A 66,379-nucleotide genomic window follows, 5' to 3' on the forward strand; every position below is an offset into this window, starting at 1 on the left:
GGCAGCTACCATTGTGCCTCAATACCTCATCGGGTGAGGGGACCAGTGAGGAATTTAGCTCTACCACTCGGTTTTGATCTAGCCCAAAATTGCTGGTATCCTACATTTTCACCAAGGCCCTGCTACCATTGATGTGGTTGGAAAGGGTCCAGTTATTTTGTAACTGCCTAATGTCACATGGAAACAAGCGAACACTGCAAACAGAAGTCTGACTCCAGGCTACCCTACCAAAACCAATGCTAAATGTTCGAAGGACAACAATTTGGACAGATATCCTAAAACATGAGCTGTATGCAGTCTGCACTACATCAGTCTGGCCTCGAACCCATTGAAAGCCAAAAATTAAAAAATTTAGAGGAAATTGCTTGGAGGAGAAACTTTCAGTTTATGACGAACAAGGAGCACAGCAGGTCCTGGGATTTCAAAAACATTGTGGTGTCCAAGGAAAGGTTTGCCATTGGCACAAAATTCTATATGAAATAGACAGAATAACTATGAAAAACATGAACAGAGGTCCCTGTTGTGTGTGATTGGAGTTTGCTGCAGTGTGCATCAAAAAGAATAATGCATATAAAATGTGTGTTTTTAAAAGTTGTTTAACAATAATCAACTGAGGTTGCAAAATATTGAACTGAGGGGATAATGCACCCTATTGCCCCTCGTAGACCTTGGTCTGAGTGTAGGATATTGAAGCAGACCTGCTCACTTGTTCCAATCCACAATAAAACGCAAAGGAAAATTAAGCTGGTTCCCTGTTGTATTTCAAAAGTCGTTTCTTTCCAGATTACAGAACGGTAAGTCTCAGCCTCTGAGGGACGAGGTCTCACAGACGAGAGCCAACACTCAATGAGTTGTGTTCCTAAATTTAACTGTTAACTGATATCTAATATAATGTGATTATCTAGGGTGGACGCATGGGCATTGGGGGTCACAAATAACTTTGTTGATTTCAAATTGTCGAGTGCAAATGCATAAGGAAGATGAATTCAGTGTAAAGCAATGCCTCTGGCAATCAGTAAGAATGAAAATGAACAAAACATTTTGCCACTGGTTTGTCGTTTAACTCTTAATTTAAAATCGGTATTATTTTGTCCTGCAGATGGTATTTGGTGTGGGGAAAGTCCAAATGAAGTTTCTTCATTTACTGAGCATGGAGGCCAGCCACGGCATCACGGTCCACTGTCTCACAGAACCGCTGTATAACACTGCAGTCAACTCCAGTGCAAACAGGCACATCCCAATTGTCAGAAGCCACCTGAGGTTCCGCGGATGGAACGGACAGATATTTGAGAAAGACACACTACTTGAACCTCATGTGCTACAAGACGGTTGCAAGGTAAAGAAGAGTAAATTTCTTTCATACTAGGGTATGCGCTCCTCTCAGGCCCTGTCCACATATGGACGAAAACCATCTTTTCCCCCGTTTTCCTTGGAAGTGTTTCAGGAATTTCTCCGTAATGATGGACTAATTGTAAAACAAATCTAGCTGTAGAAACGCTGTAGAACATGTTCGAGGCCTATATGTGATGCTGTTTCTCCACCAAAAAAAGAAGAAGACGAGGCGGAGCATGCGCATCAAGCATGCGCACTGTATACAAACATACTGTCGAGGAGGAGAAACCAAAGAACATCAACCACAGCAGTTGTTAAACATTGTAGATTGAGCAGAAAATACATTTAATTTACCAAGGGGCTGTATTAAAAGCAAAAACAATAATATAAATCAAATCAACACACACGGTGGCGGAGTGGTAATCGGGAGAGTCTGGAGAATTCCCGTTGGGCCGTTAACGTTTCAGAGCTGTCGGGCTGATTACTGCGGGATAACAATATTGCGTTTATAAAAGTTCCTTGCAGCGCCGTCCGGCAGCCTGAGCTGTGCACCCGCAACATCTCACTCGCTCAATGAACTCGCTCAACTTCGCAACCAAGTCGATTTTGCCTAGAGGGGAGTAACTGAGCGGCCCCTCTCAAAGTGGTACAGACCAGGTGAGCCTTGAACTGCGATTGGTCAGAAAGACGTAACATTTAATGACAACATTGAACTCTCCTGCAGCACATTTTCACCCGCTCCGTATCCTTGCTTGCCCCAACAAGTTTGTGCGGCGTGCTTGTTTTTTTTTTTCCGGTGTAGCTAAATCTGGTATGGTGTTGTATTTTTTCTAACGTGACTAGTTGTTGCTAGACAGCAGGTGAAAAAACGACAACGTTTGCGAAGCCAAAAGAGAAAAGTTAATCGCGCAATAAAAAAATTAACGCTGTTAAAATTGTTTGCGTTAAACTGACCGCACTAATATATATATACAGTTTGCATTTCGACCATTTTCAAAATTCTATTGCATCTTGAATCGAAAACATCGCAGAGATTCCTTTTCCTACGAGTTATTCTTTCCATATTTTGGATTTCATTGATTCATTCCTTCCATTTAGTTATTTGCGGTACGCCCGGTTTCAACAATTTTTTGTTATTTGTTTAATTGCTGTTACTCTCAATATCCTAAAAATATATTTATCTGTTGAAAGAGGCTGTGTAGAATAAACTGCTATTATCAGTCTATTTAGAATTATGATTTCTGACAACACCACAAATTATCCTTCCAGGTCCAAGATGGCAGCTGGCACCAGTCGCTATTCAGCTTCCAAACTCAGGACAGCCGTCAGCTGCCCATCACAGACATCCAGGAGCTCACCTCATCACAGCCCCCCAGCCAGCAGCATATAGAAGTTGGACTGGTCTGCTTCCTTTAGGGCCAACGTTTTCTTAGCATATTTACACAGAATATTTAAAATTGGCCACTTTGATACGGCTAGCAACCAGAGAGGCTTGAAACACCAAGCCAGGAGGATGGGTTCCCGATCTGCATGGAACTCCCTCATCCAATGACCAGTGGACATCCATGGAGTTGCTTTGATGGAAGATCCACGCAAAGAAGGCCAAAAGGAGAACAGTGTATCTGATTTTTTTTAAGCAATTCAATTTGGTTTTGTATTGTTTTGGTGTGTGTGTCTGTGTCTGTGCGTCTGTGATGTTGGTGTGTCTGTGTCCGTGTGTGTCAGGTACATAAAGGTGCTGGGTTGACTGCATTCTTGACTGAAATAACCCTATGAGAACTCGGGGTCGAGCCTGTCTTTGCAGCTACCTTAACAATCCCAATACCCCAACGCCCCCACCCCCACACACACATATCCCCTGTCCCACCAAATCACCAATCAATCCTTAGCAGGGGTGTCTAGCCTAAAAGGACAGTTCCACACCTTTGAATAGGAGCGACATCTGTAACTATTAGTTCTCAAGAGTGCAATAAATAGCATGTCGAAGAAAAACGTGTGAACTTTTTAAATATTAAATTTTAAATCAAAGGCTATATTTGTCTTCATGGTTCTTTTAGTTATTGTTGTTGTCTTTAAAGACATGTTCATCTTCATAGATGGTGCTCTACCTCTACCCATTTATTTATTTTCTTCTAGGTTTTATAGCTGTATCAAGTTAAGTATTTTTGCCTCTCCCCCCTTCATTTGTAATTACCGGTTATATCAAGTTATCTTTTCTGTTACATAATTGTTTTGATTTGGTCATTTATAATTTATGAACCATTTTTGACAGCATTATTTCATTTTCCTGCTAATTGGTACTTTCAGCAGTGGAAACTTATCATTGGTGCAGCAGCAATAATGAAATCAACAGTGAGGTTTTCTCTTTTTTAGTGTTGCCTCTGTATATATTGATAATCAAACATAGTTATGTTTGATTATTTATATCCCAGTTGTTTCTGTTCACATTACTGCACCACAGTAAGTTATATTCTCAGAGAACTATTTGACCAATGTTAACTTGTCCACACATATGTCATGTTATAATGGTTGGACTGGCAGCTACCGTAAGCCAGAACCAGAATCCAAAAAAGAAAAAGAGTCATAATTTTTGTAAGTTATATATCTATGGACAGAAGTGTAATTAAATCTAATGGTCTGGAGGATAAAGACAGATGGAAATATGTGAATATCAGTTATGTTGACATTAAATAAAGGAAAAATGTTATCCATCAATAGTTTAATAATCTTTGTGTTATCTGTATGACTTTGCTGGTAGCCTATTGCATAGCCTAACACAGAAAAAGAGTTAAATATCACATATTAGTTCAATAAGGTAAATATAATGGGGTCTAATAATGGCTTTACTTCATGGGCCTTTTGCAAATTGCTTAAATCAAGTTACAATGTTAATCGAAAGCATCGAGACTAGTGGACTGGCTTTGCCTATTGTTTTTTTCCTAGTTTGCTCCTCCATTCTCTGTTTGCGTTCTTTCTTGCCAAACATCAAACTAAACCAGGAGCATGCAAGTCTTATTTTAACCGTCTCCCCTCCCTCTCCCACACACACTAGAAGGAAAACATCTTCACGCTTCTTTGTGTTATCCTTGACCGTTTTCTCTCATTAATATATGTGTTGGGTTGCAAATGTATTTACAAGTTCTAAATTATTAAATAAAATCAATCAATCACTATGCACAACAGAGCATCATCATGTGTGATACAACTATTACTTTTGACCCTCTGTTGGCCATTGTTCAGCGTGACATGCATCTTGTATTCTTGAATGCTAAATGTTATATGCTGAGATCAAAGTTTCTTGATCTGACTTCTTCGTGCGTTTTAAATGTGATGTAAGACAATTGGCAAGGCAAGGGGCCAAACAGGTATATTTGTGTGACATAATTTACATGAACACCAGGGGGCCCTATAGTATCGTGTCCAACCAGAAATCCCCCTAGCCAAGCGTTCTACAGCCAGGAGCGGAAATCGGGCGGAAGTACTGTTGTTAAAGGAGGTTGTTGCATTCTGATGTTGCTAACCATAACCACTATGTCTTCCTTAGAAATTCAAAACGAAAAAGGGAGTCTTGGAGAAAACACATCGGGAGCGAAAAGAAAAAAATCTCTATCAACGTATGTAACTTCTGTTGTGATTTTTTCGCAAACTGTTTGGTCTTAGCTATCGTGCTGCAAACGAATTCCCATTGCACGTTGCGAATGCAACGGCGTGGAAGGTAACACATGTGTTTGGATAGTGTCCATCTTTGTCAAATAAACGAAATGACAACTGAGAGGGACACAAACAACCACGTGGAGCAAGGTACGTTTTATTACTCTGTTTTCTGGGAATAATTGACACAAGCAGAAACCAAAAACCAGCCGTTTTTTCGTTTTGTCCAAAAAAACGAAAATCAAAATTCCAGTTCGTTTATTCGTTTTTTGGTTCTTCTTACCAAAACGAGTTTACCACTCAATATCTGGTTTCCGCCGGTGGGGGGGTCCTCTTGTTGGCTAGCGTGCTTCATTGCCCTGTGCTCTTCATAATAAAAGTTCTTCCGTTTGATAATGTCGACAAAAATATTACTGTATTATAGACACTAGCAGACACAGAGGACCACACCACCCACAGTCAAGACTGACACGGCTTCAAATAACAATAATAGTATTCATAATCATTTGAAAATGAGAACTTATGAAGTTATGATGACTTCAGTGCAGTTGATGTTTAGCCACAGTTAATACATTCAGAGCAGACCTGCGATCGCTGGCTGCTGATTTCCTCACAGCCTGAGAGCTATGAGGAATAGGCCTACAAGTGATCACAACACATTACTGACAGCTGAAAATTGCGCATTTGTTGACCTTTATCCATTTAAAGTAAACAAATTTTTTCTTGTTGAAAGATATTTTATATTGTTTTCATATTATTATTTACTGATGGTGTTTACAGAATGCGAGTGCGTGTTATATTGAAAGCGAGGCTGAGTGTGCCTATGAATATAGGCTACAGTGAGTTTTTTAAGGTGCTGTACAAGCAAATCATATTGTCTACTCTGTACAGTGACAGGGAGTGTAAAGTAACCTACTTCATTCAATATCGAATAGGCTACTGTAGCCTACACTATGTACAAATGGTTTTGCTCATTGCAGTTGTGACAGTCATTTTAACGTGTCAGCAGGCAAGCTTCACTCATTCCAGGATGCATTATGCGTGGTCCTATAGCCTACTTGGAACATGTTTTGGAATGGATCTATAGTAGCGTATAGAAATTTGCTCATAACAGGCCAGCTGGAATACAAAGCAAACTCTTTGTATTCCAGCTGTTTTCTTTGTGATGTTTTATGATGTTTCAATGTTGCGTTGGTAATGTGTTAGACAGCTTAGATGTTATGTTTTGTTAACCTGATTCCTATCCCACTCTGTTTAAGTAAAAGTGTGCTACTGCTGCAAAATCTCTTTGCTTTTGTTTTTTTCTTTTCTGTAATGTGTTTGGAAATTACTTTTAATGATGTTAACTAGATCTCATAACTGGCCTAAACACATAGAAATTTGTATAGACCCTATACCGTTTGACTATAAGACCTCTATAAGAATCTCTATTCATGTAGTCAGTCAATGATCAAACTAGTAGCATGAATATGAATTACAGTCCAAGCGGGTTAGGCAAGGCAATTTTATTTTTATAGCCCGTTTTTACAAACAGTTTCTCTCAAAGGGCTTTACATAGCATGAGCATCATAACAACATCCTCTTCCCTTAAGCCCTCACATCGACTGAGTAAAAACTCCCAGGAAAATCAAGGGGAAAAATTGCAGTTGGTTCATATATTAATATGTAACTGCATACCAATTTGTTCACAGACATGGTGACTAATGTATGATAGTAGGCCTTATTGGCCCTTAACACTAATATTCAGAAACAACACTGCCTCAAAAGGATATTGGTCTAAGCAACACCAGTAGAGGCATATACTTTCCCTGAACTTTTAAACGTTGCAAACGTGCAAAACATATATTATATTTACGCGGCATTCAGTCCAATGCTTAAAAATATATCTGTGGCATTCAGTAGGCCAATGCTGTGGTAAAGTGTGCAAAGTATGAGTATGAATATTTGATGGAGTATGAGTAAGTGTTCGCTTCTGTTACATAGATAGAACTTTATCAATCCCCTGCAGGAGAAATTTGTTAATGTTTGTCCCTATAAAACAATAATGGTAAAAAAATATAATGCAAAACATGACGGTAACTCTAAAGTCAAACCGTCCAATCTGAAGGCTTTACTTAACCACTCCCCCTACTCACTTCCACCAATGCAAAGCGAACAGAACTGAGTATGGGAGGGCGTAGCCCAACTAGTTTGTGACAGACCCAGAGGAACGCAACGCAAATTAAATGTGAACATGTATTGAGGCTTTATTAAAATCCCGGACGATTTTGAAATTTCACCCGGACGCATTTGATTCCTACCCTTCCACTGTCAAATAGCGGCGCAAGTTGTGTGGCATGTGAGCGTGTGCATGGGTTGAATTGCGTGCGTCTCACGGAGAGCCCTGCGCAATGTGCAGCTGTCAGAAATGTGTTGTAATCACTTGGATTCCTCATAGCTCTCAGGCTGTGAGGAAATCAGCAGCCCGCGATCTCAGCTCCTTTGATGTGAACGCGTACAGAGCGCATAGTTCAGAGCCGGACAATGATGTCGTCTGAAGTCATCATAACTTCATAAGTTCTCATTGTCAAATGATTATGAACACTATTATTGTTATTTGAAGCCGTGTCAGTCTTGACTGTGGGTGGTGTGGTCCTCTGTGTCTGCTAGTGTCTATGATAAAGTAATATTTTTGTCGACATTATCAAACGGAATAACTTTTATTATGAAGAGCACAGGTCAATGAAGCACGCTAGCCAATAAGAGGACCCGCCCACCGGCGGAAACCAGATATTGAGTGGTAAATTCGTTTCGCTCAGTATGAACCAAAAAACGAATAAACGAACTGAAATATTGATTTTCGTTTTTTTGTCAAAACGAAAAAACTAAAAAACGGCTTGTTTTCTGGTTTCTGCTTGCGTAAATTATTCCCAGAAAACAGAGTAATAAACCGTACCTTGCTCCACGTGTCATCTGCCACACCGTACTCTCCTCTCTGACATACAAGTAGACCATATCCTAATTTAAAATAAGACTTATTACCAATGTGTCAAAGTCTCTAACTGTATGGACATGCTAAAATAATTGTAACGCTACAACATAAAAATAATGTAGTATTCGCAGTATTGTGACCAGGGCCGGATTAACACTTTCTGAGGCCTGGGGCTAATTACCCGGGTGAGGCCCTTCATATCATGATGTTCTGACGCATGACCTCACACAAACCCACTGACACATCAGCGTACACAGTAGGCCTACCAATCTATGAAAGACTATTTAAAGTGAACTGGTAATATGATTTCAATTCAATTAAATTCATTTCAATTCAAGGGTAGCTTTATTATAATTGCAGTAGTGTTGACAAAGCTGACAGAATGAGGATGGGGAAACAAAATGTATCTGAATTGGCCTACTTGAAAATGTAGGAAAAAATAAAGTATGAAATTGGTGATTTGGTGACTTTGGCAAATCATAACAGAAAAAGTAATAGGCCCTACAATGCATTTGCTATCAAGTACAGCAAGTTAAGCCCAGACAACATAAATGAACTGTTTTTTGAAAGTTACTTAATTTATAGAAATGCATCCTGTTTTTGTAAACTCATCAAAAACTATAAAACAATGTAGGGCCTATTGTAGGCTATTAAAGGTCCCATGACATGAAAATCTCACTTTGTGAGGTTTTCTAACATATGAGTTCCCCTAGCCTGCCTATGGTCCCCCAGTGGCTAAAACTTGCGTTTGGTGTAAAACTAGCACTAGCTGTTCTGCTCGCCTTTGGAAAAAACGGAGGCTCAACCGCGCTGATTTGGAATGTCTGTTCTTCATGACGTCATCAGGAATCTCAGCTCCTCCCCTTACTCTGCCTGGCCCGCCCAGAGACGTTGGCCCGCCAATGAGACTCGACCGTGCGAGCGCCACATGTGTGTGTGTGTGAATACACACACTAACGCAAGTGTTTCTTGTCGGTTCTTTGACGTGTCTTGTGTTTCCACAACGAGACTGTCGTGGGGGTTATCTGAGCCATGGTTGAGAAGGAATTGGGGGAAAAGAACTTTGGTTGGACTCGCTGAAGTACATGAACTGCGACCTGCCGCCGGTTGCCGCGAGGCACCATCACCCGGCAGCGGGCAGCCGGCAGCAGGCAGCGCGCGGTTCAGTCGACTTCAGGTTGATGTGAAAGTGGAAGAACCAGAGACGTCGCAGAACCCGACAAAGTCGTTTGTGATTCATAATATCGTCTGGAGGCGCACACAATATGTTATATGATATAGATATCTATGTATTATATGATATTATTTAGATATAGAGCTCCAGGACTGTAACGCAAGTGTTGTACACTTCCTTGTTATTTGGATAACCGTTCTGCTGTTGGTGTGATGGCGCATAACACGTCGGACTCTCGTCTCTGGTATTTCTACAACGAGACTCGTATTGGGGGTTATCTCAGCCAAGGTTGAGAATGAATTGGGGGGAAGGAACTTTGGCTTTGACTCCCTCAAGAACATGAACCACGACAAGGAGGAGAAAGGGATCTTTGCCGGGCAGCGCTTATGCACCTCCGCCTCCGGCGGTGGTCCCTCAGCGGGGCTCAAGCGGGAGACATTTGCCGCCAACAATCCCTTTCTCCTCCATGTCGTGGTTCATGTTCTTGAGGGAGTCAAAGCCAAAGTTCCTTCCCCTCAATTCATTCTCAACCTTGGCTGAGATAACCCCCAATACGAGTCTCGTTGTGGAAACACAAGACACGTCAAAGAACCTCCAGCGCCTCCAGACGATATTATGAATCACAAACGACTTTGTCGGGTTCTGCGACGTCTCTGGTTCTTCCACTTTCACATCAACCTGAAGTCGACTGAACCGCGCGCTGCCTGCTGCCGGCTGCCCGCTGCCGGGTGATGGTGCCTCGCGGCAACCGGCGGCAGGTCGCAGTTCATGTACTTCAGCGAGTCCAACCAAAGTTCTTTTCCCCCAATTCCTTCTCAACCATGGCTCAGATAACCCCCACGACAGTCTCGTTGTGGAAACACAAGACACGTCAAAGAACCGACAAGAAACACTTGCGTTAGTGTGTGTATTCACACACACACACATGTGGCGCTCGCACGGTCGAGTCTCATTGGCGGGCCAACGTCTCTGGGCGGGCCAGGCAGAGTAAGGGGAGGAGCTGAGATTCCTGATGACGTCATGAAGAACAGACATTCCAAATCAGCGCGGTTGAGCCTCCGTTTTTTCCAAAGGCGAGCAGAACAGCTAGTGCTAGTTTTACACCAAACGCAAGTTTTAGCCACTGGGGGACCATAGGCAGGCTAGGGGAACTCATATGTTAGAAAACCTCACAAAGTGAGATTTTCATGTCATGGGACCTTTAATAGCCTACAATAGGCCCTACATTGTTTTATAGTTTTTGATGAGTTTACAAAAACAGGATGCATTTCTATAAATTAAGTAACTTTCAAAAAACAGTTCATTTATGTTGTCTGGGCTTAACTTGCTGTACTTGATAGCAAATGCATTGTAGGGCCTATTACTTTTTCTGTTATGATTTGCCAAAGTCACCAAATCACCAATTTCATACTTTATTTTTTCCTACATTTTCAAGTAGGCCAATTGGTGGTGTGGTCCTCTGTGTCTGCTAGTGTCTATGATAAAGTAATATTTTTGTCGACATTATCAAACGGAATAACTTTTATTATGAAGAGCACAGGTCAATGAAGCACGCTAGCCAATAAGAGGACCCGCCCACCGGCGGAAACCAGATATTGAGTGGTAAATTCGTTTCGCTCAGTATGAACCAAAAAAGGAATAAACGAACTGAAATATTGATTTTTCGTTTTTTTGTCAAAACGAAAAAACAAAAAAACGGCTTGTTTTCTGGTTTCTGCTTGCGTAAATTATTCCCAGAAAACAGAGTAATAAACCGTACCTTGCTCCACGTGTCATCTGCCACACCGTACTCTCCTCTCTGACATACCTTCAGCGACCGGAGGCCCCCCTAGCGGCGAGGCCTGGGGCTACAGCCCGGTCAGCCCATTCGTTAGACACGGCCCTGATTGTGACCCTTGTTGGTATAAACGGTCATGAATGATAGGAGTCGCAGCTGTTACAATCGATAGTACCTTATTTTTTCCATTCTTTTTTACAGTTGTGGCGTATGTGGAGCAGATGAGGCCAAGTATAAATGCCCAGCCTGTGTGAAACAGTCCTGCAGGTAAGTCTTATATTTTGATAGGAACAGTAACCAACGCACATTTCCTTGCCCACGTTCGTTGCCAGCATTTCGTTGCAATCTAGCCTGGCATATCATGTAAAATTATAATAGTGACCACTAATGAATAATCTAGGTCTGGACATAGTAAAAAGAGCCCCTACAACATGGTCAGAGCAGGCAAACAAATGAAGAAACCGAAATATTTACTATTATCATTACTAAAATAAAAGGCAACTCTTCTAATAATACATTAAGGTAGACATTACTGCTAACTTCAACTTGCAAGATGTCTCTTTGAAAGAGAACAAAGTTGATGGAGTACCATGGTTTTCCAAGGTATTTTTCAAATTACCTCACTGAAGATATATATTTTTTTTTTTCTCCAAAATTATAAAATATTTATTGCTATTAAATTACCACAGTTAGGGCTGGGCGATATGGACCAAAAGTCATATCTCGATATCTTCAAGCAGAATATCGATATAAGATGGATATCGATATTTGTCGAAGGGGGGGGGGTTGGCGCGCTCCGTGCGCAGATTTGATATTACTATTTCTACCGTTCGGAATTGAATACAGTTTGATGGTTGAATAAACCGTGGACTAGACACTGCCTCCGCCTCGTATTAGAGAACATTATAATATATAACATCACGGCCATAATCTTTGTGCGCCTCCGAAATATTATGAACCGTACGTGGGGGGGGGGCGGACATGACATGCTATTTTATGTATTCTTTAATATAGGTATTAGTGGGCAACTAACACAGTATTCAAAGACGTTCCCGAAATTCTGCCGTGCAGCCACGGTACCATGCGCTGTTTACAGTGGATGTATGCAATGGCGAGGCGCACATAGCCTTCAGCCGTGTTCTGTAAATATTCTAGAACACACGGGAGGCATGTCGCAGTTCATGTACTTCAGCGAGTCAAAGCCAAAGTTCCTTTCCCCCAATTCCTTCTCAACCATGGCTCAGATAACCCCCAATACAGTCTCGTTGTGGAAATACAAGAGACGTCCAAGAACCGACAAGTGTGTGTGTGTTCACACACACATGTGGCGCTCGCACGGTCGTGTCTCATTGGCGGGCCAACGTCTCTGGGCGGGCCAGGCAGAGTAAGGGGAGGAGCTTAGATGCTTTGTGACAGACCAAGACATTCCAAATCAGCGCGCTTGAGCCTCCGTTTTTTCAAAGGCGAGCAGAACAGCTAGTGCTCGTTTTACACCAAACGCAAGTTTTAGCCACTGGGGGACCATAGGCAGGCTAGGGGAACTCATATTTATGTTAGAAAACCTCATAAAGTGAGATTTTCATGTCATGGGACCTTTAATGTTTTATGTTTGGGTCTCGCGGAGTGAGAAACCTTGAAGTTACTGTGGAGTTACCGTTATTACTTACCTACCGTTTCGATTGAGTTTCGTGATGAGGTACGTTAATTGAAACAAACGCGTTAATGCTACAAACAGTAACATTGACTTACCTGTCGAGATTAAAGCAGGCAACCTCCCCCTTTCTGGTCAACGAGCAATGAGTCTTTCAACCGAAATCAATGGATTTACAAAATGACAAATAAAACACCCCAGTAACTTAATTTCGCTACAATACTTGATTTGGAACATCAACGATCACCACTAACCACTCGCACCCACATTTCTGAAAACAAACCTTTTAAGGTGCGTTCACACCAAAAGACACATTTGTCGCCTAAGTTTTGTCGCGCGATAAATCCTAAACTGTCGCTGTGCAAGTTTTGTCAGGCGAATTGGCTGCGGTTCACCCCGGACTGCACTTCATGGAACGGTTGGCCTGTTGAACGCTGATTGGCTGATACGTTACACATGTCACTCAGTGGCCACGCTGTGGAACGCTGTCGCCCCTTTGCATTTGTCGTGAGTGCTCCTTTAAGGTTGTTTTAAAGACATGTTTGTGAATGCCCGTAGCCAGCCATTGTGAAGCAGGCAGGGGTGATTCAAAATTAGCCAAATACCCGAGACGGGACCATTAGTCCAAATTTCGGTGTCAACCATTCTATTTTATCCTAGACAAACCAGAAAGGGGGCTCAATGTTCAAAATACCGCAATTGTCCTTTAAGGAAAAAGTAAGGATACCCTAATAGCTGGTATTGCCCCCTTTGGCTAAAATGTCCTAAATTAGACATTTCATGTCATTGTCTACCATTCTCTGACATCGGTTGGGAGAAAGTCTATCCCACTCCTCCATGCAGAATTGTTTTAGCTGCTTTGTGTTTGAGGGGTGATTGCATGCACAGCCAGTTTCAATTCACCCAACAGGATTTTAGGATTAAGATTCAGACTTCGACTTGGTCATTCCAGAACTCTGACCTTCTGTCTTATGAGCCATTCCTTGGTGGATTAACTAGAATGTTTTGGATCATTGTCATGTTGCATGGTCCACATCTGCTTATATTTTCTGATAGATGGTCTCACATGGTCCTCAAGCACCCTCTGGTATAATAAATAATTCATGGTTGATTATATGTTGGTCAGCTGGGCAAGCCCTGCTGCTGCACAACCATGGCATTTCCACCTCATGCTTCGCAGTTGATATGAGGTTGTTGTACTCATATGCTATCTATGGTTCGTGCCAAACATGCCTTCTGTTACTGTGCATGAATAACTATTTTGGATTCATCTGTCCAAAGTAGAGCGCTCCGATGATAATTTTTGGCCTAGATTACGGTTTACCGATCACCAAAATCATGATCTGACATTTGCCAAAGACAGAATAGCAGGGGAATGGGAATCTTCCATATCGTTTATCTATAATCTGGATGGCGGCAAACTCCAGTTTCTGTTCCAATGCTCTCGTTGGATCCGCCATGACTGAAACAGGCCGCTAAATGCGTTCACCAAACCTATTTTTTGCCAATATTAACCGATCATGATCAGCGTCCAATCAATCGGAGCAGCTGTAGTCTATAGCACATTGTTCCAGAATTCCTAGTCTTTCTCTAGGTGTTCTCTGGTAAACTTTACTCTTGCTTTGATGTTTCTTTTACTTCCTTGCACACCTCGTTCTTTCATTGCAGACCTCCCATGCAAGTCAAACGTATGCAGTCTTTCTAATGGCATGTCCTTTGTAATCAACTGTGATCCATGATGACATTTAAGGATTCTCAGACTTTTTTAAGCATGTTGTGGTCTATTCTTGGGCTGAACTTGCTAGGACGGCCTGACCTTGGCATGTCGGGAATTGTCTTAAATGTCTTCCACTTGTAAATTATTTCACGGACTGTGGAATAGCTGATTTCTAATTGCTTGATGGTCTTTTTCAATTCCTTCCCAGACTATGCATCTACTACCTTTTTCTGAAGGCCTCAGAGAGCTCCTTTGATCTCGCCATATTGCTACCACTCAATTTAACAATCAAGAGTAGAGCTGGGACGATTAGTCGACATAGTCGACTAAGGCTTCAAAGATTCGTCGACATGAATAATTTCCGTTGACGCGTCGCCTCCCCCCCCCCCCCCCCCCCCCCCCACACTCTCACTCCAGTCGTGGCGGTAAATATGCACCAGAACGCTAGTCGCCAATTGTGTAAATTCATAACAATGGCGCCGGCAAGCAGTAGCGGGAGCACAGAGGCTGGTGGTATAAAACTCGGCCAAAAGCCGAGCTCCGAGGGTTTGTTTACCAGCGTTGCTATGGTGACCGGTCTTGCGTGTTCCAACGGTTTATTAGGTATCTAATAAGCTGTCTAATCACTTTATTCACTGCCTCTTCCGTGGTCATTACAATATTATGAATAGACTGTCAGGTTCGGATTTTATACTCTGGTGAAAAGAGAACTTATGTTATGTAGTTCTAGTCTAGCTGTTGACTGTCGAAATTCCACGATCTAGCAACCAGTTCTAAGTAGTAAGAGAACTTTTGTCATGTTATGTAGTTCTAGTCTAGCTGTTGACTGTTGAAATTCCACGATCTATCAACAAGTTCTAAGTAGTAAACACACACTACAAGTTGACAATTTAAATTACATAAATCCTTTTCGAAGTTGGGTCTCTGAGGTGGCAGTGCATTATTTTTCAGTTTGCACAATGAGGGAGGGAGGAAGGAGTAGAACAGTATTTTTATGTTTGGTATATTCCTCCTGATTGACTTATTTCGTTCATTTGTTGGATACTACATATGGCATCAAAATGCACTATTTTGCAGTTTGCACAATTTAAGTGCCGTGTTTGCACAATGTTATTGCACAAAAAAGTGGAATGTTAAAGAAATGTTTAATAAATGTTGATATTTTAACAACAAATGTTTTGATATCCATATTGTGTGAAAAGTTACATTGATGAAGTAATGTGAAATAATCGGTAACTGAAAAAATAATCCTTAGATTAATGGTAAAATTAGTCGTTAGATTAATCGACTAATCGAAAAAATAATCGCTAGAATAATCGTTTGAAAAATAATCGTTTGGGACAGCTCTAATCAAGAGCAAACCTTATGTCAGCTTTAAATAAAACGGGCTCCTCCAAAATCCTCTCCAACGATGTTCATATAATTTGCACCTGATGTGGTGATTCTAATTTAAAGCATTTAAGTAAGAAAACATTTGGGTGTACTAATCTTTTTAAATACTGATAAAAGGTTTTTTAAGGTCAATACTAGGGCTGTGCAATTAATCACATTTTTATCACGATTTCGATTCTTGGGCCAACGATCTCCAAATTAATAAAATCGAGTTGGAACAATTCTTCTGGAATTTTTCGTTGTCTGAGGTTTTGTGAAAGAGATGCGCATGCGCAATTCAGTCCCTCCCCCAGAGAATTCAACGCGGCCCTGCGAGCTGTGTGTTTGTGGTGACCTTATTCAGAAAACAGCGCGAGCGAGATGGCAGAGGGAGGACAGCGTTTACTCGATTAAAAGGGTAAAACGAGTTCTCTAATATGGCAACACTTCGGGTTCGAAGAACGATTCTTGGAACGAATCTTTTGGAATTTTTCGTTGACTGAGGTTTTGTGAAAGAGATGCGAATGCGCAATTCAGTCCCTCCCCCAGAGAATTCAACGCGGCCCTGCGAGCTGTGTGTTTGTGGTGACCTTATTCAGAAAACAACGCGAGCGAGATGGCAGAGGGAGGACAGCGTTTACTCGATTAAAAGGGTAAAACGAGTTCTCTAATATGGCAACACTTCGGGTTCGTCCACACTAAAACTGAGAATTCCGACACTGAAAACGATGCTTTTCGATCGCTGAGGGGGATAAATGTGGAGGCTTTCAGAAACGATGACGTTCGGTTGCCATGACACTGTGCCATGACGCTGCCACTAGCTTGCGCTCGAGACCGAGACGCTCATCCAAAAAATGGCAGGTGAAATGAAAATGATCTCTCTGTACAATACACTAATTTATCTCCAGATACAACTCGAAATATTGGCTCAAACTTATTCGTTGCTCCAACGCCGGAGGCAAGCGCTGTACTTGTTGTTCTTAAGTGATGGTAAAAAACCCGAAAGACAGCAGTTGAAACCGTACTTGGAGCGGCGATTTTGGACAAGACCGCTTCGAAAATGATTAACCAGCTGATGAACTGTAAATATCAGCTGATCGCGCGGCTGTGATCTAAACAGAGGCGTGGCGAAGTTGCGTAACCATGACAACAACTGTTTATCAAAATAATTTCAGTATGGAACGTGGATGCAAAACATTCCGAAAACGATAGTGTGGACGGCTATCTATTTCATTGCGGATGTAGGTTTTTACATTTACCCGGGTTAGTGTGGACGGGGCCTGCGACGCAATCACAAGGTCCCTTATGACGAATTGGCAAAGAAACAAAAACACAAGACCACAACCCCGACGACAGCAGGACAGATGTTAATTTCAACTTGTAAATAAGACATTGTTCTGTCTTATTTAATTTTCTAGCATATTTATTTTATTCATTCAAAGTTTTATAGAAATTACAGAACAGCTGGATACATATTTATTTGTACATTATTTTCAATTTGAAAATTTTCTATTTCTTTATTCAGAACAGTTTGTGTACTGTGTAGTTTAATTCATTTTGATATTATCACGGGTGACGGGGCGGATCTGGTGCTGGTCATCACGGGTGCGGGTCTCGTAAAATGGACCCGTGCAGGACTCTTGCCTTGGCTATTGGAAATAACCAAAATATCGGAAAGCGGAGTTGGTTGGGTCGCATTTGCCATGTCAGCATCATGGACAGCATCGTAGCTCAGCTGACTTGGACAACCATCTGACCTACTAGATCTATGGATCTACCATGCGACTTTTTGGGCTAGTTTGTACATTAGCTGCAGAGACTTTAACAAAGAAAAAGCGTTGTATTTGGTTTCTTTCCTTTAGTGCAAACCATTCTAAAAGGCACTACACTGTTTTAGTCCTTGGTTCTTAAATGCCACCCAAGATGCAGAGAACAGGAAAAACTGGTGTCTTTTTAGATAAGGAACAGACTAGGACTGCACGATGTGGGCAAAATATGAAATCCTGATATTTTTGGGCTGAATGGCGATATACGATATTTAACTCTTTTTTTCTATAGAGTGGGTTAGATGGCTTTGTCGCATTGTCCTGCGTACTACGGTGAGGGTTTCGGTGCGCCCTAACTTTAATCCCCCGACCCCTCCCTCCTCCATTCCATTTGGGAACATGTTTGGTTAAATTTCCCTTGTTTCGTATATTTGTATTAATTAATTAAGGGCGCCACCAGAGGGCGACCCCAACACATTTGCCGCTCTAGGCGACGCCTAGGTCGCGTATGCCGAGCGCCGGCCCTGGTTTCAGGGCACAAGAAGCTGTCGCGGCCGGTGATGCAGCAGCACAGCCATAGTTTTACGCATTCCTCATACTGCACTTTGTGCCGCTGCTGTAAATGGTGGAACAGATTTGTCGTGCTTCCACTTTTAGCCGCAAAGGTTTTGCTAAACTCTCTACAGATGACCTGCAGCTGCTGCGCATATGTTTTTTTAAACCCGAACCATTTCCATATTATGGAGCCGTTGTTTCTCCTCTTTGAAAATTTTTGTCTCATGCCGCCGTCTCGTTTTCTTTGCACACGGCACGTTCGGAAGGACAGAGTTGGAGGGGGAGGGGTCGCGCTCACAGTCTCCAAGGCAAACGCAGACGCTTGAGGTGGAAACTGACCATTTTAACGCATATATCGATCTAAACGATATTGTCAAATCTTGTATCCCCTTGGAAATGATATCGCTATATCTTACATAGCCGATATACCCTGCGGCCCTAGAACAGACACTGTACTGACAATTAGGGATGGGCATGATTATTTGATGAGCCATCATTGATTGTTAAGAAATTTGTAGATCATGTAATATTTTTTTATCGATCAAAAGGAGGTTGTGTTCCTTAGTGTTAGAGCGAAACAGCCAGGCCGTTGCTTGTCTGATCAATACAGATTTTGTCTTTTTGAATTGATTCCCGTGTTTAGTGCGCAATAAACATGTTCGGTCCCTTGGTGCGGACCTTTTGGGCTGTTGCGAATACAAACCGTCGAACTCGGGAACAGACCAAACAGCCGGTCCGAGACCCAGCCGGAGAGGTGGTCTCGGTTTGCTTCAAAATTAACCCTGGTGCGGTTCGCTTGAGATGCTTAAGCGAACACACCTTGGTCCGATCAAGTACTATAAATCATACGCCTCTTTGGACGTAACAGGCACCCACTCAGCGACGCGCATTATGGGAATTAGTGTTTGATTAGCGGTAACTCCAAGATTAGCAGCACGTTGTCGGACCATCGGGTGAAAATGAGTCGTGGCTCAACATGGAGCGAAGAGGACATAAGAAGTATGCTGGAGAAATGTACATAAAATGCTGATGCATTTAACACATTCCGAGTCAGGATGAGGGAGAAGGAGTTGGACCGGTCCGCAGATCAATCTATATCGTGCTGGATATCCATGATTGTTTACTTTCACCGGCGCTTTCTCCCCCTTTTTTTTTTTCTCTAATGCTTTTCCCCGCTCCAGACCTTTTTGTCCAATGATTTAACGTTCTTTCCACACATGCGGGTTTGTTGACAAATTCTTGCACTGTTGCGAAAATTGCAATCTGAAATGGAAATGCACCAAACCAATATTGTAACATTTTATTTTGCGTCATCAACATGCATTATCGCGATCGAGCGATAGAATTAGGATCTCTATCGTAGGCCATTTTTTAATCGTTTATATCGCTCATCACTTATTGGCATGTATGCGCGCTTGTCTCTGTGTGCGTGTGCGAACGAGTGACGTACTAATACTGTGGAACACACCCCTGCACACCTTCAGAAAGGCGTATGATATTGCTGTTGTCGTTTATGTCCCATAGCTTTTTGTGTGTTAAGAAACACAAAGAAGAATCTGGATGCAGTGGATTTAGGGCCAAGACTGCGTTTGTGGCCCTCTCCAAGTTTGACGAGATGAACCTTCTTAATGGTGAGCTTACCCTTCACTTCTCATGCAAGTAAACTAACTACTAGAGCCCGACCGATATAGGATTTTTAAGGCCGATACGAATACTTTGTGATTTAAAAATCTGATATGCCGATATATCGGCCGATATATATATATATATATATATATATATATATATATATATATATATATATATATATATATATATATATATATATATATATATATATATATATATATATATATATATATATAAAAAAAAAAAAAATCCAGAAACGAGCAACAAAACCAACAGATTTCCCTAACATTGGTTATTTGTAGTTATCCTTTTCACTCTCAGCTAACACGTAACAACAGCAAAACTGGACATGGTAGTCATGAATTAAGTCATGCTTATCGACTTTAGAGAATTGATGGGGATGTTCTTTTAATTGTTATTCAAGCAATGCATGTCTCGTGACAGTTGCCAACTTACCATGAACACACTTGCACACATGAACAACACCGAGGATCTCCGTCGATCTGTCATTCAGTCTGCCTACCTCTGGCTGAATCAGCGGGTTTGGGGCGTTGGATACCGATAAACTATTCAATACCGAATAGTTTGAAAAAATGCCTAATATCGGCCTGCAGATATATCGGTCGGGCTCTACTAACTACCTCCTAAATTCCTGCTCGATTCACAGAACTCAAATGTATTAAATGTGGAATATACAAGGTAGACCCTTTCTATGATGCATTTGGCTAGACGTAAAGAGATAAATAAATGAAATGAAACCAATGCTCTTGTCTTTTATGACGCATCCTTTGGTGTACCTCAGACTACCGGTTCCTGGAGGATACAACACGTTTGGCTGGAAGCTCCTCCAGAGACAACCTGATCCGCACACCTCACATGACTTTGAAAGTAAGTCTCATCATTGGTTTTGACCACATTTCTTCATTCATTTTAATGATTTCCCTATACACCTTATTGTGTGGGATGTTATATTTATTGTGTAGAACCTAAGTGAAGCACATTTTGGCATAGATTTTGTAAATTGAACTATTTAATTTATGAGGCAGATGGTTTGTAATTCAACGTAAACATCACAGTAGGGGACACGCATCTTTATTAAAATGTATCTTCAACAATCTCTTTGTTGATCAAGCTCAAAATGTCCTACCCTGTCATTAGATTGAGTTTGATTGTGATGAGTACACTAGTTATGCTACACCACTGTGTTTATGATGCTTTGGATTACTTCTGTGCAAATTTAGCAAGAACAGCATGGTATATAGAACTGTTGATGAGAGAGAAATATATATATGCGTATGTATGTATGTGTGTGTGTATGCATTGACATTAAGCTTTTTAAGGCTGTTATGTTTAACTTGCCCAATAGCAAAACATAGTTGCCCAAAATGGAAAGGCCTATAAAGAAAATGTATAAAACCAACAAGTATTTTTTGAATTATAATAATTGTTTCAAATACAAAACTTAACAATTATGGCTATAAAGCTCTCAAACGAGCTAGCCCAACAGAAGAAACACTAGGGCCTCAAAATGTATCAATCAAAATATTTTTATTTTTTTGGTGAATATTTCAAACTATTAATTGTATCTCGATTCGCTATAATGCAAAATTATCAGCAAATAATCACCTGTAGTAGGTAACGGCTCACCATTGGCAACTAATACAGCAATCAGAAGGACAACATTTATTTATTTTCTATTGATTTGTGGTGATTTCTTTCCTGAAACAATTCCATGTGAAGTCTGTGGGGTGTTATTTCTAGACGGTCCAGAAGAAACGGATGGCAGCCGGAACGTAGATTTAAGTGCTGTTCTCGCACAGATATCGATAGCATCATGTCGCTGTCATTTTTTTGTCCTTACCTGCCCTCAACATACTACATCAGTTATGTAATCATAACCGGCATCGGTTAACTTTTAACCGCTTTCAAGACGGACCCACAGAACTTCCTTTGCCTTTTTTGTTTCATATCCTGGCAACGTCTCATTTTCAGGTGTCCTCATTTATTTATTTCCGTTACATTTACCTGGCACTTGGACAGTTTTCGGAGTCTGAAGGAACATAACGAAAGTGACTATTTTTCTTCTATTCCGTTTGTGGCGGTTGGTTATACGGAATTGACTTAACACAAATTATTGTTATGATTCTTATGCTGTAGGAGGACGTTTATTTTGTAGGCATAGTTAGTGTATTTGATAAAAGAAATCCCTTGCCCGATTTGGCATCTATCTATGTATCACATTTAAGTGGCCCAATCGGAGTTCACCTGCCGCGGGCAAGCGTTAATGTCGAGGCCGGTTATTCGGTCTTGCTCTCGCTCTCTCTCTCAGGCCAAGAAGCTGACCGCCTGCGCCAGGAAAATGAACATAACTCTGAAGTTCCTCCCCGTGGCCTTCACGAAGAGCAGGGACAACTCAACTATGTTTTTGACCAAGTAAGAGCGACTAAATACAAGGGTCTTCAGGTTTTAACTGCTACTTTTCATAATGCTGTTATGTTTTAGTTTTTTCACTTGCAAGGAGCTGACATGCGTGAGTAATGTATAATGGGATTTTATAATTCAGTAAGAGCATTATCCAATATTGATTTGGACGCTGGAAAATGCTTGGTGTAAATTTTATGTATGCATTTTATAGGGCTGGCCCGAATTATTCGAATACTCATTCGGAAAATTAGTATTTGAAGCTTAAATCATTATTCTGAGCTTTGTTGTTGTTTTTTCACGTACGTGACGTTACCAGAGCGAGGGAGGCAAACTATAAGCGACACCAAGCAGAAACGAGATAGGTGGAGGAAGAATAGATATCTTGTTTTCCCTTTACTTTATAACACAACATCAGCGGGATCTCAGGAGGAAAAGTAATGCTTAGTGAAATGCTAACCTTAGCTTAGTTGTTTGTTTACGTTCGCTGTACAGCGCCGCGCCAATCAACTGTGACTGGCTTGCTGCAGAGCGTGAGCGTCTTGGGAATACCCGGTCAATATAATGGATATAATATGGATACGTAAGACAATCAATATTCAGTATTTGTTATGGATTTATTGTACAAATTCCCTGAAAAGATGCATGTTCCAGGATGAATTGAAAAGCTCCCGTCAAAACTGAGATGCTAGAGGACAGCTGATTTGGAACGGAACAGCTGTTCGCTTCCACAGGGAAAAACTAAGAAACTCCAACTTACTTAGGACTACTAATTAACATTCAAAAGCTATTAAATCTTCAACTAAATATGGAGATACTGTCAAAATCGGTTCCAGGGAGTATATAGGGATTATTAACGTTGTTTTTGATGGTGTGTTTTTCTGGAACGAGTATTCGAATATTCGCTCGGAAAAAACCAACGAATATTCGAAGCCTGAAAAATGGCATTCGGGCCAGCCCTAGCATTTCAGCGATCCGATTGCCCAACACAATTGTTCATGCCAGGTAAAAAGAGGTCATACTTGTTTAAGCATTTAGTATTACTTATGATTGTGTAAACCAGGGGTCGGCAACTGGCCCGCCAGACATAATATCTGGCCCGCCAAATAATTCAAAAGTTATATGAATATATTAGAAAATTGATTAATCGCATTAATGTCATAGTTAACTCGCGATTAATCGCAAATCTTTTTTCTATGCTAAATATCCCTTGATTTCTTTGTCCCATTAATTGTTCTAATTGTAATGCTCTTATCAACATGGAGAAGTGCATCGGCTAGCCTTCTGCAAATGTTTTTTTATTGCTAATAACATTGGCATATACTGATCAAAACAGGACGATACAAAAAAAAAAGTGCAATTAAACGATGAACATACAAACATACTGCCTTGAACATAGCAGTCAGGCTACTGCTTCTTTCTTTTGAGCCAAAGAAAAAATAAAAAATAATAATAATAAATTGCGTTAATCGAGCGATAAAAAAATTAACGCCGTTAAAATTGTTTGCGTTAACGTGAATAACGCGTTTAACTGACAGCACTAGAATATATCGTCGCTGTCCGATGAAAACCGCGTATGTCCATTTTTGCAGATTTTGAGATTTTACGATGATAGTTATGTCCAGGTTCATTTCCGTATACAGTATGCGTCATGAACCTAATTGACCAATGAAAAGTTGTGAAACACGTCATCTGATTTTCAAGTATATCCATTTGGTGTCAAAGCTGTCAATCCCGCCGCGTATCTCCCGCCCTGTGGAGTCATCTCATTAGCGTCTCTGGAAGCGCATCATCGGGTAGCCGAATAACACTTTGAAGTTAAGGTATTTCGTTTTTTTCTCAACTGTTCTCAAGTTTATTCTAGTTGCAATATAAGATGAAGTAATTTTCACCGAATATTTTTTATTGTGAAACTGACTGACGAACGTAAATAAAGTAGGCTAAATAGGGCTTTAATGTAGCCTGGCTCCGCCCGCCTAAGTACTTCCGCTCAATTTGAATTTCCCTTCAGTACTCTCTGTACAAATGAAATGAAATGAAGTGAAGAGTACGAGAGTCTGGTAGAACCAGGCTAGCTGTAACGCGTATCGAAACCGAAATCACGACACTCAGAGCCACGAACCTGTCTCGCGGTGTGAGAAGGCAGAAGCACGATACGCCCTTTCTAACTCTCTGGTAAAATTGTCAGATTGAAATTTGCTAATTTGTCTAATAATAGTCTGCTGACACCGCCCCCTCTTATTGATGCCGTAAGTTTGCGAAGAGATGCCCTCTCTGTGATGACAACTCTCCGTGGATACGGAGGATTTCATTTCTCCACAGCCGTCAAAGTCCTCATATGCGATATGAACGACATTTTTCCAGAGTGGGCCAAGCGCGAAAAAAATTGCTTGTGTGATCCCTGTCTCTATTGTTTTGTGTGATTTGACCGGCAGTTGGTCTGCCGGAATCGTGAACGGAATCGTTCGCTTCTTCACTAGACACTGTCTAGTGAATAAGCGAACGATTCCGGTAGAATAAAGTACCCATCCTGTCAATAATCGGTGGCCGCTTCATTCCGACCTTCATAACGAGGCATAGTGTTAAGAGTAGCGTATGTGTGTGCGCGAGAATGGCAGTGTGCGTGTGTGCGTGTGTGTGTGTGCGTGTGTGTGTGTGTGTGTGTGTGTGTGAGATTGACGTCAGCGAGTGAGTGGACGAGCGAGGAGAGCGAGCGGTAGCGCGTGTCTGTTTTTTTTTTGTGAAATGGCAGCTTCATTTTTCCTTTTCTTTTCTGCAATACAGTGCCAAATCAATATTATTTTGATGATATGAGACAATAGCTTTCCTTTACAGTAGGCCTAACTTTATCGCTAGAAAAAGTTTCCCCCTTGTCGCCTGAGACGTAGGTCAAGGAGTGGAGGAGTGACACAATTACGGTAGGTCTAACGTTACAACCTCTGTATAGCTTGTTAGTGTACTTATTCATTATCGCTTCATAGTTAGCAGGAGACATAATTATGAAGGGACAATGAATCGGTACACTGATTTTCATACTGACAAGATTAATAGGCTATGCTCAGTTTATTAAATAGCCTTAGGTTGGACGTAGGCAATTAATAAACTTAGCGTAGCCTATTCATCTGTCAGTATGAAACGCGACTTGCCCATTCATGATCGGAAGAACGCGTATCGACCACCGTTACTGTAAAATATGCACGAATATATGTCCATTTAAACTCGATTTTGGTAAAATGTGAACTATACCATCACACTGGCAATATTACGACTACATTTAAAGATGACATACCAAGTATGACAACGCTACGTTCAACTGCTTTGAAATTAGGGTGTTTTTTTCATTTCCTGAAAAGTAACCGTTTTGGATGTACGCGAGTTTCATCGGACAGCGACGATATATATATATATTTTTTAAGAATATCGAATATTGATATATTTTAGCTTTAATGTAAAGTGCTGGATGCATACTTTTTTTACTTTCACAACTGTTTTTGAATTTAATTTTAAGGGACACACTCGTCACGGTCACGCTTAAGCTGCGAGGGGCTGAGCGGGAGTTATTGGAAATTATGCAATATTAACTGAAACGGAACCACCCCCTTTATAGGCCTATATACAACAACCATGGCGACCCGACATTACGTCTTTTTGTGTGATACTGCACGTAGAGAAAGGCAGGAGCTGTTGACAAGTCTACAAAATATTTTAGCTACTACTTCCATGTCTGCAGCTCTTCCACAGATATCTCTTCCGCAGGCATTTTCCAGCCAGTCCTTATGAACAAAAGTAGCCAGCTGTGGAACGAGATAACAAACATCGTCACTGTTTACCTTTGTAAGGACATGCTTCCCTTTCAAAATGTCGATGGAAAGGGCTTTAAAAAGATGGTCAAAACCCTTGATCCCAGGTACGCGTTACCTGCCCACACACACCAACCAAATTGAGATGCCCAAACTACAACTCTACTGTCTATGCCCCATATCATACTGTGATATACATTTTAGTCCATACCTTACTACCCTACTCTGCGCTTCTCATTCAGCTGTCACTTCAGTTGTTTCCAACCATTTACAATTTTTTAAATGGTGTGCATGTTTACATTGTTTACTCAATTTACTCTTTTGAACTCTGTTCAAATCCCTTCACTTGTTTTAAGCCATTTAACTTTAATTTCTTTAAATCTTAAGCTATGTGGCTTTATTAGGGCTGTAACGATACACCAACTCAAGATTCGGTTTGTATCACGATTTTTGACCCACGGTTCGATACATCCCAAGATTTCATCAACACTTGTATAACAATTAACTTAATGTAACATTTATTAACAAATAATTTGGAACACTGAACAGTTTTGAACAGAAAGAATACTATTAAAGTATAGCTAAATTAATTAATAAATAACCAAAGATTGTAGTTGGAGGTTGCTTGCAGGTAGGCAAAAACCCTCAACTACCGTTAGTTTGGTTGGTTTAGTCAAATATCCTATTAGCGCTTCTTATAAGGCTATGTAGCTTAAATAATGACAATCAGCCCGTATAGAATGCAACATGTTTAATAGCCTAACTTTCAATAGATGGGAAAAAACATAAACGTCCAACATGAACGTCGCAATAACAAGGCATAGTGTTACGAGTAACGTAGGCCTATGTGTGTGTGCGCGAGAGTGCTAGTGTGCGTATTGGGTATGGGCATTCGATTAGGTTGTCTTAGTCAATCGTCGGGAGAATTAACGTTCAATTAGTCGATTAATCGTTAATATTTTACATTAAAATTAAATAAAAATTATATTCAAAATGAAATAAATACAAATACAGCGTGTTTTCCTCATTGGGATCTTTATTATTAGATAAACAACTCAGTTAAACCAGATCCGTTCAATAGTTATGCGCTACTCTGCTCTAAGCAACGGAGCATGCGGCTTGAAGCCGGTGCTCATAAACATAACTAAAAACAAACACAACCCTAGTTTCTTCCCAAAATAATAATAATAATATCAAAAAAACAATCATATTATAACTTAACCAACCAGTCTACGGATTTTTGTTGAGAAAGATGAGCATGTTGACATGCTCTGGGGTCAGACGCGACCGCAGCCTGGTGACCGTCAGTCCAGCCGCCGAAAACACCCGCTCTGAGGGGACCGACGTTGCCGTGATGCACAAATACCTCCGTGCTAACTTGGCAAGGCGGGGGAACAACTTTCCACAATCCAGGGGCTCAGAAAGTTCTTTATTTCTGCTTCGATGCTAACCTCGCCTTGAGTGGTAGGCCTATAGTGCTCCCCAAGAAGTCATTTTTTATATCATAATGGTCCTACACCCGACTTCGCCGTGGCCTTGTCCGCTTCATGATTACATCGCCGTGTTCCAATATCCATACCATCCGTACTTACTAGTCTAAGTTTGAGTACGTAGGGCGTTCCCGATTCAGATCGGGCGAAAATAAGTGTACTCAAAACGGTCAAATCGCGAAGTGTGTGGCGATGTACACTTTTCGTACTCAACGGCAGCCATCTTAGCTACGTAGCGGAAGAGAGCGGAGCCAGGCTGAGCCATAGTCGGCGCATTTTCCACATAGCCTGCATTAATAGTAATTTTGTAGTTTTTATAGTTTTTATAGCTGCTAGGCGTAAAGGGTTCACCGTTCAAAGCAGGATGTTTATTGAGGGGTAGGAGCCGAAAATTTAAATATTGCCCCCCTGTGGTAAAATGTTGAATTGCACACTGCATTCGTTTAATCGATGAAAGATGTACGTAATCAACGAAATTCTTAACGATCAGTGTGTGTGTGTGTGTGTGTGTGTGTGTGTGTGTGTGTGTGTGTGTGTGTGTGTGTGTGTGTGTGTGTGTGTGTGTGTGTGTGTGTGTGTGTGTGTGTGTGTGTGTGTGTGTGTGTGTGTGTGTGTGTGTGTGTGTCGTCAGCGAGCGAAGAGAGCGAGCGGTAGCGTGTGAAGAAGCGAACGAGTCTGGTAGAATAAAGTAGCCATCCTGTCAATAATCCGTGGCCGCTTCATTCCGACCTATAAGCAGACAAACTGCCGGTCAAATCACACAAAACAAGAGACGGGGATCACACAGGCAATTTTTTTCGTGCTTGGCCAACTCTGGATAAATGTCGTTCATATCGCATATGAGGACTTCGACGGCTGTGGAGAAATGCAATCCTCCGTAGCCACGGAGAGCTGTCATCACGGAGAGGGCATCTCGTCGCATACTTGCGGCATCGATTAGAGGGGGCGGTGTCAGCAGACTTATTTAGACAAATTATTAGCAAATTTCAATCTGACAATTTGACCGGAGGGTTAGAAAGGGCGACTCTCAAAGCCACGAACCTGTCTCGCGATGTGAGAAGGCAGATCGCCTTCTCACATCGCGAGACAGGTTCGTGGCTTTGAGAGTCGCGATTTCGGTTTCAAGACGCGTATCGTTACAGCCCTAGGCTTTATTGAAACATATTTTCAAACTCACCTTGCACTAAAGCACTCACTGTATTTTCTGCCGGAAATGCATTTTCTAGTTGTAATTCCAACCGGGTCTCACAGGAATCGTGTAATGACTACGGACGCTTAACTCGAAATCCGTGGCCACATTGTGGTGGTATTTCTAATAACAACTTATCTAATTCACTTCAACTAGCTATAAGCAAAGAGGAATCGGAGAGTCCAGGTCAAGTATAGATGGAGAGTTTATTGCCCCCCGCAAACGAGAGACAACAAAGCCGAATGGTATTCGCGAATACACACTGCTGAATGAATCCCGGACAGCTCCTTATATCCCCAATCCTTTACACAATACAAAGTTGGACTTTCATCAAATATTGATGTGCATAGAATGTTTTTCTGGGTCATACTGTGTGGATGTCAGCATATTCTCATGTCTTCTGGATCCCAATGTGACCTTAGAACATATATTATCCTTATACAAACAGATGATGATGGAACTGAATGGCTCAGGTGATCTTCATGTATTGGTGCGCAGGATACAGGTGGGGGGTTTTGGACAAGGTCATAGATGTTGCTCCTGTTGGCTGAAATCAAGCCTTGTAGATCATGAGGCCGGCTCACAAGAAGAGGTTACTAGCACATTTCGTGAGCCTCCACCTGGTGTTTGAGATATCACAGTCCAATGTTCGTCCCTCCTTGGCAAGGGCATATGTTCCCAACCGTCCAGTAGGATTGGGTCCTCATTTGTGCTCACAGGTTCAACTGGATCTCCATGTACTCTTGGATGACACCTGGTGCTCCTTTAGCGCTCACTGCTCACAGGCTCTCCATCCGTCCTGAGAAGGGGTTATTAATTCCAGAGTTCTCTGCCAACTCTAATCTGAGGCACTATAATCCTTCCGGCGCCCTGGCCACCGACCCATCCGGAGCTGTGTTGTTGGGGATAAAAGCACAACATGTCGCCCCTATCATCCCACACACCCCTCTTGGTTCTGCCAATGCATAACCAAGACTAGCTTAATTTGATAGATCATTCGGGAGATGGCATCTAATTGTTCTGATAGTCCTTCTGCTGTATCCATGGTAAATTTGACAAAACGTTGCTGACTTTATATAGATTATACAATCAATATTTTTGTGAATGGTTGAACACAAAAACAGAATTCATTCAAACCCCTGCCACTATTTAATTGCATCATGTGGCTGTTACTCCTTGCTTGGCGGAGGTAGTTTGTAGGCTCCGGTGTGTCTGCATCTGGCTCTGGAACTTTGCGTTTCTATTGTAGAAATACAAACTCATGTGCAGCAGTTAGTTGTTCAAAAACATATTTTTAATTGTTCTAATGGAAGTCCCTTATGGGGCCCTTGAAATGTAAATGAAAGCATGAATCTAACCGTAAGCATTATGTGCAAAGTTAGCTGTGTCATTCTATTTAGCTTGTATGTGATAACTCAGTATTGCTATAGATATTGATTGATGTCTAATTGATATCTCTCAGAGAGATGTAAGGTACTCACCTTGCTTCTGGAAACATTGGACCCGAAATTTGTATGTGTTTTAAATATGTTTGTATCATAATTGATAATGCCTCAGTTGCATTCCTTCTTAAATTGTGTGTGTGTGTGTGTGTGTGTGTGTGTGTGTGTGTGTGTGTGTGTGTGTGTGTGTGTGTGTGTGTGTGTGTGTGTGTGTGTGTGTGTGTGTGTGTGTGTGTGTGTGTGTGTGTGTGTGTGTGAATTGCATCTAACCAATTCTATTTAGTGCTTGAATAAGTGTTTGCTGAATATACGCTGGCCCATTGTCTGAACTTATCTCTGATTGAATTTCAAACCTTGGCATGACTTTTCCAGTCAGAAACTTGATTACTGTAGCTGCACTTTGGTCTTTTGATGGGACTGCTTCTACCCATCGGCTGAACCTGTCAAGGATAACTAACATGCACAACATGTCAACATAGTTCATGACCAAATATCAAAATGGTCCTTCAGGTGTGGGAATGTGTCCCAATGTAGAAGTGATTTTTTTTCTTACATTGTTTTTTGCACATAATTCATACTCATTTTGTTGGTTATCAATTATTGTTTGCAATTATGGTGAAGAAAAAACCTTGTTTTCTAAATCCCCTCAACACTCCTCAACACCTCCCCCCTTGCGCAATGGTCAAAACTATGCGCACTTAAATGATAAGCAAACCTAACAATGCCGTTGGTGGAACCAACGTTGGAACTCCTAACCTTAACCATCCGTAAACTAAAACCAATCTATTGGGAAGGGAAATCGAAGCCAGTATATCCAAAACCAAAGGTTGATATTCGTGGGTTTTACCATCAGCCGCCTTGAAACCACGCCGTTACCAAGTCATGCACTAAACCGAAAAGATTTCATGCCTCAGCAGGCCTCCATACCTCAACTGTCGAATAAAACGCAACATGCCCTGTCCCAATACCACCACCTCTGCTGCTGGGGCTGCCATATCTGACTCCTGTTCCCCCTCCACCTTTGACCAGCCGGCTCCTCCTATGATGGTTACAGTTTGTCACTTCATGATCAAGTGAGCCAGTGCTCACAGTGACTGCCAAGTAATCGTGACTGTACCTGTTTTAGGTTGTCCCGGTCTTCAAGGTGGGATCTTACCCGTCGTTGGCTAACCAGCCTTCCATACTGGCTTAGTGCAGGATGCCGTGCCTGGGATACAATCAATTCCCACCCATAAGGTGGTTTTGACCGCAAAGTGGAGGGATGGAGATAGAGTCTTCAATCACAATTGCCCATGCAGCCAAGGCAGTGCGTAATGGACACACCAGAGCAGCTACAACAACAACTAAAATTTGACCCTGTGTGTGCGGGGGGTATAAGATGGGGTGAATCTAAAGGTAATTCATCAGAGTTAAAAGTATCATATTATCAAATGTTAATATTCTATAAAAGTGTTGCAGCAGCAGTCATGGCATTTGAAAGGTAAACCCACCACTTCTGAATGTAAATTGAGACCTAGCATGTAGGATCCCTTCCTAGCAGATGTAGCGTTAATCCACCTATTGTCCTTAACTAAGGAGATGTGAAAATAAAACAAAAAATCACAATATTAAAACTTGCATTTTCAATATTAGGCGATTCACTTCTGTGTTAACCGTTACTCATAATCATAATTCCCTTTATAATTCCACCCGATTGTCCTATACTCACTATTTAAATTGGGCGATCTAATCTTATTATATTCTACCTGTTTGCATGTTTTGTCTGAAGTAAGCTTTTGGTACCCCTTCGTGTATTCCATCACTCTTAAGTAGGAGAGGATTCTCCCCTGCCTCTGTGGCCCTAACACACACGCGAGAGCAGTCTCAAACACACACCCTTTTTTATTGTATTTTACTAGATAATGTCATTTTAAATGACATTTGTCATTGTGGACAACATGAATTCATAAATTTGATTAATATTTTATCTTACTCATTCAGTCTAATTTTTAAGTATTGCCGATTATTATTTCTAGATTGTACGACCACTTTTAATAAATGTCCATTATCATCGTAATTCCTTAGGAAATATTTTATTTGTGTTGTTATCTTGGCACCTAGACCTCGTCAGGTCCAAACACCAAAACAACATCCACCTATCCACTGCGGAGTCCAAGGTTTGGGTAAGCTGAGCTCCTCTTCTGAGGAGTGCAACTGTGTTTACCCTGAATTCTTATAATAAGAATCCCCAGCGCTGGTAGCCCCCTGGACTTCTGTGGACGAGCGGTGTGCATGTTATTGATAACATTAAACGCTAATTGTTCATTTTATGGAGTCTAGATAATTACCCTAAAACCTGTGATTATCATGTAGCTCTAATACTTCGATACTGGGCTCTCCATTGATTTTTCACCTCTGGGTTGGGCCCTACCATCTCTCTCTGTGTCCTTTACATTAAACTCATCACATCCAGAATCCTCTCAATCCTCTCCCTTACCCAACATGCTGTATCCCTCTGAACCAACACAGTGTTTCACCAATTGCCCTGTGTACCAAGATCTATTGATTCATATCACATGGTACCACGACGCTATGGAGAGTCTCAAAGGTTGTCGCGACACACAGAACCACAGAGTCACCGATCCCAGTGGTGGTTCTATGATTTTCCTAAAACAGGGGCCATTAAGGGGCCACAGGTTATATCGAAGGACCAAGTAGTACAGAGTACATTCAATCACAAATGTAATCTATTCAGCACAATGCAAATCCTCTCTCTCTCTCACTCACTCACTCACTCACTCACTCACTCACTCACTCACTCACTCACTCACTCACTCACTCACTCACTCACTCACTCACTCACTCACTCACTCACTCACTCACTCACTCACTCACTCACCTACGCAAGTGTAAGTGGCTCCAGTGTAGGCCATCATTGGTGGGCCTCCCCCTGTGGATTCTCTGGGCACCCCTAGTATCCCTATCCCATAAAGGGACCCGCCTGTCCCTGGTTGCCGTTACCTTGTGCTCGCTGTGGTGGAAAGGGGTTAATTAAACAATTTTTCTTACTATGTCCTTCCTGGTTGCACCCATAACATATTAAAGGATCTCTGCGTTGTCCTTGAGATCCTTGTTGTTGATTGTTTCTAAACTGACCTTGGGGCCCCTCATTCTGATTCTGCCTATTTTTATTTGTGGGGTTCCCATAATTATGGATGTGAACATGTGTAACGGGTGGATTAGGTGACTGTTGGCTCTGAGGCTGTTCTATTGGGGGAGAGAATGCCTGCTGTCCATTGATTAGAATAGCATAATTTCCTGGGAGAGCGTCGGGTGCCTTTCTTTCTCTATGTGATCTCCTTGGTTTTTCGAGTGCCAGGGGGCCTTGTAATGCTGTACTACAGCAAGGCTCCTCTGGCCCTTGATCCGCACGGGAACTCTCTCCCTGTTTCTTGTTCCGATTTCTTAATTTCCTCCTAGCTTTTTTACTAATGGGCTTCACCAAAATCTCTTCGTCCACATGCCTATTATCATTATCCTCATCCTCACTTTCGCTAGATCTAGTTTCAGCATCGTCACACTCTTCTCTTGCATTTCTAATCCCCTCATAACAGTCCATGTGTATGGGTGCGCCCCTCCTTCCCTGTGTGTTATATTGCTTATCCTCCTCATCTAGTGTGACCTCCCCTTTAATTGCTACCATGCCTTTTAACAATGGATAGACTGACACTGGTTTGTATAGCGGTGGCTCAACCTTCAGAGGCAATGGTTGAGCCTTTTTGTTCTTAGCTATATTTCTCCCGCCACTCTCTGTAATGTTCGACATCTCTCTCCTTCCTCTAGGAACAAAGCTAGTACTAACTTTTCCCTGTCCCTCTTCGCCAAGGCCGTTTTACCACTTCTGTTATCTATGTAATTCCTTATCACTACCGCCATGTCCCTATACATTATTGGATCAAAAGTCCCTCCCATGGGCCATATAGTGCCCGGTCCTTCTGTCCTTTCTTCCCATTTCTCAGATCTTTTTCATCTCACCTTTGAGAAATAGACGGTCTCTACTCAAAATCTCCGCAGCCGTCGGTACTATATTCATATTCTCTCTAGGTGTATAAACACTATTTTTAATACAATTTATTTGAGTTTATTCAACTCGTTAGACAAATTATTTTATTATCTCTAAGCTATAAATGTGCACTCCTCCCGTGCGTTGCTCTCTCTGTCGATTGGGACGTGCGTCCCAGCTGTTTTTAGATCTACTCTGCTCCTTGGCCCCCACCCTTTCTGGCCACAGGCTAAGAGAACACACCCCTAGATAAGGTTTCGCCCACTTGTTCCAGACAAGTTATTTATTCTCTGACTGTCTTATTAATGACAGGATAAACTAAAAACAAAACGGATTGTAAAAGCCTCCGAGGTAACTTAATCCTACACAATTTAAATACAGAAGGAAACAGTTTATACAACGTTCAATAGTGTATCGAAAAAAAACGGCCGAATTTGTTTGCACAAGATATTGACTGGAACTCACTCACTCGTGCCACATGGCAAATAACATCTAGGCTAAAGGTGATCAGCTGTTTTCCACTATTAAAGTATCTATGATATCTAGGCCTAATAATAATCATAGTTTAACATAAAATGTAAGGTTCATTTCTACCACAACATCACGGAAACACGCCGATCCCCGTTTCAACGAGCGAGTCGACCACGGGGATTAATTCAAAACCCGTGGTGGTCTCACTGAAACACTTAAATTGTCCTTGATGTGTCCACGGAAGTTGCTCCAATGCAAGTAAATGACACTGATATTCCGTGGCACACACACGCAGATTCCCGTTTCAATCTGTGTGTGTGCCAAAGTTGACCACGGCGGGGGCTTGACTCAAAATCCGTGCTGGTCTGACGGAATCACTTAAACACATTCTCACTCCGAACGCGTCGATTTTTGACGAACGGTCAGTGACTTTGGCTTCAGTTTCTGACGCAAAAGGGTACTCTTGTGCTTCTTTTTTCGACGCAGGGGGTTTTCCACTCATTGCAATGTAATCCCTCCACGGCAATATATGAAGCTATGAGCATTCATCCCATTGGCTAACGGAAGAGCCGATGGCTGCACATAGAGACGCTATGAGCATTCATCCCATTGGCTAACGGAGGACCATGTGCTTCTTTTTTCGACGCAGGGGGTTTTCCACTCATTGCGATGTAATCCCTCCACGGCAATATATGAAGCTATGAGCATTCATCCCATTGGCTAACGGAAGACCCGGTGGCTGCACATTAACGGCGAAGTTAGTGAAATCTGTGACATTCCTCAACACAACTACACCAACGTGTCCTTGTTAATTACAAAACATGTATGGGTTAAGTTTATGGGCATCAGTTGTCCTGTTTTGTGTTTTGATTGAGAGAAACAATCGTTTTTTTGATCAGTGTTGGGTAGCTGAGGTCGTTGCTATAGAGGCCACGTCCGTGCTCTTTTTTTGACAACTGATAGAGCAACCCTTTCTCATCAAAATGACGTTCCCAGAGAACTATTCGGCATTCTCAATTACGTTTGTCTAAAAAACGTATTTTGTCCGTACAATACGTTTTATTGAACATATTGTAAAGACCACGCCGGTGACATAACAATGTTGAGTCATTGGTAATTGAAGGAACTTTTAATGAACCAAAACCAGGTCACTGAAACCCGTAACCAACGGCAGAAATCCCACCCAAAACATACCCCGGCAACCCCCAACGCGGTCTCACTCACGTGCAGGCCCCCACCCTTGTGTTCTTCCAAGGCCCTCCCCCAGCTGACCTAATGATTCGCCCCCACACTGATTGACAAGAAGAACATTACAATACATGCACACAGAACAACTGGCATAACGGACAACGAATTACAATGCAACACATGACACACAAACTATTTAACTGTCCCAGGGTCGCTACAATATCGTAAATACGAATTCGTTCTCAGCCTATTTTTGCCATTTATTTACCGTGTTACTATGGCAGAATAAAGAATAAATTCATGCATTATCATTCAACTTGAACATGTGTTTTTACAGTATAGAGTGGTGGAGAGGGATGAAGGCAAACCCGGAAGTGAGCGTCGCCCTCGGTTCCCTTGACAAAAAGCCAACGGGTTTTCCATTGGATTTTGGATTATTGCAGAAAAATCCTCTACTCCTCAAAAACGGAAAATAAATAAATAAATAAAAATAACCGTGCTCCAAAGAACGAAGTGTAAACCAATGCATTCTGAATGGGAGTGTTTCTCCGATTTTTCCATGCTACACAACGAAATGTAAACCCATGCAAATAAAGACTTCATGGTCATAATAATTTAAATATCATTAATCTACTACTGAGTGTGTAGGGAGGTATTCTATTTTTTTCAACGGGGCTGAATCCAGTCACTTGACCGTCATGGTTGCTATGGTGGTTGCTATCGACCGCCCCCTCTAATACTCGTGGCTCTAAAAACCACAAGGCAAAGGAGCTGCCGTCAATTGGGTTGTTTTTGTCGTAAACTAGGGTCCGATGCTTGAAAAATAGACAGATATTCCAAGGTATCCTTAAAAAGCAGCTTGGATGTGTTTATTTTCTGCAGTTTAGACTTCTTCTATAACTAATTTTTGAAAGCAAAACAGCAAGCTCATTGATTTAACGAGGGAGGGTTATTTGAAACAATTTATTAAATAAATATTTGTGAGAGGTCATTCCTTCTCCTGATTTTACTTCCTATTTATGTCTAGGGTAAACCCCTACTGTCCACAAGCATCCCCCCCTCCCCATATGGATTTGGAGAATTGTTGCCACGTCCCAGTGGTGGAGGTATCATATATATATATGAAAGAGGGCCTTCAATTATAGCCTACTACAATGATCAATTAGGAGGCCGAAGCCCTAAAGGAAGTGATGCGCAGCTTGCCCATGCGCAGCTTGTTTGGTCATGTGACATTGTCAGTGACGCAGCCAGAGACGCACGGAGAGGCAGTACAGGAGTGTTTGTCACTTTAACTGAAAAGAATCAATGTCGGCGGTAGGATGTTTTTTACGGTCTCAAATGAAGGTACTCGAATTGCAATATGCAGTACTTGCAAAGCCGAAGTAATGTGCGGAGGATGCCGTGTCAAATCATTATATACATTATCGTAGCGAAATACAGTTTCTGTTGTGTTTTATTTGGCGTTCCGTAATCCCGGAAATCCACGGAAACCGGAACCGGAAGCGGATATGTTTATATTTGGTTGTAGTCTTTTCGCTCGGTTCTCCGGATCAACAGTAGGGCTAGAACCGAGTGAAAAGACTACAACCAACCTCCCTTGATATATTTGATTTAGCCTATTTCACAGATTTGAGTTGAAATTGACTTAAACTTGAAACACTTTTTGTAATTTATTAGACAAGTGTCTGGTTTCCATGAATATTGGCAAATTTGATTTTAAGTTATAAAACCTTATCAAGACATTTTGATTTGTGATGGTTATTGTGATTTATGATCCAAACTTTTTCATAGATGCAAGTTGTAAAAGTAGCCTAAAACTAACACTGTTAGTAACTTGTGTTTGTTATGGATGCCCTGTAACTTGTTGAAGAAACAATGTATTTCGAAGTTTTGGTAAATAAAGAAAGAAATAACTTTTTCATATTCAGTGTTTACATGTTCTTCAGTATACAAAATCATCATAGAAACTTGTTTTTATACCAATATCGATATCGGTAAATATCGGTTATCGGCCGTAACAGCAATTTTAATATCGGATATCGGTATCGGTCAGAATTTTCATATCGGTGCATCCCTAATTTTTCTGCAATAATCCAAAATCCAATGGAAAACCCGTTGGCTTTTTGTCTTTTTTTTTCAATTACTAATGACTCAACATCGTTATGTCACCGGCGAGGTCATTACAATATGTTCAATAAAACGTATTGTAGGCCTACGGACAAAATATGTTTTTTAGACAAACGTAATTGAGAATGCCGAATAGTTCTCTGGGAACGTAATTTTGATGACAAAGGGTTGCTCTATCAGTAGTCAAAAAAAGCGCACGGACGTGGCCTCTATAGCAACGACCTCAGCTACCCAACACTGATCAAAAAAACGATTGTTTCTCTCAATCAAAACACAAAACAGGACAACTGATGCCCATAAACTTAACCCATACATGTTTTGTAATTAACAAGGACACGTTGGTGTAGTTGTGTTGAGGAATGTCACAGATTTCACTAACTTCGCCGTTAATGCGCAGCCACCGGGTCTTCCGTTAGCCAATGGGATGAATGCTCATAGCTTCATATATTGCCGTGGAGGGATTACATCGCAATGAGTGGAAAACCCCCTGCGTCGAAAAAAGAAGCACATGGTCCTCCGTTAGCCAATGGGATGAATGCTCATAGCGTCTCTATGTGCAGCCATCGGCTCTTCCGTTAGCCAATGGGATGAATGCTCATAGCTTCATATATTGCCGTGGAGGGATTACATTGCAATGAGTGGAAAACCCCCTGCGTCGAAAAAAGAAGCGCAAGGTCCACCGTTAGCCAATGGGATGAATGCTCATAGCGTCTCTATGCGCAGCCGTCGGTTCCCCCGTGAAGGGGTTACATTGTAACGAGTTGAAAACCCCATGCGTCAAAAAAGCACAAGGGTACCCTTTTGCGTCAGAAACTGAAGCCAAAGTCACTGACCGTTCGTCAAAAATCGACGCGTTCGGAGTGAGAATGTGTTTAAGTGATTCCGTCAGACCAGCACGGATTTTGAGTCAAGCCCCCCCCGTGGTCAACTTTGGCACACACACAGATTGAAACGGGAATCTGTGTGTGTGTGCCACGGAATATCAGTGTCATTTACTTGCATTGGAGCAACTTCCGTGGACACATCAAGGACAATTTAAGTGTTTCAGTGAGACCACCACGGGTTTTGAATTAATCCCCGTGGTCGACTCGCTCGTTGAAACGGGGATCCGTGTGAGCCAAGGAACATCAGTGTCATTAACTTGCATTGGAGAGAATTCCGTGGCCACATCACGGAAATTGGCGTGTTTCCGTGATGTGGCCACGGATTTCGAGTTAAGCGTCCGTAGTCATTACACAAATTCCTGTGAGACCAGGTTGCTTTTGAAAGCAGCCGGACTTGCTCCGGTGACGGTAGTTGGCCTAGCCACCTAAACAGGTCTGTTTAGGTGGCTATAGAGCATTGCTGTGTTCCAATATCAATACTATCCGCAGACATTATACTTAGTTTGAGTACGTAGTGCGTTGCAATTAAGATCAGGGTGATAGGAAGTGTAGTGAAAGGACCCGGATGGTATACTCAAAACGGTCAAAGAAAATGTGGATTGATGTACGCTTTTCGTGCTCTACGGCAGCCATCTTAGCTACGTAGCTGAAGAGGCGGAGCCAGGCTGAGCCAACGTCGGCGCATTTTCTTTAATAGGTCCATGCATTTTCCACATATCCTGCATTAATGGAGTAATTTTGTAGTTTTAATAGCTTTTTATAACTACTATGGGTAAAGAGTTCACCGTTCAAAGCGGGATGTTTAATGCGGGGAAGGAGCCGCGGTGGAAGTTGCGATCGTAGTTTCCGGTTAGTGCACCACAGAGGCGGGGCCCGGATTCACAAAGCATTCTTAAGAAGTAAAAAGTTCTTAAGTAGCACTTTTTTCTTAACTATGTTCTTTAGACAAAATTTAAGAAGATTTGATATTCTTGAAGAATTTCTTAGTTTTCTCTAAACTTTTTTTTTAACTTTCTTAACTTTCTTAACAAATGAGATTCTTGAATTTCTTCTCAAGTTTCTTCACAACTTTAAGAGAAGCCATTCTTAAACCATTCTTAAACCAGCTGCAGTGAAAAGGTAAGTCTTGATATGTATTTACTTCAACAACTTTGTATGACTTTTTTTTTATTATTATTTATTATGTGGTAGTCCTAGACAATGTAATTTAAGTGGGTCAGAGTATTATTATTATTATTTTTTATGTAGCCTATTACATAGAGCTTATTTTGGCAGTTGAGATATAGTTGAAATGGACATTTCAATCTGTGTGACATGTGTGCCTGTTGATTACACTACAATGTACTCTTAGTACTGGGTTCCCGCGGATCCTTAAAAAGTCTTAAATTCATAAATTGAAAAATAAGGCCTTAAATAGCATTAAAAAGTCTTAAATCCATCTTTCAAAAGTCTTAAAAATGTTTACACATGGTAAGTAGGATTTTATGATTGTAATTTGTCTCAAATCTAAAAAAGAATAGTTAACATTTTTTATATATATAAATTAGGGCTGTAACGATACGCGTATCGAAACCGAATTCGCAACACTCAAAGCATTGGCGTCAGTTTGGTTTGAAATGTGGTGGGGACAGAGACGCAATCTGGAATGCATTTTTAGAAGTGCTGGGGATGCACCTTATTTTTCTTTAACGCAGGTCATGAAAGGTTCTGAAGACGGGATACCTGTGTAGCTTACTAATTAATAAGATTTTTACAAAAAAATTATGTCTGACACGTTTTATGAAGAAAGCGTTTTCAAAAAGCATTGGACATGATGACCCACAATGTTCTGCTCCATGATGCACTCAATGTTGACGTGACATGACATGAGCTATACCAAAATAAACAAAGAGGGGCTTATTACCTACGTGTTTAAGTTCAGAAGGGGCAAACGTATACACACAGCACTACAAATGTCAAGATCGAAAAAGCTAAAAATAATTATATCTGAACGCTTTATATCACATCATGAGCTGGCTGTTCTCAATTCACAACACACATCCATCCAATCTACATGGCATCCTGACCAAAACCCATGCACTCCCCCCCCCCCCCCCCCCCCCCCCCCACACACACACAATCATTCCATAATTCAAGCAAAGCGAATGACCAAAAGTCACTTTGAGTCAACAAGAGACTGACTCCACCGACTCCACTATCGTAATCTCCACTAGTCTATACCCAACACCGTAAGAACGCTAACACTGGATAATTTAAGTTAGGCTACTTGGAGGCTATGGCTAGTAGTACTATTTCAAGTTAAAACAGCTGACCACATGAGGGCAAAAAACACAAAAGATCTCGCCAAAGTACCAGCAAATCTTAAGCAATAAATATCGCATCTTACCTTTATTAACGTGCCAGTGGTCTGCAGATGTATCCCGCGGTGTAGCCTGCGTGCCTGCTGCCTAACCACATCCATTTAGTTCAACAGGTTTTCGCTCTGACACTGTCCATCCATGGTACTAGCGGTCTGGTGCTTTTTACCTATGTATTCAGGCTAAAATTAATTGACTGTCTGATGCCTCATCATTGCATACCAGCCATAGAGTATTGGTATTAATATCTCATTCATTGTCCAAGTCAGGCTGGCACCTCATACGAAAATAATCCACAACTACGGCGCCGCAGAGGGGACATCTAGTCACAACTGAAAAAAGACGAGATAGCGATACAACCAGAGCCCGACATTTTCTGATCCTACCTAGTTAATTATACAGCAAAATGTCAAAAAGGAGTGGACAGGACATCAGAGCTTTTTTTAAAGCCAAGCAATTTAAGCTGACATGCACAGTAAGTGTGCTAGTGTCTTATGAGCTCAGCTAAATTAATATTTATTCTAGAAATATATTGTAATTCTTGAGGTTTTTTTAGCTAGCTAGCCTATACCAGCGCGACACACTGTTGGCTAGCATGCCTAGTGCTACTGGAGTGTTTTGCCCTATGTGCTTCAACGTTTAGCTTTCCTATTTAAATTCATTTTGAATTTACAACAGTACGAATGATTTATTTTATTTTCACTTCAATGACGTTTCGTTAGCAGTTTTCAGACTCCCCACTAGATGGTCGTAAATCATCCATATTATTTGTACCAAGTAACAACCATGGTACCAGGCAACCGCACACTCCAAACCAATATTTTGTCAAAAACCAATTACAATATTGATAACATATACCACAACCAACATACCGTCATAGTGGTCAAATCATTACAATAAAGGTTACAAGACTTTTGTTTGCACACCACATAAATCTCATAAAATAGAGGGCATAATCAATTGAGTTAACACATTTTTATTTATTTATAAGGAACATCAGAGCTTAATGAAAGGCAGGAACTGGTAGATGGCAATGAAGAGGTGAGTTGGCAGAAACAAGTTCCTAAAAGGAGAAAACACTGCATTTTAAAATAAATAAATAAGACGGAGCTAAATCAATTAAGTTATCAATCTTCTGTCTTTGTTTACATTTGATCAGGGAGAGGAACTAAGTCAATCAGAACTTAGTGAAGCTAATGTTGGCTATAGCTTCAATGATAGAAACTATCAAGATAAATCGTTCGCTGCCCTCGGTCAAACTACGACAAAGGAGTTTGTACAGATTGTCATCATCATGAATAAATATAGATACGTTACGTTACCTCCTCCGGACCTCCTTTCCTCAAATGCATGAGGCTGCAACCGCAGCAGATTGTCCATGGAAGTGCGTAGCAAGCAGTCAGGTTCAGATTACACAGAGAAGGAGCCGCCCACCGTACCACCCACCCCTCCCCCATTCTAGAACTACTCATCCAAATGTTATAATTGTTGCAAATTGTTGACGGCTGGCTTGTGTGCCGTATGCAGATCGTTTTTTTGTGGATTGGTTCTAGGGATGGGCAAAATGATTCTTTTCCGGGAACTAGTTCTTTCAGTTCAGTTCACTATAACGATTCGTTTATTTGATTCGTTCGTTTTGATTCGTTCGTTACGTCAGATTACATCTTAAAAAAAATTAAAAATAAAAAAACTTTTTTTTATAATTTTTTTTTTTTTTTAATATGTCGTGGGTCCGGATAGGACCGTCAAATCCGCAGTCCGCCGTTTGGAGATGCCTGCTATATAGTATGTCGAACGTCCCACCAATATTTATACCACTTGCTTACTCTCTATATTTCATTCATGGTTTTACATTTATAATTTTATTTTACTTTACATTTAATTCTTCATTGTTCAGGCATTACAGAACTTGCATGGTCATAAATAAAAAATACGAACTGCAGTTTAATTTCTTTGTTTGTTCTTAAATTGATGTAGAATGGAGCAAAGACTCCTGGGTTTGGGAAATGTGTTTATCCAATAAACAGATGGAGGTCAAGTCTATTTTCGAAAAAATGTAGGGGGATATATGAGTCGAATGGTATGACCCAAGATACGTCAGAGAGAGAAAGCGCGCATATTCGACGGTACCGCCTTGTCATTGGTTTACCCAGGTGCCATTCCAACACCATTGTTACCTCTCATTGGCTGAATCTTTGAGGAAGTTGTAGACTCAATCAATATGAGTCGCGGGGAGACGGAGCTCTGTTCGTTTGTATATTTTATTTACGTGACCATATGTTTGGTTGATGTTAAAAAAAAATAATCAAAGAACCAGTTCTTCTTGTTTTGGGGAACCAGTTCTTGTCGTTCACGTTCGGGATTCGTTCTTTGTAACGAATCAGTCGCGACCGACACATCCCTAATTGGTTCGCATCTGTCTCGCGCTATAAACATTCATTTTTTTAAAAAACTATATATTTTTTTTTTTTCATTTTTTTTTTTTTTATTTTTCTGGTGGGGACAAAATTAGTCTTTACGAAAACTGGTTGTCTGCGTCCCCGGCGTCCCCGGCGTAATCGACGCCTATGACTCAAAGCCACGAACCTGTCTCGCGGTGTGAGAAGGCAGAAGCGCGATACGCAATTTCTAACTCTCCGGTCAAATTGTCGGTTGAAATTTGCTAATAATTTGTCTAAATAATAGTCTGCTGACACCGCCCCCTCTTATCGATGCCGTAAGTTTGCGACGAGATGCCCTTTCTTTGATGACAGCTCTCCGTGGCTACGGAGGATTTCATTTCTCCACAGCCATCGCAGTCCTCATATGCGATATGAACGACATTTATCCAGAGTGGTCCAAGTGCGAAAAAAAAAAAAAAATTGCCTCTCACCGCTCGCTCTCCTCGCTCGTCCACTCACTCGCTGACGTCACACACACACACATACGCACACTACCGTTCTCGCGCACACACATACGCTACTCGTAACACTATGCCTCGTTATTGCGACGTTCATGTTAGATGTTCATGTTTTTTCCCATCTATTGAAAGTTAGGCTATTAAACATTTTGCATTCTATACGGCCTGATTACGTCGTTAGTTAAGCTGCATAGCCTAATAAGAAGCGCCAATAGGATATTTGACTAAACCTCCAAACTAGTTGAGGGTTTTTGCTCCAACTACAATATTTGGTTATTTATTAATTTAGCTATACTTTAATAGTATTCTTTCTGTTCAAATCTGTTCAGTGTTCCAAATTATTTGTTATTAAATTTGACATTAAGTTAATTGTTATATAAGTGATGTTGAAATAAAATGCTTTTTTAATTTGAAAAAATCATGGGATGTATCGAACCGTGGGTCAAAAATCGTGCTACAAACCGAATCGTGAGTTGGTGTATCGTTATAGCCCTAATATAAATTAATAGAAGTAATGTTGCGCAATCACGAGAGCGGAACCAACAAAACATTTGTTTTGCGGCCGTGACTCAGATGCACGTCGTTCAGGTGCGCCAGAGGTCATTTTTGTTTCTGTCCAAAAAGCCTACTGATACTGGAAATATGTTCAAATACATTTTTCCACTAGTGTTTATTGTGTCGTTGGTCTTAAATTTCCTTTCAAGTGGCATTAAAAAAAGTCTTAAAGTCTTAAATTTAACTTTCATTAAGCTGTAGGAACCATGTAGTAAATCATGGAGACAGTTATTGATGTGTGTACTACTTAATTAATCACTATGAACACATGTTTTTAAGTAGGCCAAGTTAATGAAACCATGTCCTTACTATTATTCCTTTTAGATGGAAGTTCTTTGGGTGGCAGCTAGGGAGGATAATCCACCAAGGCCTCTGAGAGACAGAGTGGATCCACTAGCACTCCCTGATCATGTCTTAATCAGACAGTATAGGCTCAGTAGGCCAGCCATTCTTTTTCTAGCTGATAGCTTCTGTTGATCTGAAAAGAGAACGAACGACGCATAGTGTTGTGGAGGGGTGCAGTGAAGTCAAGGTTTGGGTATATTGACCGTTCTGGTGGAGTGCTCCAGTACACTCCTGAGAGGGCATGTAAAATTATTACCTGTGCTTTTATCCTCCACAACATCTGCATTATGTACCGCTTGCCAATCCCTGATATCCCAGATGATGATGACCCCGAGGGAGATGTCCCAGTCCCTGCCCCATGTAACACTGGCATGCAAGTGAGACAAGACCTCATAAGGAGGAGATTCATGTGAAAAAAACCCACAATAAACAACACATGAAAACCTCTGAGTGATTGCTATTTTATTCTAGGTTCCACATTCAATTATTTTTTTAAATCAAACTTGGCTTGGGCAAGGCGAAGCTTCTCCCTCTCGACAAGCAGCTTTCCCCTCTTCACCTGCAGAAGTTGCTCCTGATTAATCCTCAGCAATTTTACTTCCTCCAAAAGCTGACACTGAAGGGAGACCATGTCCTCCGTGTTGCTTCTGGATGTGGCAGGTGTGGCAGGCGTATGAAAGGTTTCCGAGATTAGCTGTAATAATGTCAGGTCATCCCCGGGACTCTGTAACAGCTGTGAGTGGAACGATTGTAAATTAAACAGTATCAAAATATATGGTTAGGTAAAACAGTTAGTGTCAGATACACTTATTAACTTACATTTTGAGTGAGAAAACGTCCTAAGTGAGAAAACGAAGAAGTTCGTAAGACAATCGACAATTCTTTGGAAATGGTGAATAGCGTTGAAGAATATTCTAAGGAACTTCTTATATATTTTCTTAAGTTTTATCTTAAGAACACTTTTGTGAATCCGGGCCCTGGCTCTGTGGTGCACTAACCGGAAACTACGATCGCAACTTCCGCCGCGGCTCCTTCCCCGCATTAAACATCCCGCTTTGAACGGTGAACTCTTTACACATAGTAGTTATAAAAAGCTATTAAAACTACAAAATGACTCCATTAATGCAGGATATGTGGAAAATGCATGGACCTATTAAAGAAAATGCGCCGACGTTGGCTCAGCCTGGCTCTGCCTCTTCCGCTACGTAGCTAAGATGGCTGCCGTAGAGCACGAAAAGCGTAAATCAATCCACACCCCGCGGTTTGACCGTTCTGAGTATACCATCCGGGTCCTTTCACTACACTTCCTATCGCCCTGATCTTAATTGCAACGCACTATGTACTCAAACTAAGTATAATGACTGCGGATAGTATTGATATTGGAACACAGCAATAGACTATAGCTCTATAGCCACCAGTGGAGGCTTCTCCATTGAGGAGAGGGAGGAAGATCCTCAACATTGTTGAGAATAAAAAATGTAGATTGCCCAAACTACTGTAATGAATTAATGCCCTTAAATATGACTACTTTAATGCCTTTGAATATATGATGTTCATTTCCCTGGGTAAAGGGACATTAGCACCCCCATCGCCTTTTGAAAATTACTTCAGGGAGGAAGGTCCTCCCTCAGCCTCCGTTGACTCCCATTCATTTCCCAGAATGTACTGGCGGCCGGTGAATAACATGGGTTTCAATGGGAGAGAGGAGGAAAGTCCTCCTCTGAGTGGGTGTGACCTTACAGGTGTCTGATTCGCGCAAAAATCTAGTCGCGCTGCGCTATGAACCAATCAGCAGGATCCCTGGCTGATGAGCAGTGTTGCCAGATTGGGCAGATTTCCCACCCAATTGGGCTACTTTTAACCGCTTTAGGCTGGGAAAATTATCATTGAGTTACAGTGCTAAGTTAGCGACCAAAGAAAAAGGTAGACCACTTTGCAAAATCGAGATCACCAAAAGTAATGGCAACGTCAGTGTTGTGGGTGCTACATGGTTTGCTAGGTACTCATGGCTTACTGGTAGCATTACTAGCAATCGACTGTATTGCTGGCCCTGTTTTCTAATGAATAATGGCAAGTGGGCTGTTTATTTTTTCCCTGATGTGAAAAATCTTGATAGGGCAACCAAACGCCACGACTCGTATCAAGTTCACGTTGATGCTGCTATGCGACTTTCCTTGCTAGGCACCATGCCTATAGATCAGGTTGAATCTAGAATAATGTTCTCGTTCTTTTACTAGTTTGCTACTCTGACCGTTCTGTTTGATATTGTGGAAAGGGTGAATGATTCAGAGCATGATGCATTTTAAATGGCATCACTTTTGGTCAGTCTTTTCTTAAAACAATTGTACCTGAAAATAAACATAACTAAATTACAACCAATGACTTCGGTCATTGAGGGCAAAAAAAGGCCCAGATTTTTTTATTTACTTTTACAAATCAATAGTAGGCCTGATTTGACTAATGGGCTTTGCATCCTTTCCTTCTGCCCTTGTAGTCCATTTCAAAGACATGCTGCCCACCAGCTTTCATATTACAGTGATGCCACTGGTGGCTTTGTATCACATTTATTCACATAACTATCCCTCCCTACTATTTTGTAGTTCACCAAAACACCCTGAAACAACTTGAGTCTCACATTCTTATGCCACCATACACCAACAGTGCAAGCAGGCCGATGGCAACCAAGCGTGCGGTCCTTCCTCCCTCACTTTAAAAAACTACCAGCCGCCACTGATAGCCACCTAAACAGACCTGTTTAGGTGGCTAGGCCAACTACCGTCACCGGAGCAAGTCTGGCTGTTTTCAAAAGCATCTGTCATTACAAAAGACAACAAACAGATCGTTGCCGTTCCAGAGCGGCAGTTGCCGTTTCAGAACGGCAGTTGCCGTTCCAGAGCGGCAGTTGCCGTTTCAGAACGGCAGTTGCCGTTCCAGAGCGGCAGTTGCCGTTTCAGAACGGCAGTTGCCGTTCCAGAGCGGCAGTCGCCGTTTCAGAACGGCAGTCGCCGTTTCAGAACGGCAGTTGCCGTTCCAGAGCGGCAGTTGCCGTTTCAGAACGGCAGTTGCCGTTCCAGAGCGGCAGTTGCCGTTCCAGAGCGGCAGTTGCCGTTCCAGAGCGGCAGTTGCCGTTCCAGAGCGGCAGTTGCCGTTCCAGAGCGGCAGTTGCCGTTCCAGAGCGGCAGTTGCCGTTCCAGAGCGGCAGTTGCCGTTTCAGAGCGGCAGTTGCCGTTTCAGAGCGGCAGTTGCCGTTCCAGAGCGGCAGTTGCCGTTCCAAAACGGCATATGCCATGGTATGTCAGTGGTCGCGACGGCAGTTACCGTTTCAGAACGGCAGTTACCGTTTCAGAACGGCATATGCCATGGTATGTCAGTGGCCGTGGTGGCACATGCCACAGGCCAATAAACGATCTCGGCGTCTCTCACAGCACCAGCAAATCTTAAGCAATAAATATCACGTCTAACCTTTATTTATGTGGCAGTGGTCTGCAGATGCATCCCATGGTGTAGCCTACCACATCCATTTAGTTCAACAGGTTATCGTTCTGATACAGTCCATGGAACTAGCAGCCTGCTCTGGTGCTTTCTACCTATGTATTCAGGCTAAAATGACTTGATTGTCTGATGCCTCATCATCTCAGACAAAGAGTATTGGTATTATTAGTAATGGCTACTTGCCAAATCGAAAATATTTGTTATTAGCGTTGATCAGAAGAGAAATAGTTTGCCAAAGTCGTTGACGTCGCTTATCAACCGAATACGCTGGGGTTGATAAGTTACCAGACTGCGGAGTGATACAGATGACGAGAATCAGAGCCAAAAAGCAACACTTTCCTTGACAGCGGTCAAATATGCGGGACGTGAGCATTCCACTGCATTGAGAAGAGCCGTGTAATAAACAAAAATAATTGACAGCTGAACATTAGGAAGGCCCATGCAAGTGAATGGAGCAGTCATTATGAGCCGTGTAATAAGTAAGGGATAATGTATAGAACGCCGGTCATAATCGGGAAAATAAGCCCTGACAGGGCGACGGGTCCCCAGCGTCCCCGGTGTAATCGACGTCTATGGCTCCAGCAAAAACGTATCGAAACTAGAAAGAATTGTATAGCTGTTCTCCAGACCCTTCTGCAGGGCGAACTCAAATCGCAGGTAGAACGTGCGGGGCTACCCAGTCTAGGGCTGTACGGTTTGGACTACAAATTATTTCACTGTTTTGATTTGAGGCGTAGTCGGAAACGGTATTATATCACGGTATGTTTGTTTTATCTTCTTATTTCTATATAAATGCCTCGGCAGGGGTATCAGCCAATCAGCGTTCACTCCCTGAGGGACGTAAAATAACATCCAATTAGCATTCACTCTCTGCAGTCCATGCGTGTGACAGCACCAGAGACCCAAAACAACACCCCAAATCTAAGGAAAAGTTGTTTTTATATGTCCCGTTTAAGCAATTTCACATCTATTTTGTTTTTAATATGTAAGTTCTTCCTGTATTTCTTGCCACTACATTACAATCTCTAACTGTCCATGCAAGATTGCCCCTTGGCACAGTATAGTACATGGCTCAAGGGGCTGAATGTTTTGTATAGCACACCCAGAAACGGCAAAAGTCCATCCACATGTTTGAATAGTTACTGCCCAAGCAGCACTACGAAAGGGACCATTATGTGAGATCCATCAGCTGGTGTCCTAATATTGAGTGTATGTCATGGTATCCATGGGGACTTGTGTGCTCATTTTACACACCAACAGGGAGAGAAGTTTCGTTAATGATTGTTGGTCAGACATGTTTGTTGTCAAACTCATAAAATGAGTTTACTCTATCTTCCCTCTGTTCATCCCCTTTAGAGAGAAACGCTTTCTTTGGCACCTGGAGCTCATCTTTCCCCAGAGCAATACACGGTTCAGTGAGAGGAGGTAAGTCAAATTTAGCACATGCATGTTTCTTAACCATCACGAGCATCATGTAACTTGAAGTACAGGCGAGTTACTTGAACCTTATGTTTAACAGTTTGCGGATTAAACACATTGAGCCTACTATTGGGGCGAGTCTTTAACTCATGCCATTACATTTTCATTTTGGAACTTACGATTATAAGTGGATGAGGCTTTAAAGGTGACATATGTTTTCCAACAAGTAAACATAGTACGAGCTCCAGATTATTATTTATTTTTTTAATCTTGCCTACCGCCTCCGTTTCAGCTGTTGCCGTTTGCGGACTCCCGGAGCTCTATCTATATAATAATAATAATCATCATCACGGCCAAAAGCTATGTGCGCCTCTGAATCATAAAGACTGCGTCTGATGTCTCTGGTACTTCCACAACAAGTAAAGACTTGTAGTGGGGGTTATCTCGGCCATGGTTGAGAAGAATTTGGGGAAAGGAATTTTGGCTTTGACTCTCTGAAGTCCAGATTAGAAAGAAGAAAGGGATTGTACTCCTGGAGCACAATCGGCTAATAAGAGTGCTGCCAGAGCTCCCCCGCCGAAGCTGAAGGACTGCCACCGGAGAGCTCCGGCGACAGTCCGGCAGCTCTGGCGGGGGGAGCTCGGCGGCAGCTCCGGCGGGGGGAGCTCGGCGGCAGTCCGGCAACTACACCGGACTCCCTGCCAGGCCGTCACATGGCAAACGGACAAATTAGACATTTCTTTTTTGGAATCTCCCTGCTTCTGATATGCTTGAACAATTCTGCCAGCGCTCGTTCGCTGGTCCACAAAAAAAAGCAAAGGCATGTACAGACTTAAAGTTTGTATGCATGTGGCAGCACCAGACACCCAAAATAACACCCCAAATCCCAGGAAAAGTGCTGTTTTCATAATATGTTCCCCTTAAGAAAGAGGATCCAAGTGTCGTTCTACAGTTGCCGGTCTACGGCGTTATATATCGATTAGTGCAGCCAAATCCGAAACATACAATTCTGGCTACACACAATACTTGAGATCATTGGTTCTCAAACTGTGGTACATGTACCACTGGTTGTGTGTGATGCACTATTTAGTATGCAGAGGGATTTAAGAAAAAATGTACAATTAAAAAAATATGTATGATAAACGATGTCTAAATACTAGGACGAATGGAAATGTATTAAACATAAGATCATTAAAATTCGGTTTAAAATAAGTTGTGCCTTTCCCGTAATATTTGTTTCAATATCAACCTGTTTAGTAGTCAGGGTTGTAGCACGCCTAAACATCAAAGATTACAAGCTAAACTGACGACCAGATATAATCTCTAAATTTATGAAGGGTTCAAAAACGTATGTTCGGGCAGGAGGAGAATATTTCGAGCAGAACTGTAAATAACTGACAGTTAACCGCGCACAGGTATGTGGTGGTATGCGATGATGTTTTTCGAAATGTTTCCATGAAACCATGCCATCTCAAACGTTATCTTACAACCGAACTAACGGTGCTGAAAGAAAAAACTGGATTAAGAAAACGTGTCGGATAGGGATGTAACGGTACACAAAAGTCACGGTTCGGTACGTGTCTCGGTTTTGAAGTCACGGTACGGTACAGGACGATACGGTTGAAGTTAAGGGGAACATTTAAAAAAACTCTGTCAACAACGGAGAATCTCCGTAGATCAGCAGAAATGAAAACACCAATAAACTTGGTTATGGCATTGGTATTTCTGAATTCCCAGACAGGGATTGTTGAAATAGTGTTGTGAGCTGGGTTTGCACAGGGCTAGTTTTTATTCACAGCAACGGTGATAGTAGCACCTGGATGGTGCCTTTTCAAATGCGTGAGCATGTTAAAGTGCTGTACGGAGAGCGGAGCCCTCTACAGAGTTACAGGCTACGTAGCCGGAGAGCCTGTCGGAGATCCTCTCCGTAACTTATCCAATATTTTTTAACTATCCTTCGACGCAACGGAGACGGCAAGGACTGTGATTGGTCCTCTAACAAAATCATTTCCGGAATCACTTCTCTGGTTTGACTTTGCGCCTTATTTACTTTATCACATTAAGGACCACTAAAAAAAACGAATAAGATTTGAAAAGCTTTGGAAGTTTATTTACAACACTGCTTACATGGTTTGTAGTCAACTTGTAAGATTGATCGGGCGGCGAATTGTATTACGTGTCCGACGTCCCGACGGAGAACTGCGAATGCTCGAGGGGTCTCCGTAGTTACGGAATCAGGATTAGGGAGTCAGAGTAGTATACTTTGGCTATACGGTCCGGGGGGAACTCCGACTTCATGTATTAAAATCTGCATCTCGAAGTATTTACATTAGCCATGTTAACGCTATGTACGCCACATTTACGCACCGCGGTCCACCTCTGTAACCACCCAGAAGGGCCTGTACCGTGACGGTTCGGTACAAATACGTGAATTGTTACACCCCCTCACCCCTACCACTAAAGCCTACCCTTTAACCCTACCCCTCGCAAATTCTTCCCCTATCAAATGGGAAAACCCATCGACATCAGACATCAGTAGCCGTTGACGGCGTTTACTTAAATAGACCCGACAAGTTTGTTGCCGGTTGTTTTGTGTTTCACAATACCGGCTTCAGCTGTTGTGATTTTTCTTGCATGGGTTTAAAACATATTTTTGCTGTCTGAGAAGGCATCAACAATCACATTTTATCGATAACTTTTTCAAAGGGGCCAAAAAAAGAGAGACCCTGGTACATATGGCAATCATTGGCACATTTTGTTCAACAAAATTGGACATGGTAATATATCCAGTACTGTCATGAAATATCAATGTTGTAAAGTTCTCTATTAACCAAGTTCGCGATAAGCACATAGTAGCGATTTTGGGTGGTTGTGCTTGTTACAAAGAAAATGCCTATGCTAAATTGAAACGGCATAATAATAATAATAATAATGCGATGGTCATCATTTATTTAATGATTTTTAACATAGAAAACACTTCAATTTGTGGTTTTTAATCCTGTCGTATCTTTCGCCCTTCATCCTTCCTAGGATTTTTCTTGATTCTTTATTTTCTCGCAAGGTATTGCAGGAGTAAGTCACAACCCGCGTTTGTTAGTCTGCCCATTGAAATTCGTACTTTCAAGGGGTTTTAAGCCCTCCCCCTTGGCCCCTACCCCTCGATAAAATGACAATTGGGACAACGCTACCTTTCGCGTGAACGCGCAAAAGTGAGGGGTGAGGGTTTGGGTGAAGGGGTAAATTGGGAAGTCCACGATTCAATTGTCAAATATTACTCATTGATGGCAGACGAGAACAATTGGATGAGAAACCCATTAAGCATTGAAACATCTGAAATGCCAGAGGACTTCACTGTTGGACAGCAGGAGACTTTAACAGAATTATCATGTGACAAAGGTTTGAAGCAAATTCAACAGCCAGGTTGATGCTGAGTCACACCTGAGGCTGAAGCTGACCTCGATAGATCCAGATATTGCACAACTGTGTTCGCAGAGGCAGGCGCCCCCTTCTCATTAGGGGGGCAGTCATGAATGTGCTGGCCGACTTTGATTATTTATATTCAACCTAACATTTCTCAAACCGGTTGTTGGTACACAGTTGTTCTTAATGTAATGACTTGCTGTGTGTTTATTTGTCAGTTATAGTGCTACCCCTTTGTACAGCTGTTATAAAAGGTTTGAGCACCACTCCCTTACAGTATTGTAAATTTACTTAACTCCAAAGTTTCACTATTCACTTTTTGTAGTTTACAATGGGTACCAACCATGAAATATTTTGCATCACTTGGGTACGTCTTAGCGTTGTGTGACTTGTGGCACCAGTTGTAATCTAAATCTACTATAATGTTGGCAAATGAAACTTCATTACTAAAATCTTTCAGACTAACCCAACGGCAAGCTCAACCTCGCCTGTAATACGAGGAACACTCATATTTTCGTAATGGGATATACCAAGATATCAGGAGCGGAGTTTGCTTGATTAGCATTTTCTTTCCGCTAACCGCGGTCAATTGCTTGCAGAGTTACATAAGCCTCGCTCGTGTTCATGCAAGGGCAATTCACTTTTTTTGCACTCTACAAAGATAATTCGGCACAAATTTCAGCGCTGTGAATTTTAGGTTACCTGTGATGTGCCACTGACGGGATTCCCCCGCCGAAGTAGTGCAGAATTCTGTATTTTAAGCCAAAAATGGACTTCCGGATGTGCTTTGCCGTGTGAAGACGTGCGTGCGGAGGCTCCGTGTAAAAGTTGTCAAAAAATATTAATATCGCCATACTGTTATCAGTTTGGGGGAGTGAACGAATACTGTTTTGTTCGGGTACTAGCAAGTGCGCTTTCAGTACATTTTTAGACCGAAAAATTACGACTTGAACGAATCGAACGGGTGGAGAGAAGCAGCAGGTGGCTAGCGGCGTGGCCTCCTTAGCTAGCAGGGTCAGTGTTAGCCCATCACAAGCCGACGGCATACCTCAGTGGGCTCAGGACATGATGTCCGAGATTAAAAAAGCCAACGTTGCGGTTACGAAATACAGAGAGGAGACAAAGACTGAGATCGCAAAGTGTAAGGAAGAGATAGAAAAAGGAAGAAAAGAGATGACAACCGAGTTGGAAAAATGGACCAAAAGTTTGGAAGAGAGCACGAGAGCCCAATCTGAGTTGCTACGCGGGGAGGTGAAGCTGGTTGCTGATAAAATTAGAAGTCTGGCTGATAGGATGGACAAACGGAAAAATGAGGTAGATGAAACGTTAAATGATCAGTCCGACACCATAACTGACATGGGGACAAGACTGAAAGAAATGGAGAAGGAGATACTGAAGCTGAGGGGACGCAGTGAGGATCTCGAGGCGCGATCACGGCGCAACAACATACGTGTCGTGGGGGTAAAAGAAGGGTCCGAGGCAGGCAAAAAGCCGTCGGAGTTTATGGCGGGCTTACTGAAAGAAAAGTTGGGTCTAGCGGCGGCACCGACGCTGGACCGTGCACACCGGGCACTCGGCGCGAGACGAGACGGGAACGGAGGCCCACCGAGAGCATTTGTAGTGAGATGTCATTACTACACAGAGAGAGAGGAGATACTGAAGAGGGCGAGGGAAATGGAGAGAACACCCGAGGGTCGGAGCGGAGGGATTCACATCTTCCCAGACTTCACCCAGGACGTAAACAGTAAGAGAGCAGCCTTCAGAGAAGCAAGAAGCCTCCTGCGGACCTGCACGGGGGTCAGATACGGGCTACGTTACCCGGCAACACTGGTGATTATGCCAGAAGGAGGACAAACGAAAAGCTTCGAGAGCCCAAAAGACGCTGTGGACTACATCAAGAAGAAATTGAGCCCCGGGTGAGACCTATAGACGGATCTGATTCTGGCTGAGTAGATACTATACATGCTTACACTGTTGAATTGGTTGGGGGATTAATGTAGGCAGGATATTGTTCACCAGTCCTGACAACATTGACAAAATATTTGGCTTCAGTGTATATTTAAAAAGAAGTTATGTATACATATTTATAATCCTCATCTTTCTACAAGCTACTGTTGTCCTCCCTCATACTACTGTTTTACTCTATTCAAGGTTTGAATGTTCCCCCTTGACTATTGTTGCCTACCCTTTATTTGTTTTTTGTTTTTATTTCACTGCTTTGCCCTATTAAGGGCCTCATTGTGGAGAGCTCCCCCCTTTTTGTTTTTCCCATTAGGTGAATAAGTTAAAAGGGTGATGTTATACTTTTCAGACTAAGAGCGATATGCACGGAGCTGCACACGGTAGGCTTGGTGTGCAGGAGATGGTGGACCGGTTGGCCACGAGAGAGCTCGCTAAAGAGCATTATATTTGGGTTAGTGTTTATATATGTTATGTGTTATGTATTGGCTGTGTCTGCGTGTGTGACGCCCCCCCCTTCCTTTCCAGACCCCCTCCTTTTAACTTTTTTGCTTTTGTTGCCAAAGGCCACAGTCTTCTGACATGGCACCAAACATGGATCCGAGCAGAATGGCCACAAAACTGATGAGCTGGAATGTAAGGGCGATCAATAATCCAGCTAAACGGAGTAAGGTATTTTCACATTTGAGAGACCAGGGAGTAGAGATAGTATATCTACAGGAGACGCATTTGTTGAACAGGGACCACCTCAAGCTCTGTAGGGGGGGATTTTATCAGGTTTATCACTCGGATTTCAATAGTAAGGGTCGGGGAGTGGCCATCCTCATACACAGGAATGTACAATTTGTAGAAACAACCACTATAAAAGATAAACATGGTCGGTATGTTATTGTAGTTGGAAAATTATTCAATATGCCAGTGGTTCTGGCAAACATATATGCACCCAATTGGGATAATGTTCAATTTTTTAAGGACCTATTCTCATTATTACCAAATTTGGATACTCATAATCTGATCCTAGGGGGAGACTTGAATTGTGTCCTAGATTCAACTCTGGACCGCTCTAGTCCAACACCCAGTATACTGAGCAAATCAGCGCAATGCATTAACTCCTTCTGTAAGGTATATGGTATATTTGATCCATGGAGATACGTAAACTCAACCTCCAGGCAGTACTCTTTTTATTCCCCACCACATCGGACGTATACTAGGATTGACTACTTCTTATTAGACAATAAACTGACCCCTATAGTAACAGGTATAGAATACTCTGGTATAGTAATATCCGATCACAGCCCAGTCATATTGAAATTTTGTGGGAATCCTTAAAAGCTTATATTCGAGGACAAATAATTTCATACAATGCTGGTGAAAGGAAAAGAAAGATGAAACGTACCACAGAATTAACAAAGGCAATAAAAGAAGTTGACCTGGCAAATTCTAGGGCTCCCTCTGAGGAGCTACACAAAAAACTTATTTTGTTCCAAACTGAGTATGATATCTTAATAAATCAGCGTGAGGAGGATCTATATCTTAGGTCGACACAGGATTTCTATGAACATGGTGAGCGTGCAGGTAAGCTCCTCAGCCACCAGCTGAAGCAGTCAGCAGCCGCTGGTATGATAGTGGAGATAGGGGATAACCTGGGGAATACGTTTATAGATCAGAAAGGTATTAACAACCAATTTAAGTCTTTTTATAAGGATCTTTATACTTCGGAAGTGAATGACAGGTGAAAAGAAGAAAAGAATGACAAGTGAAAGATTTTTTTGAAAATCTGGAAATGCCATCCTTAGAGAGGGCAGATAGGGATAGATTAGAGGGTCCCCTGACTGCAAGGGAGATAGAGAATGCGATTCGAAGCATGAAGACAGGCAAAGCGCCGGGCCCTGATGGGTTCCCGAGTGAATTTTATAAAACATTTGCCTCTAAACTGATACCCCTGCTCTGTAGAGTATATGAGGAGGTCATTGACAGAAAAACTTTACCTCAAACAATGTCACAGGCTATGATCTCTGTGCTCCTCAAGAAAAATAAAGATCCACTCAAGTGTGGTTCATACCGCCCGGTGAGTCTACTTGGATGTGATTATAAGATATTGACCAAGGTCCTGGCAGCTAGGATTGGGCCTGTTATAAGTAAGATAATACATCCTGACCAGACAGGGTTTGTTGCTGGCAGACAACTTTCCAGTAATCTTCGTCGCCTTTTTAATGTGATATACACGGCCGAGGATAACATTGAGCCCGAGATTGTGATATCCTTAGATGCCCACAAAGCCTTTGATAGAATAGAGTATCTCTATTTGTTCACGGCCCTTGAGAGATTCGGATTTGGTCCTAATTTTCGTTTGTGGATTGAGATAATATGTGCGAACCCCCAGGCTATGGTAAGAACAAATAGTATAATATCTGATCCTTTTCCTCTGTTTCGGGGAACAAGACAGGGGTGCCCCTTGTCACCCCTGCTCTGTGCTGTGGCAATTGAGCCCCTTGCAATAATGCTGAGGAATGCTGCTGGACTGGGGGGAATACGCAGGGGGATGCAAAACCATAAACTTTCTCTATACGCTGACGACCTCCTCCTTTTCCTGTCGAACCCTGTCACAAGCATCCCGGTGGCTCTGGATATTATCGAAAACTTTGGGAGGGTTTCGGGTTATAAAATTAACCTAGAAAAAAGTGTTATTTTCCCAATTATTAAACAGGCGAGGGGACTATCATTCCAGGCCTATCCTTTTACAACAAACAAAGATAAATTCACCTATTTAGGTGTTACTGTAACAAGTAAATACAAAGACTTATTTAATCATAACTTTAAAGTTACATTGGACAAGGCAAAATTAGATATGGAAAGGTGGTCATCTCTCCCAATATCATTAGCAGGGAAGATAAATTCTGTTAAAATGACTGTAATGCCACGGTTCCTGTTTTTATTCCAGGCAATACCAATTTTCATTCCTAAATCTTTTTTTAAAGAACTGAATAAATGTACATCTACCTTTATTTGGAAAAAAAACAGTCCCCCGGATAAGAAGAGAGTTCAGAGAGAGGCAGAGAGAAGAGGGCGGCCTGGCCCTACCAAATTATATGCATTATTATTGGGCTGCTAACCTACATAAGCTGTCGTTTTGGGTCTCACAGTTAGATGATGATGAAACCCCAGTGTGGGTACATATGGAAAGATATGCATCTAGCCCGGTATCCCTACGCTCCCTGGTCTGTGCTCCTCTGCCCTTAAGCAAACACCTTTACACAAACAACCCTGTTGTACGTGACTCTATCAAAATCTGGGTCCAATTCAGAACTCATTTTAAAAACAGAAACGCCCTCCTGTCTGCTCCCGTTTATGGCAATCACTTGTTTTCTCCGGCCCTTGGGGGAGCAGCGTTTAGGGAATGGTATAGAGCTGGGGTGGAATGTGTTAAAAATCTGTTTAAAGATGGTGTATTTATGTCTGCTGCTCAGCTGGAGAAGGAATATGGAATCCCCTTAAGGACTAACTACTTCAGATACTTTCAGATTCGAGATTTTGTGAGAAAGACATTCTCCTCATCCCTTGAATTACCACAGAGTGGGTGGATAGATGGGCTATTGGACATGGACCCGACTCTTAAAGGGACAGTTTCTATGCTTTATGTGAATATCCAGAGGGTGGCTTCCCCATCCCTTGATTACATAAAAAGGAAATGGGAGGAAGAATTAGAATTGGACATATCGGACGATGAATGGAGATGGGCAGTAGAACTAATACATTCTTCTTCTATTCGTGTTAGACATGGATTAATACAGTTTAAGGTGTTACACAGACTTCATTTCACGAGGGACAAACTGGGAAGAATTTACCAGGGAGCTGATCCGACTTGCCCTAGATGTAAACAGGTGCCAGCCAACATGAAACCTTCTCATCCATCTACGACAAAAATATAGAGCCCGGTCCTCTGGCAGCCATTTTTGGTGTGGCACCAGGGGAAACTCAATTAACTATTGCTCAAAGGAAAGCAATAGCATTCTCTTCATTGTTGGCCAGGAGACTGATCTTATTTAACTGGATAAAGGCAGCACCGCCATCACACAAACGGTGGGTAGAGGAGGTGAAAATTAGAACCTCTTAGATTTACTTTGCAGGGCAACACTAAGAGATATTCTAAGGTCTGGCAGCCTTTTATTTCCTATTTTGAACGTGAGTTTTCATCTGCTCCAACATAATTGGAGCAGATGAAATATTTTTTTTTTATTATTATTATTGTTGTCATTTCTACTTATGTATTTATTTTTAACCCGAGAGTGTCTGGACTACACGGGTGGTGGGTATGTCTGATGTCTAGTAGTAGGATCTGTCTTGTTATTGTTCTGTCTGTGTACTGTCCTGTACTTGTGATGTATGTTTTGAGTCCTACTATTTTGTTTTGTATGAGATGTCTGATGTTTGAATATGAAAATCAATAAAAACACTTTGATTATTATTAAGCCAAAAATGCGTTAAATCCCTGAGTGATTTTTTTCTTTGTTGATGGAACTTGTTTGGAATAAGCGACTCTTTAGAAAACCTTGAAAATCTTTGGGAAGTAATTAAAAACGTGTTTGTAGACAAACTAATATCTTGTATGGATATCTACATACAAGCTTTTTCTTTTAAGCATAATGTCATTAACCATTTATTTGCTTGCTTGTGATTCTCTTTCAAGGGTTTCTGATGGGCAAACTATCCAGCAGATCCTAACTTCATATGTACACCCTTCAAAGTCAGACCCCGTCAAACGCCAAAAGTAAGCTTTCTACTTATTTTTATTATTTAAACGCAAGCTTTATATTTATCTGTATGACATATATGTGTGAAGGTTAAACTGCATAATTTAAAGTCAATTTTGTAATTGATTAAAAATAAGCCTAGTTTGTTTAGCAAATTCAAGTGTCTTGTCCCTCCTCATCTCATCACAATACAATTGTTTATGGTTATTTTAATTACTCAGTTCTCACTTTTATTACATTGTTATGGTGGCTGTTCCACCATAAAAACTTCCCTTAAATTACTTATTGTCCACACTAGCAGTTCAGGCTCAATTTAGTGCTTAACACACTTTAGTATAAATATCCTAACCTAGATCACCAAAAACTAGCTTTTTAATACATTTAATGTCTCACATTGTTTTACTTGGGAACCGTTGGCCAACTGAACCTTTGCACCCCTAGTGGGTTGAATATACCCCATGTGTTCCTTTGGATCTTCAAGACTAAACTAGCTCAACAGAGGCTTTTTCGTTTTTAGCATGTCATTTAGGGGACTTTCAATATCAAATAATCCTCCTAGGAATTAATATTATTCCTATTGCAAACCTTTGATTCTTCCTTTTTTGTCTGCTTTTTTTTACCAGGTAAACTTGTGCGGGTATTAAAAGGGATTTGCCTAGGTCATTACATTATTGACCATTTTGAAATTATAAAATGATTGAAGACGTTTGATATCTGGGGGTTTGCTGAGGCCCATCAAAACCTTTTCACTTCCTCCTATGAAGCATACACTACAGTTCAAAATTTGACAGAGGGCCGAGATCGTTTATTGGCCTGTGGCATGTGCAACCGCGACCACTGACATACCATGGCATATGCCGTTCAGGAACGGCATATGCCATGGTATGTCAGTGGTCGCGGTTGCACATGCCACAGGCCAATAAACGATCTCGGAACGGCATATGCCGTTCAGGAACGGCATATGCCGTTCCGAGATCGTTTATTGGCCTGTGGCATGTGCAACCGCGACCACTGACATACCATGGCATATGCCGTTCCTGAACGGCATATGCCATGGTATGTCAGTGGTCGCGGTTGCACATGCACAGGCCAATAAACGATCTCGGCCCTCTGTCAAATTTTGAACTGTAGTGTATGCTTCATAGGAGGAAGTGAAAAGGTTTTGATGGGCCTCAGCAAACCCCCAGATATCAAACGTCTTCAATCATTTTATAATTTCAAAATGGTCAATAATGTAATGACCTAGGCAAATCCTTTTAATACCCGCACAAGTTTACCTGGTAAAAAAAGCAGACAAAAAAGGAAGAATCAAAGGTTTGCAAGGAATAATATTAATTCCTAGGAGGATTATTTGATATTGAAGTCCCCTAAATGACATGCTAAAAACGAAAAAGCCTCTGTTGAGCTAGTTTAGTCTTGAAGATCCAAAGGAACACATGGGGTATATTCAACCCACTAGGGGTGCAAAGGTTCAGTTGGCCAACGGTTCCCAAGTAAAACAATGTGAGACATTAATGTATTAAAAAGCTAGTTTTTTGGTGATCTAGGTTAGGATATTTATACTAAAGTGTTAAGCACTAAATTGAGCTGAACTGCTAGTGTGGACAATAAGTAATTTAAGGGAAGTTTTTATGGTGGAACAGCCACCATAACAATGTAATAAAGTGAGAACTGATAATTAAAATAACCATAAACAATTGTATTGTGATGATATGAGGAGGGACAAGACACTTGAATTTGCTAAACAAACTAGGCTTATTTTTAATCAATTACAAAATTGACTTTAAATTATGCAGTTTTAACCTTCACACATATATGTCATACAGATAATATAAAGCTTGCGTTTAAATAATAAAAATAAGTAGAAAGCTTACTTTTGGCGTTTGACGGGGTCTGACTTTGAAGGGTGTACATATGAAGTTAGGATCTGCTGGATAGTTTGCCCATCAGAAACCCTTGAAAGAGAATCACAAGCAAGCAATAAATGGTTAATGACATTATGCTTAAAAGAAAAAGCTTGTATGTAGATATCCATACAAGATATTAGTTTGTCTACAAACACGTTTTTAATTACTTCCCAAAGATTTTCAAGGTTTTCTAAGAGTCGCTTATTCCAAACAGTTCCATCAACAAAGAAAAAAATCACTCAGGGATTTAACGCATTTTTGGCTTAATAATATCAAAGTGTTTTTATTGATTTTCATATTCAAACATCAGACATCTCATACAAAACAAAATAGTAGGACTCAAAACATACACAAGTACAGGACAGTACACAGACAGAACAATAACAAGACAGATCCTACTACTAGACATCAGACATACCCACCACCCGTGTAGTCCAGACACTCTCGGGTTAAAAATAAATACATAAGTAGAAATGACAACAATAATAATAATAAAAAAAAATATTTCATCTGCTCCAATTATGTTGGAGCAGATGAAAACTCACGTTCAAAATAGGAATAAAAGGCTGCCAGACCTTAGAATATCTCTTAGTGTTGCCCTGCAAAGTAAATCTAAGAGGTTCTAATTTTCACCTCCTCTACCCCCGTTTGTGTGATGGCGGTGCTGCCTTTATCCAGTTAAATAAGATCAGTCTCCTGGCCAACATGAAGAGAATGCTATGCTTTCCTTTGAGCAATAGTTTAATTGAGTTTCCCCTGGTGCCACACCAAAAATGGCTGCCAGAGGACCGGGCTCTATATTTTTGTCGTAGATGGATGAGAAGGTTTCATGTTGGCTGGCACCTGTTTACATCTAGGGCAAGTCGGATCAGCTCCCTGGTAATTCTTCCCAGTTTGTCCCTCGTGAAATGAAGTCTGTGTAACACCTTAAACTGTATTAATCCATGTCTAACACGAATAGAAGAAGAATGTATTAGTTCTACTGCCCATCTCCATTCATCGTCCGATATGTCCAATTCTAATTCTTCCTCCCATTTCCTTTTTATGTAATCAAGGGATGGGGAAGCCACCCCTGGATATTCACATAAAGCATAGAAACTGTCCCTTTAAGAGTCGGGTCCATGTCAATAGCCCATCTATCCACCCACTCTGTGGTAATTCAAGGGATGAGGAGAATGTCTTTCTCACAAAATCTCGAATCTGAAAGTATCTGAAGTAGTTAGTCCTTAAGGGGATTCCATATTCCTTCTCCAGCTGAGCAGCAGACATAAATACACCATCTTTAAACAGATTTTTAACACATTCCACCCCAGCTCTATACCATTCCCTAAACGCTGCTCCCCCAAGGCCGGAGAAAACAAGTGATTGCCATAACGGGAGCAGACAGGAGGGCGTTTCTGTTTTTAAAATGAGTTCTGAATTGGACCCAGATTTGATAGAGTCACGTACAACAGGGTTGTTTGTGTAAAGGTGTTTGCTTAAGGGCAGAGGAGCACAGACCAGGGAGCGTAGGGATACCGGGCTAGATGCATATCTTTCCATATGTACCCACACTGGGGTTTCATCATCATCTAACTGTGAGACCCAAAACGACAGCTTATGTAGGTTAGCAGCCCAATAATAATGCATATAATTTGGTAGGGCCAGGCCGCCCTCTTCTCTCTGCCTCTCTCTGAACTCTCTTCTTATCCGGGGGACTGTTTTTTTTTCCAAATAAAGGTAGATGTACATTTATTCAGTTCTTTAAAAAAAGATTAGGAATGAAAATTGGTATTGCCTGGAATAAAAACAGGAACCGTGGCATTACAGTCATTTTAACAGAATTTATCTTCCCTGCTAATGATATTGGAGAGATGACCACCTTTCCATATCTAATTTTGCCTTGTCCAATGTAACTTTAAAGTATGATTAAATAAGTCTTGTATTTACTTGTTACAGTAACACCTAAATAGGTGAATTTATCTTTGTTTGTGTAAAAGGATAGGCCTGGAATGATAGTCCCTCGCCTGTTTAATATTGGGAAAATAACACTTTTTTCTAGGTAATTTTATAACCCGAAACCCTCCCAAAGTTTTCGATAATATCCAGAGCCACCGGGATGCTTGTGACAGGGTTCGACAGGAAAAGGAGGAGGTCGTCAGCGTATAGAGAAAGTTTATGGTTTTGCATCCCCCTGCGTATTCCCCCCAGTCCAGCAGCATTCCTCAGCATTATTGCAAGGGGCTCAATTGCCACAGCACAGAGCAGGGGTGACAAGGGGCACCCCTGTCTTGTTCCCGAAACAGAGGAAAAGGATCATATATACTATTTGTTCTTACCATAGCCTGGGGGTTCGCACATATTATCTCAATCCACAAACGAAAATTAGGACCAAATCCGAATCTCTCAGGGCCGTGAACAAAGAGATACTCTATTCTATCAAAGGCTTTGTGGGCATCTAAGGATATCACAATCGGGCTCAATGTTATCCTCGGCCGTGTATATCACATTAAAAAGGCGACGAAGATTACTGGAAAGTTGTCTGCCAGCAACAAACCCTGTCTGGTCAGGATGTATTATCTTACTTATAACAGGCCCAATCCTAGCTGCCAGGACCTTGGTCAATATCTTATAATCACATCCAAGTAGACTCACCGGGCGGTATGAACCACACTTGAGTGGATCTTTATTTTTCTTGAGGAGCACAGAGATCATAGCCTGTGACATTGTTTGAGGTAAAGTTTTCTGTCAATGACCTCCTCATATACTCTACAGAGCAGGGGTATCAGTTTAGAGGCAAATGTTTTTATAAAATTCACTCGGGAACCCATCAGGGCCCGGCGCTTTGCCTGTCTTCATGCTTCGATCGCATTCTCTATCTCCCTTGCAGTCAGGGGACCCTCTAATCTATCCCTATCTGCCCTCTCTAAGGATGGCATTTCCAGATTTCAAAAAAATCTTTCACTTGTCATTCTTTTCTTCTTTTCACCTGTCATTCACTTCCGAAGTATAAAGATCCTTATAAAAAGACTTAAATTGGTTGTTAATACCTTTCTGATCTATAAACGTATTCCCCAGGTTATCCCCTATCTCCACTATCATACCAGCGGCTGCTGACTGCTTCAGCTGGTGGCTGAGGAGCTTACCTGCACGCTCACCATGTTCATAGAAATCCTGTGTCGACCTAAGATATAGATCCTCCTCACGCTGATTTATTAAGATATCATACTCAGTTTGGAACAAAATAAGTTTTTGTGTAGCTCCTCAGAGGGAGCCCTAGAATTTGCCAGGTCAACTTCTTTTTATTGCCTTTGTTAATTCTGTGGTACGTTTCATCTTTCTTTTCCTTCACCAGCATTGTATGAATTATTTGTTCCTCGAATATAAGCTTTTAAGGATTCCCACAAAATTTCAATATGACTGGGCTGTGATCGGATATTACTATACGAGTATTCTATACCTGTTACTATAGGGTCAGTTTATTGTCTAATAAGAAGTAGTCAATCCTAGTAACGTCCGATGTGGTGGGGAATAAAAAGAGTACTGCCTGGAGGTTGAGTTTACGTATCTCCATGGATCAAATATACCATATACCTTACAGAAGGAGTTAATGCATTGCGCTGATTTGCTCAGTATACTGGGTGTTGGACTAGAGCGGTCCAGAGTTGAATCTAGGACACAATTCAAGTCTCCCCCTAGGATCAGATTATGAGTATCCAAATTTGGTAATAATGAGAATAGGTCCTTAAAAAATTGAACATTATCCCAATTGGGTGCATTATGTTTGCCAGAACCACTGGCATATTGAATAATTTTCCAACTACAATAACATACCGACCATGTTTATCTTTTATAGTGGTTTGTTTCTACAAATTGTACATTCCTGTGTATGAGGATGGCCACTCCCCGACCCTTACTATTGAAATCCGAGTGATAAACCTGATAAAATCCCCCCTACAGAGCTTGAGGTGGTCCTGTTCAACAAAATGCGTCTCCTGTAGATATACTATCTCTACTCCCTGGTCTCTCAAATGTTGAAAATACCTTACTCCGTTTAGCTGGATATTGATCGCCCTTACATTCCAGCTCATCAGTTTTGTGGCCATTCTGCTCGGATCCATGTTTGGTGCCATGTCAGAAGACTGTGGCCTTTGGCAACAAAAGCAAAAAAGTTAAAAGGGGGGTCTGGAAAGGAAGGGGGGGGCGTCACACCACGCAGACACAGCCAATACATAACACATAACATATATAAACACTAACCCAAATAATGCTCTTTAGCGAGCTCTCTCGTGGCCAACCGTCCACCATCTCCTGCACACCAAGCCTACCGTGTGCAGCTCCGTGCATATCGCTCTTAGTCTGAAAAGTATACATCACCCTTTTAACTTATTCACCTAATGGGAAAAACAAAAAGGGGGAGCTCTCCACAATGAGGCCCTTAATAGGGCAAAGCATGAAATAAAACAAAAAACAATAAAGGGTAGGCAACAATAGTCAGGGGAACATTCAAACCTTGAATAGAGTAAAACAGTAGTATGAGGGAGGACAACAGTAGCTTGTAGAAAGATGAGGATTATAAATTGTATACATAACTTCTTTTTAAATATACACTGAAGCCAAATATTTTCAATGTTGTCAGGACTGGTGA

At 41.6% G+C, this 66,379-nt stretch overlaps 1 protein-coding gene across 4 annotated transcripts; it reads left to right on the forward strand.

Moving 5' to 3' along the window:
* Positions 1-4,788: 4,788 nt before the first annotated feature.
* On the forward strand, positions 4,789-60,686 carry znhit6 (zinc finger HIT-type containing 6). Of its 4 annotated transcripts, XM_056604424.1 has the most exons (8): positions 4,790-4,946; positions 11,107-11,172; positions 19,490-19,596; positions 20,397-20,482; positions 21,924-22,027; positions 49,653-49,721; positions 59,782-59,862; positions 60,469-60,686. In XM_056604424.1, the coding sequence occupies exons 1-8, from the start codon at positions 4,843-4,845 to the stop codon at positions 60,470-60,472; spliced, it is 621 nt and encodes a 206-aa protein (XP_056460399.1). In that variant the 5' UTR covers positions 4,790-4,842; the 3' UTR covers positions 60,473-60,686. The 4 variants fall into 4 exon arrangements, 3 of the variants coding, with proteins under 3 accessions (XP_056460400.1, XP_056460399.1, XP_056460401.1); XR_008897126.1 differs by lacking the exons at positions 49,653-49,721; positions 59,782-59,862; positions 60,469-60,686 and adding exons at positions 35,099-35,206; positions 35,975-40,739; XM_056604425.1 differs by lacking the exon at positions 49,653-49,721 and having other exon boundaries at positions 4,789-4,946; positions 59,782-60,686.
* Positions 60,687-66,379: the final 5,693 nt, after the last annotated feature.

This window comes from Gadus chalcogrammus, chromosome 12 (genome assembly GCF_026213295.1).
Source record: "Gadus chalcogrammus isolate NIFS_2021 chromosome 12, NIFS_Gcha_1.0, whole genome shotgun sequence".
Taxonomy (NCBI): domain Eukaryota; kingdom Metazoa; phylum Chordata; class Actinopteri; order Gadiformes; family Gadidae; genus Gadus; species Gadus chalcogrammus.

What these genes read in the sequence shown, in the direction of transcription:
- znhit6 (XM_056604424.1), top strand. Translation starts at nt 4,843, where the DNA reads ATGTTGCTAACCATAACCACTATGTCTTCCTTAGAAATTCAAAACGAA. An exon ending in TGTGTGAAACAGTCCTGCAG is followed by an intron (nt 11,173 to 19,489) that starts GTAAGTCTTATA and finishes TATGTCCCATAG; the next exon opens with CTTTTTGTGTGTTAAGAAAC. An exon ending in CACCTCACATGACTTTGAAA is followed by an intron (nt 20,483 to 21,923) that starts GTAAGTCTCATC and finishes TCTCTCTCTCAG; the next exon opens with GCCAAGAAGCTGACCGCCTG.